Source organism: Phyllostomus hastatus, unplaced genomic scaffold (genome assembly GCF_019186645.2).
Source record: "Phyllostomus hastatus isolate PE091 unplaced genomic scaffold, TTU_PhHast_1.1 phas_contig_34, whole genome shotgun sequence".
Classification (NCBI taxonomy): domain Eukaryota; kingdom Metazoa; phylum Chordata; class Mammalia; order Chiroptera; family Phyllostomidae; genus Phyllostomus; species Phyllostomus hastatus.
In genome coordinates this window covers 33,842,786-33,914,874 of record NW_025333857.1, presented here as the reverse complement: position 1 = coordinate 33,914,874, position 72,089 = coordinate 33,842,786, and positions in this window count along the sequence as shown.

Sequence of the window (72,089 nt, the reverse complement as noted above, 5' to 3'; positions counted from 1 at the left end):
ATGGCAAAGGGAAACTTCTTTCTTAAAAACACAGAATAATGCTCACTTCATGCAAGTGATATTTATGTTCCTGTGGGGATATGACAACCTTGGAGATTCGGGAGAGGCTGTGGTGGTGTCTGCTGCTCATAATTATTCCATGAACTTTTGCCATTAAGAGAACTTTCCACCCTCTCATCCTGTCTGATGGACTCTCAGTCAATTGCATCAATTCATCTTGAATTAATAAAATGAGATGACATGAACCAAACATCAAATATTTCTATTCTATCAAATATTATATTGCAGTTGAACTCAATTTCTGAAATAATTTAAAAATATTTTCTGTTTAAATACAAACAAAACCCAACACAATATGGTATATGAGAAATGAAAACAAACATGTCACAAGAGACTTTAATTTACATTTCTGAGAGCATGAATAATCAAGTAAAGAAGGAAAAATGAAACCCTATCTAATTTAACTAACAAGGCAGATCAATGATTTTCTCTATGTTCTTTTTTTAAAAATGTATTTACTTATTTTTAGAGAGAGGGAAAGGGAGGGAGAGAAGGAGAGAAACATCAATTGGCTGCCTCTTGCATGCCCCCATTTTACAATAAAAATAAAAACCTGCCCTAGAAATTAGAGACTAGACCCTTTAAACAACTCTCTTTCCACAGAACAAATTACAATAAATTTATAAAATATTTCAAAAAATAAATGATGAATCATGTATTGAAACCTATGGACAAAACAAATAAGCAAGCACAATATAACCAAAGAAACTGAAATTAAGAACAATCTGACAGTAACCAGAGGGGAGGTGGGAAGGGATAATGGGGGAAAAGGGAGGGTTTTCAGGAACATGTATAAAAGACACATGGACAAAACCAAGGGGGGATGGAATCAGGGGAGGGAGGTAAGATGGGGGGAGTGATGGGGGTAAATGCAGACAACTGTACTTGAACCATAAAATAATAATAAAAAAAGAAACCTATGGAGGAATCCCTGAAATAGGGCTCAGTCATACCCAGGGCCTTTATATAGGTACATCAGTAACGTCTAAAGAATAAAAAATAAATTAATTATATCCACCTCAAAATGTTAAAAGCCCTTTGAAAACAGAAGGTAATGGACTAAAATACAAGAAAAAAGAGAATGTTTATAAATTCAAGAACCAATTATTTTACAAATATTAAAAATAAATAGATTTGGCTTCAGGTGACCAAAGATGAGAAAAACAGAGCTCAAAAAAATTAAGAAATTATAAATATGACATAAGATAATACTTTGGTTAAATATATGCAAACAAATTTTTTAAATCTGAAAAAAAAATGATGTAAAATTCAATGATGATGATAATTTACCAACACTAACCTTGAGACATGAAAATTAAAGTAAATCACTTACCATATAAAAAATGATAAAAATTTCAAAGGGTTACCCTTTTCAACAAAGCATTAGATCACGGCATTTAGTAGGTAAAGTCTACCAAATCATTAACAAATAGAAAGTTCTAACATTATTCAAGTTGTTTCAGTACATAAAGCATGACTGAAAGATTCAAATTCTTTGCATTTCCCCCCAAAATCTTTTTAGAAGATTAACATAACATTGAAATTAAAATGACAATAAAAGCCACAGACCAATTCCACTTATGAATGTTAATGTAAACATCTAAATAAACTATTAACAGGTTGACATGTGAAGTCTATGACAATAACTTAAGGATGAGTATGTATGAAATCTATTACTATATTTAACCAGAAGAATAAATAAAAGAATTGGAATTCTATGATTTTGATTTTTCCATAGATGTTGAAAAAAAATTGAATAAATTTAACATTTATTCTTCATAAAAATGTTTCAGAAAACATGAATAAGTAGACATTTAATGAATGTGTGTGCACGTGTGTGAGTATCCAACAACAAGCTTCACTCTCAAAGCATTGGAATTATTACTATTCAAGTCATAAATAAGATTTTTCTAGTAATGGTGCATTTTATTATTTGGATAAAATGCACATTTGAGGTTGTATTGGGCTTCCAGCCAAGATGGAGCTGTCGGCATAAACACTTTGCTTCCTCGCACAACCAAAAGAAGGATAACAACCAATTTAAAAACAAAGAACAACCAAAGCTACCAGAAAATCATTTACATGGAAGTCCAACAACCAAGGAGTTAAAGAAATATTCATCCAGACTGGTAGGAGGGGCTGAGACAGGCAGCTGTGGCACAGAGAATCCATGACAAAGCAATGCAGTGAACCACATGGGCAATCCCACATTTGCTTGCAGATAAGCTGGCGGGGGGTGGGGGGAGTGAGACAGACCACTGAAACTCAGGGTTTCAGCATGGGAAACTAAACACTCAAAACCTCTGGCTGTAAAAATTCTGTGGGGGTTGCAGCAATGGGAGAAACTCCCAGACTCACAGGAAAGTGCCCACAGAGTCCTGGAATGTACACAAACCCACCCACCTGCAAATCCACACCTGGAAGGGCACAATCTGCTTGTGGGAAGTGAGGGAAAAGACAGAAAGTGTGAGATCAGAGCAAGCAGCATTGTTCCCTCTCTCACCTCTCCTCCACAGCCAGCACCATGACGCAGCAAAGAGGGCTGTTCTGCCCTGGTGAATACCCAAGGCTCCATTCCTTACCAAGTAACAGGTATGCCAGACAAAAATATATGGCCCAAATGAAATAACAGATCAAAACTCCAGATAAAGAACTAAGTGATGGGGATATAGACAACCTTTCTGATGCAGAGTTCAAAACACCAGTAATCAGGATGCTCACAGAACTGATTGAGTTTGGTCACAAAATGAAGGAAGAAATGGAGGCTACACAAAGTGAAATAAAGGAAAATATACAGGGAGCCAACAGTGAAGGGAAAGAAACCAGGACTCAAATCAGTGATTTGGAAATAAAAGGAAAAAATCATCCAACTGAAACAGAATGAAGAAATAAGAATTGAAAAACAATGAGGAGAGGCTTAGGAACCTCTGGGACAACTTTAAGCATTCCAACATCTGAATCATGCAGGTGCTGGAAGGAGAAGAGGAAGAGAAAGAAATTGAAATCTTACTTGAAAAAATAATGGAGAACTTCCCCAATCTGGTAAAAGAAATAGATTTTAGGAAGTCCAGGAAGTCCAGAGAGTTCCAAAGAAGTTGGACCCACAGAGGAACACACCAAGATACATCATAATTAAGTTACCCAAGATTAAAGATAAGGAGACAATCTTAAAATCAGCAAGAGGAAAGGAGACAGTTATCTACAAATGTAACTCTTAAGACTATCAGCTGACTTCTCACAAGAAACCTTGCAGGCAAGAAGGGGATGGAAAGAAGTATTCAAAGTCATGAAAGGCAAGGATCTACATCCAAGATTACTCTATACAGCAAAGTTATAATTTAGAATGGAAGGGAAGATAAAGTGCTTTCCAAATAAGGTCAAGTTCAAGGAGTTCATCATCCTCAAGCTCTTATTATATGAAGTGTTAAAGGGACTTATCTAAGAAATAAAAGATCAAAAACTCTGAACCATAAAATGACAACAAACTCACAACTGTCAACAACTGAACCGAAAAGACAAAAAGATAAAAGCTAACAACTAGAACAGGAACAGAACAACAGAAATGGAGATTACATGGAGGGTTATCAGTGGTAAGAGGAAAAATGGGGGGAAAATGTACAGGGAGTAAGAAGCATAATAGATAGGCACAAAATAGCCAGGGGGAGGTTGAGAATAGTATTGGAAATGGAGAAGCCAAAAAACTTAGTTCATGGGTATGAACTAAGATGGGAGGATGCTGGAAGTTTGGGGGTGGTATAGGGAGGAGGGGGATAAAGGGGAGAAAATAACTAGGACAACTGTAATAGCATAATCAATAAAGTATATTAAAAAACAAACCTTAACTAATTCAACTTAACTAGTTCAACATACATTATGACACTTTTTTCTTCTTATTCTAAGAAGTACTCAAGGTTTAATTAGAAAAAGAAATGGATTATAATATTGAATATACCATTGTTCTGGACATTAAAAAACTTTAAAAACCATTAAGAAAAGAACTATTAAGAACTATTAGAACTAATAAATGAATTCAGCCAGGTTTTAAGACTCAAGATGACTATACAAAAGTGGGTTGTATTTATACACATTCTCAATGAACATTCTAAAAAGGAAATTGAGCAAACAATTCTATTTACAATAGCATTAATAATTAAAATGCTTAGGTGTAAATTTAACAAAAATGTGCAAGACTTACACATACAAGTATAAAACATTGTTGAAATAAATTAATGAAGATCTAAATAAATGTTCAGACATTCCATGTTCATGAATTTGAAGATTTACTATTTTTTTAAGATGGCAATATCCCATAATTGATATATAGATTCAATACCAATGCTAATAAAATTGCATCTTGTTTCCTTGCAGAAATTGACAGGCTGATCTTAAAATTCATGTAGAAATTTAGGAGACTCAGAATAGCTTAAAGAATTTTGAAAAAGAAAATGAAGTTGCAGAACTCACATTATACAATTTTAAAATGTATGAGAAATGTAATCAAGAAAATATGACACTGGCATAAAATACACATATAAACAAGTAGAAATAAAACCATAAATTTATGGGCAATTAATTTTTGTCTAAGATGATTCAATAAGGAAGAATAGTCTTTTCAATAAATAGAGCAAGGAGAATAGGATTGCCATATGCACAATAATGAAATTGGACCCCTATCTTAAATGGCATACAAAAATTAACTCACAAAGTATCATAAACCTAAATTTAAAGGTCAGAACTATGAAACTCTTGGAAAAAAACATAAATCTTCTTCACCTTAAGTTAGACAGCAATTTCTTAGATTTAACTCAAAAGCACAAAAATAACAAAAAGATTGTTTGAGGTACATTAGAAGATAATTTAGACTACGGCAATAAAAGAAAAAATAATTTTCATTACATTAAAATAATTTTGGACTGAAAAATAATTTGGAGCAACTTTTGTGTACAAATCACCATGAAGAAACTAAAAGGGCAACTCACAGAATGGAACATATTTGCAGATAATATGTTTGATAAGGCAATTTATTGAAAATATATGAATAAATCTTACAGCTAAATTAAAGACAAATGATCCAATTAACAAATAGCCAAATATATCAATAAATGTTTTCCAAAGAAGAGATAGGAATTGGCAATAAGCATATGAATAATGCTCAACATGATGAGGAAATGCAAATCAAAATTATAACAATGTGGTATTTTATGAGTACTAGGATGGCTGTAATAAAAGACACAGACATATACAAACATCTAGGATAGTGTGGGAAATTGGAATTCTCACTTATTGCTTGTGGGAATGTAAAATGATATCACTGATTAAAAAATAGTCTGGAAGTTCCTCAATGCTTAGTAGAGTTATCATATGAATCAGCAGTTCTAGGTATATACTCAGGAGAAATAAAAACATATGTCCACATAAACTCATACATGGATATTCATAACAACATTATCCAATGTCCATTAAGTGATGAACAAACAATTGGTGTATCTATATACAGTGTAATATTATCCCACCTTAGAAAAGAATGGAGTACTGATACATACCACATATTGAAACCTTGAAATCATTATGCTAAGAGAAAGAAGCCCATTCCAAAATGCCACATGTTGTATGATTCCAAAAGAGGCAAATCCATAGAGATAGAAAATTAATTAGGGTGCTTGTGATAGGGCTGGGGACTGAGGATTTGTCAGGCGGAACTGGGGAGTGATTGCAAATGGGTATGTATGTGTGTTTGTGGGTAAGTATGCATGGGTTTACTGTGGTGGACGAATGTTGTAAAATTAGTTTGTGAAGATGCTTGCACAAACTTGTGAATATGTGAAAAAACATTGAATTATACATTTCAAATGAGTGAATTGTATGGTATGTAAATTATGTATCAATAAAGCTGTTAAAGCATTTCCAAAACAAAAACAAAACACAGCCACCCATTGTTGAAGGTTTTAGTTCAAAAACTAATTCTACTACTTTGTGGAGAACTGCTCCTGGAACTAATGACACTTTTACACCTTCCTAGGGCCCATTAGAAAAAGATAATTGTTCTTTACCTTCATGTAGTATTTTGCATCTCAAAAACATGCTTTCTTATATGCCCTCTAAATATTCTTCTAATAGTTTTGTAATATGTGCACATCAGTCACTGTTGTATGCATTGGCAGATGAGTAAACACAGGTCTGGAGGATTAAGTGGTTTTCCCAAAGTCACGTCTCTGGCAAATGGAACAACCAAGTCCAATGTTATCCCTTCATTTCTGGCTGACTGGGATTTTTCCCATGATGATTGCCAGCCAATATGTTTCCTTGCTACACCCACCAAGTCAAAACACCCCATATGAGTATGTTTGAAATCTTTTCCTGGTTTAATATTTTTTTCTCCTGAGAGGAAAATCTTTTCTGTAATCAGTCAACTTCGCTCATTGGATATTAAACATATGTTTAGTGACCATGAATTTGACTCATGCAAGTAAAAGATGATAACTAGAGTCAGGTGAGTATGGAATCTGAGATTTCAGTGGGAAATAAAACTAAGAGAGGGGCAGGACAAGGAAAAGGAAATAGGAGGTATTAGAACCTAGGTAGGCATCAGTTACAAGAAAAAAAAAGAATCATGTGAACTCATATGAATCAGCACACAATACCATGTTCTGTGAGGCTAGAAACCCGTCTCTGTGCTTAATAACACAGCATATTCTGGCAGAGCTTGGGTGTGACCATCTGACTGAGTTGGAATGTGATAGGGCAGAAGGGTTGGCAGTTCCAAACATTTGTTTCTCTCAGGGGCTCCAATTTTTCACTCTGTGAAAACTTGGCAAGGTGCCGATTTCCTGATTTTTTTCTTTACTCCCCTTCTCCCTTGCCAACTTGCATTGCATGGCAACTGGGAACATGCCTGATCACATAAGGAAAGTTCCGATTGAGGCCAAGCACATTCTAATCCCTAGTTCAACTTTGAGCTTTTCCTTTGACCCAGATACATGCAAGCTAGGGACTTGAAAACCACATGCAGCAGTTACATGTAGCAATGGGATGGAACCAACTTTCTGCCTCTGGTAGAAAGAGATGAAGGTGCTGACAAAGAAGAGTGTACTTTTTAGGTTTGGGATTTTTTAGACATGACCTAACTCCATTAAAACTGGTGCCACAAGGCAAAGTAAGGGTCACTTTTCAGCTTTGCAGAAATGATGTATATGGCTTTGCGTACCACAGACATTTTTTGAATTGTGGCAAAATCTAAATCTATAGAATAGCGAGACACATCATAAGAGCCCTCTATGATTTTCTTAGAAAATATTTAGGTTTTGCTCTTTTCACTTGATATAAACAACTTCCTTTGCATTCAGAATCTATTCTAAAATTACCAGGTTGTCAAATGTGTGTTTTTACAGCTTATTTCACATGACTGGAGGTAAAGAATTAAAAACAAACCATTATTCTAAAACTACCAGGTTGTCACATGAATGTTACCATTGCTCATGTCATTTGACTGGAAGTAAAGAATTAGAAATAAACCATGGAGATAGTATTTTTTCCCCCCGACTCTGTCTGCTGAACACTATTCTCACAGAAAAAAAAAAGCACAGGTAGCAAAACTTCATCTCCCCCAAATGCACTTCAATACGTTTTAAGTATAAAAACCTAATTTAAAATAATGTCAGCATCTTTGGGCTGTAGAATATGAGGCTCAGCATCTTTAAATTATTTAAGAGGTCCACAGAGAACCAGTTATGCTTATAACGTCAGATTTACTCAAAGAAAGGGGAGAGCAAAGCAAAGTGTTGAATAAGGGTTTCCTATGCAGTTTCATTGAGTTATTTCTGCATTCTGTAATTGCAACAATAGTCCTACCAAACTTTAAAACAAAACAAGATATGCATGTACATAAGGTTATGAGATCTATTTAGTGTGTTAGTTTTTATCAATTTAAAACAAATATTCGTGTTCTAGCCCCACTACTTCTCTTTTTGGCTTTCATTTACCAACAATAGGATCTATACAAAAAGCATACTTGAAAAGAAAATGCCCCTGCCACCTCTAAAACTTGCCATTATTTCCTTTAAATAAGAGATAGGCAATTTCTAAATATATATTTTATATAACTGCCTTGGTTTTCTCTTTTCCAGTGACCTGGGTAGAAAATAAGAACCTTTGTTTTTCTTAAGGAAAAGAATACTATATAAATAATTTTAGCAGTATATTAATCTACAAAGTTTCATTTATCATACAAAGGAAAAGCCAATAAAATATGTAGCATAATGCTCAGGGGACTCTGGTGGCCTGGAGTGATAAGAAAGGGCATTGAGAATTTTTTGAAACTAAAAGCTGCGTCCAAAATGAGCTTGGTAACATGGTAAGAGATTATTGCCAATATATAAATTACTAGCATTTTGTCTAAGGCCCTCATGGTGATTTAGAGTTTATTTGGAGGAGTTTAGTGTTTGTGAGCGCTGCATACCTCTCATCTTCTAATGAGGACAGAACCTATACTGAGAAAGGCAGTTTACTGGAACTACTAACAGGTACTTAACAAAGGAGTCCATTCCCATATGAAGGCAACAGGTAACAGACAGACAGGCATCACTGGTGGGGATGGTCAGAGGGATCTGCCAAACTCACAGAACTATCAGGCCAATCCAAAAGAAACTGTAATTATCAACACTTTTTGTAGTCCCTCTGATAATGATCTAAATTTACAATTATTCCAGAATTTAAGAAAGAACAAAAAACTCTCTGATTACACAGAAATTTGTTTGCTTCTATGCATTTCTGAGTTCTCTAAATGGACTTTCACAAAGATATTTTTTTACCAGACTGAGCTTGGTGCAGCTCAGTTAAAAAGTAACTTGCATTTGGGTGGTCTGCATTCTGAGGATGCAGGCGATGTGGGGTGTCTGAGACAGGTCTCCTTTCATTGTAGCCTGTCTTGTCTTCCAAGGAGCTCTGCCTGGATCATGACAAGCTTTGCTGCAATAGTATTCTCTCCAGGAAAACATCAGACATTGTTTCTGAACTTCTGATCCTCTTTCATTCTTTACTTTCATTTGCAGTTTATCAGGAATTATGGAGGTGCCTAGGTTGCTGTATCAAAATTTGTCCTGAAACTTCTACTTCCTTCTATCCCCTTTGCATACCTTCTCTCCTATGCCTCAGTGCTCTCTAGTGAAAAAGAGTTCCAGTTCTGATCCTTGCCTCATTTCTTAAGCACCCCCTGATCCACTGTGGCCCTGATTCAGGCTCTATTTTTTCCCCTTAATTCACTTTTCACCGAGATTTTCTGCATCTCAATTTTCATTTATAATTTTTATTCCATCTATTTTAAAATTCCCTTAAAATGCTTACATACATATTAGCTAAGCGAAAGTTAAAATATTAAAAATGATGTAAAAGATATAAGGGGAAACATCCAGACAGAGAGAGAGGAGAAGGAATTATGGAACGTTCCATAGTTAAGCCTGAAATTTAATCTGTCTCCTGGAAGCCAACTTAAAGAGGGAAAGATGACAGATAGCCTAGCTATCAATACCAGATAAATGGCAGAAAACTGACTCTTTAGCAAAGATAAACTTTTTTGGTATTAAATTCTAAAGGAAAAAATCTAACACTTGTACTTTTATATTAAAGGGCATTTAATAAAGTCTTAGGCAATGTACTTCGCAGTTCTATAGCAAATTCAGAAATATCTCTATATGGCTCTTTATAAGAGCAAACGCTGATATGAAATAAAATCATAGTCATAAATATACGTCTACAGAGACTGAGATAACACAGTTCAATTATGTTTTTTTCTGGTGACCTGATTTGATATAATAATAACATGCAGATAACAGGAGTGATTCATAATGTGGGTGGGCAGCAGAGATGAGGCATGGATCAGTGTTATCTTGTAGTCATTTTCAAACTGCATACTCTGCTCTGTCTTCTTTCCCCAGGAAATTTCTGATAAAGCCATTCCCAGAGAGATATTCCCCATTTTTCTGATTGATGACACATAGAGAGATGCTCATTTCTTCACATAAGCATGTTTTCATACATGGACCCAAACATGTACAGTTTCATCATTACAGTCTTTAAAACAACCAGAGATCAAAACAATTATTTAGTACATCCTAATTAACTGAAAATTTAAGAATGTACTCATTGTATACATTACAGTTTTCTAAAAATTTAACAATGATGACATTTTTAAAATACCTCTATAAACTTTGGAGGATGGGGCAGGTATTTTGACCCATTTAAAATTTCTTCTGATTACTAAAGTTATATGTTGCATCAGAAAAAAAAGTTTCCCAGTAGTATTAAAGTCAGTTACAAGTGGCAGTGGGGGGAATGTTACAGGAGGAGCCCCAAATAATGACTGAGGAAATAGTTAAACCTGAGTTATAATAAATATTTCTTTGAAAGATAAATTTTAAATTAAAGTGACTCAAATCTCAGAAAAAATAATTTAATTTTATTGCTACTACACAAGGATAAGGATTCAAAAAGGAATTGATTTCTGATAGCAAAACAAGATCCCATTTTCTACACATGTGATTTAAATGTGTGAGTCATAATAGTCACATACACTTATTCAAACTTATACACAAGTACAATGGAGATCATAACGGACATATAGTCCTTTACCCTGCTTTTTACACTTAATATTATATCATTGTATTATAATAGGATACTTTTCTCACCAGTGATTTCCTCTATAAAAATCTTATTTTAAAGTCTGCATAATATCTGAATGTACCATTTATGGTTTCTAACCATATGAGAAGCAGATACTCTGCTGCATACAGAATTTTTGGAATTTTGGAAGAGTCCTCACATGCAATGTGATCAAAATGTATTTGTTACTTTTCATGCGCTCATTAAGAGAGGAAGCATTCCATATTATATTATAGTGGAAATAAAATTTTCATGTGCCCTATTTCTATGGTTGGCCAAATAAAGCATAAATTTTAAAATTTCAAAGATAATTCAATTTCTTCTGTTTTTTAAAGACACTTTCACATAAGTTTTTAGTCAATTCAAAGTTTGAACTCCCCATACATATTTTTTTTTCAGTTTTTTAAAATTGTTGTTCAGTTATAGTTGCCCCACTTTTCCCCATTGCTCTCCCCTGCCCCACAACCCACAGTCAATTCCCCTTCCATTGTCCATGCCCATGAATCCTTTATATTTGTTTCTTGAATCACCCGTCCCTTTCTTTCTCCCATTATACCCCCTACTCTGGTCAGTTTGTTCTTTATTTCCATGTCTATGATTCTATTTTGCTCATTTCTTTTTTTTTTAATTTTTATATTGGTTCCACTTAAAGATGAGATCATGTGGTATTTGTCTTCACCTCCTGTCTTATTTCACTTAGGATAATACTCTCCAGTTCCATCCAGGCTATCTCAAAGCATTGGAGCCGCTTCTTCCTTTCTGCTGCATAGTATTCAATCGTGTAAATGTGCCACAGTTTTTTGATCCACTCATTTATTGATGGGCACTTAGGCAGTTTCCAGTACTTAGCTGTTATAAATAACACTTCTATGAACATTGGGGTGCCTAGGTTCTTTTGAATTGGTGTTTCAATGTTCTTAGGGTATAATCCCAGCAGTGGAAACACTGGATCAAAAGGCAGTTCCATTTTTAGCTTTTTGAGGAAATTCCATACTGTTTTCCCCAGTGGCTGTACCAGTCTGCATTCCCACAAACAGTGCACTAGGGTTCCTTTTTGTCCACATCCTTGTCTGCACTTGTTTGTTGATTTATTAATGATAGACATTCTGAGAGATGTGATGTATTATCTCACTGTGGTTTTAATTTGCATTTTTCTTATGGCTAGTGATGTTGAACATCTTTTCATATGTGTATGGGACATCTTTATGTTCTCCTTGGAGAGATGTCTATTCAGGTCCTCTGCCTATATTTTTTAAATATATTTTATTGATTATTCTATTATAGTTGTCCCATTTTTTCCCCTTTATTCACCTCTACCCTGTATACCCCTCCCACCATCATTTCCTCACCTTAGTTCATGTCCATGGGTCATACATATAAATTCTTTGGCTTCTCCATTTCCCATACTATTTTTAATCTCCCCCTGTCTATTATGTACTTACCATTTATGCTCCTATTCCCTGCACCTTTTCCCCCATTCTCACCCTCCTTCCCCACTGATAACTCTCCATGTGATCTCTATTTCTGTGAATCTGTTTCTGTTCTAGTTGTTTGCTTAGTTCATTTTTGCTTTTGTTTTTTAGGTTGAGTTGTTGATAGTTGTGAGTTGGTTGTCATTTTACTGTTGGTATTTTTGTTCATCTTCTTTTTCTTAGATAAGTCCCTTTGTCATTTTATATAATAAGGGCTTGGTGATAAATTCCTTTAACTTGACCTTATCTGAAAAGTGCTTTATCTGCCCTTCCATTCTGAATGATAACTTTTCTGATAGAGTAATCTTGGATGTAGGTCCTTGCCTTTCATGACTTGGAATACTTCTTTGCAGCCCCTTCTTGCCTGTAAGTTTCTTTTTGGGGTTGAGTTAAATGAGTTCTTTATATATTTTGGAGATTAAACCTTTGTCTGATGTGTCATTGGCAAGTATGTTCTCCCATACAGTAAGTTTCCTTTTCATTTTGATGATAGTTTCTTTAGCTGTGCAGAGCTTTATAATTTGATGTAGTCCCACTTGTTTACTTTCCCTTTGTTTCTTTGCCCTAGAAGTTATATTGGCAAAAATATTGCTAGGTAGATTGAAAATTTTCTATGTTTTCCTCTAGTATTTTTATGGTATCACTACTTATATTTAAGTCTTCTAGTTTTTAGTTTTTTAGTTTTTTTCTGGTATATGGTATAAGTTGGTGATCTAGTTTTATTTTTTGGTATGTACCAGTCCAGTTCTCCCAACATCATTTATTGAAGAGACTGTCTTTATTCTAGTGTGTGCTCATAACCCCTTTGTCAAATATTAATTGACCATAAAGACATGAGCTTATTTTTGGTCTCTTTATTCCGTTCCATTGATCTGTGTGTCTATTCTTATGCCATTACCAGATTGTTTTGATTACAGTGAACCTTGTAATATAGTTTAATATCAGGTATTTTGATTCCTCCTGATTTGTTATTCTTTCTCAAAATTGCTGAAGCTATTTGGGGTTGGTATGGTTCCATATACATTTTTGAAATATTTGTTCTATATATGAAATATGTCATTGATAATTTGTTAGAAATTGCATTGGACCTATAAATTGCTTCGGGTACTATGGACATTTTTTTACACACTCCTTGAGTCTTCATCACCCTCCTCCTTACCAAAGACATGCTTCACTGGCAGTGTTACAGAAGGGGCCCCAGAACTCCACTTACTGCTAGCAAGTTACTCATAGCTCTTTTTTCCTTCCAATACTACCTGACTTATTGTGATCTCCTGAATCCAAAATTGATGTCCTTCTTTGCGCCAGTCATAAGCCAGTGACACTGAAGCCAATTCTTACACCCCAGACTCTTGTCTTCATATGGCTCATTATATGCCCAGTACTGATAACATCCTTCACCTGTCATCATTTCTGGAAACACTTCTGTGATGACTCTGGAAACCAGTATCTCTTGTCATCAAAATCCTTTATTTACTTAAATTCTCTCCTCTGAATGTTGCTTTGTTTGCTTGTTAATCTATCTTTTCCTCTGACTGAAAATTGACTTTTTGTTTTAAAGATCTCAGTAGAGACTTTTTCATCTTCATTTCCTTTTATTTTCCTGGGAAAATGTCATCAAAGGAACCTAGATCCTTCTTCCTACCTCTCAACCATTTTCCCTCTCTTCTCTATAAAAACACATACACAGTTTGCAATCTCATGTCATTAATTAAATTATTCTACTCTCTACCATCCCTTGTTGCAGCCATGTACTGTTTCTTATTTTATTTCCTATCATTGATGAAGATTTTGGTTACTTTCACAATTACTGTTTCCAACACCATTCTTGCCATGATTTCTGTGAGTTTCAGGTTCCATGTTTACTGTCTCCACACCTTGCTCTATTAAATCACTTACCTGTTCTTCAACAGTGGAGCTTATGCTTTACTTAACTCGTTTATCAGTGAATTGCATGGCAGATCTAGATTGTGTCATTACTAATAACTCTAAGCCCTCTGTAATTTCAGTTTCATATATGCCACCATACCCTGTCTATTTAGCTATAGGTCTTCCACCCCATCAAACTATAGAACCTATTATCTTATTTCATTGTTATATTCCCTACCATCCTTTGCTCACACCCCAGTGTTCAATTACTTTCTTACTCACCTTTAAGTCCATGATCTTTTATTTTAATTTCTCCCTTGGATACATCCTCAAGTGATACTTATTTGGTGAAACACCAAACCCTGTTTGACTACTTTGTATATACATCAGCTCAGCCAAATTTGTCTGGGAAAAAACATTCAACCAGGCCACCAAAGCTTCATTCTGTGGCCACTAAACTCACCTAGGCCTGTTTCACTACCCTGAAATCATGGTGCATTTCCCTGATTTGCTCATATCTCTAAATGACTTTGTCATACTATCTTATCTTTTGAACCTTCAGTACTGCCTCTCATTTCTCACTCAGTGGAAGACATTGCATTTCATTTCTCTGAAAGAAAATAGATGCAGTCAGAAGAGAACTTCCACAAATTTTCACCCCCACATTCTCATCTGCTTGCATTTCTGTCCATCTATTTCACTTTCCTTCTTATTACTCTGTGAATCCAATGTGTTTCTCCCTAAAATTAATCCCTCTCCTTGTCTTTTAGATACCATCTTCCTTCACCTACTCTAAACACATCACTTTTGAAATTCCCTCCATCATTGTCATGTTTTTCTTCTTAGTAGATTATTTCCATCAGCACTAAGTACATATTACTTCCACATTGAAAAGAATTGCCACAAACTGAGTGGCTTAAAACAGCATGAATTTATTCTCTTCACTTTATGGAAATCAGAATCCTAAAATCAAGGTGTCAGCAGACCTGGAGGCTCAAAGGAGAGAATCTGTTTCCTTGATTTTTTTAGCTTCTTGGGGTCACCTGTGTTCCTTGACCTGTGGCCCCTTCTTCCACCACCTTTTAAGTCCATCACTCCAGTCTCTGCTCTGTTGTCACATCACCTTCTCCCTGACCATGACTCCTATAGCCCCATGGGATAATCCAGGATAATATTCCCATTTTAACATCCTAAATTTAATCATTTTGCTATGTAAGGTAACTTACATAGATTCTATAGATTCTATAGAATCTATAGATTCTAGGGATTAGAAGGACACATATGAGGGCATTATTTAGCTTAATATAACTTTGTAATGTTGAGACTTTTACAGATGATAAGCTGTTATTTTATAGAATGACCTTAATCTGGGTATATCTGATATTTTCTCATTATATTCTATTAGACTTGTACATGATTTTGATTTATTCTAGTGATCTATTAAATTTAATCTGTAGTTTAAAGAGGTGTCTCAGACTTCTCTATATGGTTATAAATTTTCCCTTTGTGGTTAATAATTTTGTGACAATTTTTTAGACACTTTGTGGCTATGCAAATATCCTGTTATTCACCAGATTTACTTTCTGTCTGTCTTTCTACCTCTCTGGTTAAAATAAGCCAGAATTATCTTCTGGATTGTGGGGTCCTTGTAGTACAAGCTTCCCCCACTAGGTGAATGTTCTAGGAACCCATCTGTATCAGTATACGAGTTGGTGTTGTTGTGAGAGGCTGTGTATGGCTTCAGTGATTTTTTGAAGACTCAACACATTTGCCCATTTCATGATGGCTGATTTTTGAGTGCACCTGTCCACTCCACACTGAGTGTTCAGTAGTTTTTGACCAAAAACAGGATGACCCCTATGTCCTGCCCTCCCTATTTACCTGATCTCATCCTGGGCAACTTTTTTTTCCCCCTATTAGAAAAAACTTCCTCAAAAGGAAATATTTTTGCTGATGCGGAAGAGGTGAAATAGAAAACAGCAGAAGCACTAAAAAGCATCAAAATTCATGAGTTCAAAAACTGTTTTGAGCAGTGGAAAAAATGTCTTGATATGTGTATTGCATTGAATGAGAGAAATGAGAGTACTTTGAAGGTGACTGAAGTTTGAACAGGTAAGAGTAAATACACAATTTTTATAAATAAATTCTGTTTTAGGGATCCTCACTCATATATTTATGTTTAAAAATATGAGATTATATAATACATGTCAATTTGTAACTGACCTGTGAAGTGACATTATGACCTACCTATGAAGAACATGACTATATCAATAAACTAATATTTTAAAATGTTGAGTATGGTTTGATTAATAAGCCTGCTTTCACATATCTTATCTACCCAATATTTTTACAATCATTTGCAGTTGTTAAAATAGATATTATTAGTAATTATAAAAATGAGGAAAGTGTGGTCAGCAAGATTACATAGTTGGCCATGTGCACATCACTACTAAGTGGCATGGGTGGGTTTAGGAACAAGTACTTTCTGATTTCTATTTCAGTGCTCTCTTTATTATGTTACTGTGATGTCCTTTATGATTGAATGATAGAAGTTCCAAGAGCAGTACTCTGTAGTCTAGGAAAGGGAAGTGGAGTTCCGCCATTACCCATTTCACAACAAATGATATTTTTCTATTAGTGGCTCCATTTTACAAACAGAATCCTATCTCTGATTCCTAAGTTTGCATTACATACCTACCAAACATATGAGCTAGCTAACCCTTTGTGAAGAGAAAATCCTCTTACAACATGTAGTCTGTTGTCTTCTCATGCTCATGAAGGAAAAAAGAAACCCTTCCTCTCTTATCTCTGATACTGAAGACACAAAGCACAGCCATACATCATTGAAGTTTCCAAAGCCCAACTGTGGGGTTCATGGACACCAATACTACATTTGTTTCCAAGAATGGAGTGGCTGACAGTGTGATGGGATGATGTTACATATGCACACAAGCCTGCGGCAGCAAACCAACTATGCACAGCTGGTATGGTCTAATTTTAGAGCTCTGGAGCATCCACCATGGCCTTCTAGAAAAATTCTCCTTGCTGGATGCAATGTGAGTGGGGGGAAAAAAGCATGCCACACAATGTTTTAACTTTTCAAAAAATGGGAAGCTATATCCACGAGTGTTTGAAGTATGATGGCTTCACTATAAAATAGCATTCTAGACAAGTTACATTTCCTCCCCTTCTACACCCATTTTAAATTGCATAGTTTATGTGGAGTAAATACTTCTATAGCAGAAAATTCACCAATTCATTCCATAATCAAAGGAACTTATTTTTTTGCTTTTATATTAAGTCATATCACAAGGTCAAGACAACCTAGTTTAGATTCACTTCTTTTGGTTTCCTGACTGTTTTTCCCCAAACCATGGATCTGTGTTATATGCTTATGTTGTCATATATATTTTGAAATTGCCACAACACTGTTAATATTTCAACTAGCTTGTTTAGTAATATAGGAATTTATGCTGACATTAAAAGCCATCCTGAATTGCTGCTAGGGATATTTTAAAAATCCTCCATTACTAATGTGACAAATAATGGCTTTAATGGCATCGTAAACCAGAAATATGAAAGCATTATTAAATAACTGCTTCGTAAAAGAGTTATCAAGTAACTATCAGTTAAGCTGTTTAGACGTGATAAAAGTTCAGTCTAAACACACTGGACCACTTCAGATACACTGAACTAGCAATATTATAAAATGTGGAGGTAATGAATATTATTGCTTCAAAAATTGTCTTTGTTAATATTACTCTGAATAAATTGTGTTGGTTAGGGAAATCCTTCTACCTTATGAGACCAATTCACATTTAAAAGCCATTTTATTATTAGGAAGCATTTGTTCAGTCCATTGCTCAGATGTATAGTTCACGTGCAGAAACTGTATCACTTACTTTGGTTTAAATATTGAAATAGTGCACTTATATGCATCTATATTTTAAAGATATGGAGCTCTGCACTAAAGGGTATCATTCCATTAATTATTTAAACTCAATGTGGTGGTTAAACATTTATGTCCCATACACATTTTATCTTCTGCTCTTTCTTTCCCCTATAATTAATGGGTCCATAAGACACTTGGGTGATACGAGCTGCTTTAAGTTCTGGTAGAATATATTTTATTGCAATAGTCTCCATATTTGCAGAAGTATAGTAGTAAATCTGTGCCAATTCACAAGTGAAATGGCTTTAGAAATCCATGCTATTTATGGATACTTAAGGAAAAGTATTGCCATTGTTCTCTTGAAAGCCAATTTCTTGTACTTATGTATCAAGAGAATGAGACATTCATGTGGTCACAAGGATGATTAGATATTTTGGATTTCAAATTATTAAGCTGTATTATTACACAATTGACTTTTGCAAAAATAGCACTTTAAACAGTATTCTAAATTGTTTATTCTATAACAACATCATATTTATATTCTAGAATAGAGAAAACCCACAGGGAAATAGACAGTCATAAGGATTGAAATGTGTAAGATAAAATGGAAATATAAAGGCTCTGATAGAAGCAGACAGTATTTAAAATGGACCTGCAGCAGGCACTGAGGTTATAGCAATGATAGAGCCTTCTCTAGCAGTGGTTGTCAAACTCTACCATGCATCATTAACACCTGAAGGGCTTATTAAACACATTTCTGGACCCACCCTCAGAGTTTCTGATTCAGTAGGTTCTGGGTAGGGCTCCAGAGATTGCATTTCCAACAAATACCTTCCTAGGTGATGCTGATGCTGCTTGTTTGGGAACCACATTTTTAGAATCCTCTCTTCATAGGGTCTGTTCTGAATATATTATCAGTATTATGTTCAATTTTATATTCTGCTAATGGTTTCAATAGAGTATACTAAAATTGGTCATCATTAAAACTCAGTTAATTAACTTGGAATTCAGAGGCTAATTTGATGTTCATGCATTAAATAAGCCACACCCATAAGCAGCCTTTGGTTTGTTCTGAGCACACCCAGAAAAGCAACTCAACTTTGCCATAATTAGCAATGTAGAATTTTATTTAAAAAATTTGTTATGCTTTCTGATTCTGAAAGTATTGCATGTTCCCTGAAGAAAATTTGAGCAGAAGAGAATAAATGTAAATACAAGTGCAGCCATATTATGAACATCCAGAGATAATCACCGGATAATTTGTGGTAGCAATGGAACTAGGTTCTACTAACATTTTATTGGGAAGTAGAAAAGAGAATTGAACTTCATTAACACCTGGATAATAACTTAATAAAAATTCCTATTTGGCAATAGCCATTGATCCAACCACAGCTTCACATTTTGGCTGCCAACTGCTGATTTTTTGTCTTTCAATTCCTCTGTCATAAGGTCTCTAAACTGACCCTCACCCAACCTGACTCAAGAAGCTTTCTTTGGCCTCTCTGTATTTCCCTTTATTATGCAAAGTAATTTTCTTCTGTCCCTGACCTTTAAGTCCTGTACTCTCATACCTATGGCCTCTTGCTGAAAATAGCTCTCCAGTTACAAGGCTCTGCTCTTCTTAGAAATAGGGAGGCTATGAATAAATCCTTTTATTTCTGCTGCAAATGACATTTTTCTAGTCATATAGTTATCTATGTGTATAGCAAAAATCTTGAATCTTGTCATGTTTGGGTGTTGTATTACTTTTGTATTACTTTTCTATTGCTGTATTATATATCACCACAAAAATTAACAGACTAAATTATATAACTTTATTTTCTCACAGATTCTGTAGGTCAGATCAGTACATGGTATGTCTGGATTCTCTGCTCAGGTTCTCCACAGGTATTATGGGTAGAATCATGTCTCTTAAAGATATATGTTGAAGTCCTAATACCTGGTACCTATGAATGTATTTCATATTTGGAAATAGGGTCTTTGCAGATATAATCAAGTTAAGATGAGGTCATTAGGGGGGCCTAATCCAACATGACTGGCATTTTGATAAGAAAAGGAAAATGCCATATGAAGACAGAGACACACAGAGAGAATGCCGTGTGATGACAGAAGCAGAGATTGGAGTGATGCAGCTGCAAGGGGAAGAATGCCAAGAATCAACAGCTACCACCAGAAGCTAGAAAGAAGCAAGGAAGCATTCTACCCAGCCCCTCAGGAGGAACATGGCCCTGCTGACATCTTGATTTCATATAACCTCTAGAACTATAAGAGAATAAATTTATGTTGTTTTCAGCCACCCAGTTTGTAGTACTTTGTTATAGCAGCCACAAGAAACTAACACAGCAGGCTCAAATGAAAGTGTTGGTGGATCTGTGCTTCTCATCTAGAGCTCAGTGTTCTCTTTCAAGATCTTCTCCCAAGAACTTGAAGACTAGTTTCTTGCAGCCATAAGGACTGAGGTCTCTTTAATTTTGCTGGCTTTCAGCTGGGGACTGCTTTTAGTCCCTAGATGGCTCTAGGAGTTTCTTGTCACTTAGTCACCTTAGGCAGTTGATAATACATACATTGGCTTTTTTTTTTCCAGACCTGCTTGAGTGCCTATCTCTGATTTCCTTCTTTGTTCTCAGCCAGAGAAAACTCTCTGCTTTTAAAAGTCTTCTGTGCTGAGGTTAAGCTGGCCCAACCAAATAGGAAAATCTCTCTTTTTTAAGGTCAGCTGATTTTGGACCTCACTAATATCTACAGAACACCTTCATAAAAGTACCTTGATTAGCATTTGACTGGTCCCTGGAAGAAAGTGTGCCTACCCCTGGGGCTGAGAATCTTGGGGGAAAGGACATCTTAGAATTCTTTCTACCACAGGTACATTCTGTTTTGTCATGGTTCTCATATAAACTGAAAGCAGTCACTGGAGATTACTCCAATAGCCATTTTATTTTGTTCTCTATATCCCAGCTAAAATTGTCTCTGAATATATATAACCCAGTTAACACAACAGACCACCCAACCTATATTCCAATGAGCATGGAATATGTGATCTTTATTTTTGCATAGGGATTTACTATGAGAATGAAGCAAAAACTTTTGAGTGAGAAGCAAGTTGGGTACCTTATTCAATTTTTTTATTATAACTGGTTTATATTACATAAATTTTTGTTATGTGCTATGATACCTTATATATATAGTTTTATCTTATAATTATAAATATAACAATATAATCTATGTTCTTTTAACTAACTTCTAGGTAATTGATCTGGCTTAGCCAATGTTTCTTCAACCTTCTGTGACTCATTGATTATGGCCTATGATTCACTGAGTGCTTTCATCTTGTAGGCCTTTTCTAGGACATCTACATGCTTCTAAAGTATAATTGCATACTTATCAAGAGCCAGTGGCTTATCTTTAAAAACATTTTTTGTGGTTGTACTCAGTATTGTGCTTATGTTATTTAGTTAACTATTTCATACATGGATTGATGGTAGTAGAGAGAAAGACAGCTGCTTTTATAAAAACAGGTAACTGTTTCAGAATGACTTGATAAAGGTAAGTTGTTAAAAATGTAATTAAGTGTAGATAAAATAATTGTAAACTATTTGGAAAAAATCTTACAAATTCAGAGGAGTTTTTAAAAAATTTATATTGCTTTATAAAGCAAGATGCTTTAATTATTAGAAAGGCTATTAACAGCCTTTGAATCCTCATTCCACTTCATTAAAGCTTGTCCTGGATCCTGAAAATCATGGAGGATACATTGTGGGTGTACGTTTTTTATGTTTGGAGATGAAATGTTTAAGATGCCTGGATATGTGTGCATTCTTTTTATGAATCCTTGGTTTAAACATCTTTTTAATTAAGACATTCAGAATGGCCCATTTTTTTCTAGTAAGAGTGCTCTTTTCTGTGTTGTTGTTCTCATATTTGCTCCCTTTTTTACTGTAAGAATGCTCGAGTTTATAAAGAAATCTATATTCAGAAGAACAATGATATGATCAAAAGTTGGTTCATATATTGAAAATTTTAGGCTGGTTTCTGTAATAGGCCCTCAGATTTTCTATCAAGTGGTTCAAAGATAAAAGAGAACTCTTGGACCTCCGTCTCACTTGAATTTAAGACTTTGTTGAATTTTGGAAATGATTGCGGAAGAATAGTGTTGATGCTGACATCTTTTTCTGCCACATCCCTTGTCTCTCTCATTGTTGCCTAATTCATTTGAAGTTGTTTACCTCATGCGCTGACAGATGCTGAGACTGATGGTAACAGTTTAAAATTCTCTCTTATCTATTTGAAATTTCTTGTTAGCATTCCTACCTGGTTTCTATCCATGTATGAAGACAAAAAAGAATCAGATACAAACAGAGCATTAAACAGTGCCTTCTGCTTCCCAGGTTTGTTTAATACTATCCTATATATCTGAGTTAATAATTCACACTCCGCAGAACGCCAGCACATCTCTATTAGAATTGATGTCCTCTATTAATGTGACAGCACACATCCAGTGCAATGCCACAGTGTTGGGGATAGTAGAAGGGGCAGTGGGATTCTTCAGGGCTGCATGATAAAAGTTTGCCCATTCAAAATCAGGTCTCAGTAAAGATAAATTCTATCAAATAGTGTTTATGTTAAGTGGGCCTAAGTATAGAATTCCAAGGAAACTGGAGCATTGCAGAGCCCCCCATTTTTTTCCTGAATAAACAATTCTTCTTTTCCGGAGATGAACAGAGGCAAATGTTAACTTTTTCTACTTCTCATCACTTTCTCTCAGTCTGCCCTTAACAAAGGAACTGACACTACATTCTGTAAGAGGAATAGGATATAAATGGGGTTAATCAGCTTGGGGCATACAGGTCAGGCAAGAACCAACCTGATGTTTTATTTAAATGTTTTATAGAATGAATGTAAGAACAACTGTGAGAGTGTAATGTGTTACAGAGTTTGAAGTGATAAAGTAGGAAAAAGAAGGCCATGATCCAGTGAAATCTCAGAGATTTTAATCTCTCATTTTGTATTTCTGATTTTTGATACATTTATAATAAATCTCCATCAAAGCTAATGTGAAGAATTGCATATCAAGATAAATAGGTAATCCTCAATATGTATTTTAATCTATAATTCTAGATGTAAACATTTGTTACACGAAAAGGTCTCATGCATGGACATGGAGTCAGGTTAATTACCTAGGTTGTTTATATACAAATATATCCTCATAAGGGGAAAATAATATAGAATTTGTGACAATAATCATCAGAGTTATTTTTGAACAGCTTTCAGCAAATTATCAGTCCTCCTGGTATAGCCAGTTTTACTAAACGTTAGGCAAAATTTGCTCACAAATATTTTTGGCACATCATGCAACCGTAAAAATTGTGGATATACGTAACAGGAACTGTAATTGGGAGCCAAGATTTACAAGACTCAGAAGAAAACATGAAATGTCAAAGGAAAGTAAAATAAAAAAGAAAAGGAAAGGACATCCTACTCCAAAACTATATTTTACTTGAAACAACATGTGAAAATCAAAACAAATTGGATGAGTGTTATCTATAGAAATAAGAGAATCAATTATAGGACTAGGAAATAGGACTTATTAAAAAGTCTTTAAAATTATATATATTTTAAGCTCACATTTACATGGACTGAATAAAAGAGGGAGAGAAATAAGAAAATTTAGAAAAAATGATTTCTTTAAGAAATGGTTATTAACCTGATGATTTTAGCAAGATACCAGATACGGTGGGACACAACTAGCTTATTTTTCTGATTTAAAACATTCCAAATTTCTTTCCAGATTGTTCATGTTATACAGACTGGATTTCAGACATAACCCAGGGCTGAACAAGAAATGCCAATTCTCATGTAATTTCATGGAAATTACATGAAAATAGTAAACAGTTAAGAAAATAAACTCAATATGTGATTGGCATCAAATTGTAATTGTTACTTTCCTTATTGAAAATAGTTTCTCAAGTATGAAGTTAGGTTTTGATGTTATTTGTCTTTGTGGGATAATTTGTAGTGACAGTTATTATTATTTTTATTATAAATGATGATTTCTTGTTAAGCAAAATAACCATTGGCCTGACAATCAACATAAAACATGTTTTAATTTACTAAATGTATTTTATCTTTACCAACGTGCTTGACAATGAAGTGATAATTAATATTTACTTGGGAGCTTACTTTTTGCCAAGCTTCTTCTCTGTCCTCTGTATGTATTAATCTTATTTAAGTTTTATGAAAATCATCTTCATTTTGCAGATGAAGAAGATGAGGCCTTGAAAGGCAAAGTAAATTTCCTAGCTAGTGAAGGGCAAAAATAAATCCTGAGCTCTTGTAATACCACTATAGAGTTCAACCATCTAACTAATACTTTATTCTGATTTTTGAAACATATGATAGTTGAAATACTAAATTTTTGACATTATAAAATTACCTAAACTAAATAGAAATGCCAAACTATAAACTGACAATTTGCCTTGAATTTTGCATTCATTTGTTTAATCATTTATTCATTCAACCAAAAAGATCATTTTGCATATAATACCAGCTACTGGGATTATGAAGATGAATAAAACAATCTCTTTTCTTAAAAAGAGGGTATTGTGCAGGGAAATACACAAGTCAGAGAAAGACAAATACCATATGATTTTACTTAATTGTCCAATCTAAAGAACAAAATGAACAAATAGAAAAAGTTCTACTAATGGAGAAAGAGAAAAAATGAATACTTTCCACTTAACTATATGTTTTAGTGTAATTCTCACTATATTGACAGAAGACTTGAAAACACAGCTTTTATTTCATTCTGAGTCAGGCCAGGGAGGAAGAGATGTTAGGAAAAATTTTCTCTGGATAGGTGGTGCTTGAGCGAAATTTCAAAGAGTGCAGTGTGAGGGGATGGGATTGTGAAAGTAGTATTATTTATTTTGTTTAGATATCATTCTTTAGGAGTAGGGAGATGTGGTATTGGCTATCTTAGAAAGAGGTAACCGTGTTAAAGAGAATACAACCTTGCCTTGTATCTATAGGATAGTAAAAAAAAGGAACTTTTGGAATTTAGTAGAAATCAACTAAATTAGTAACAGTACTACATTTCTTCAATAAATAAGTTCATACTGATGCAAATTTATATAGTGGATAAAAAGTGGACATGCTTGATATTTTGAATTCTAGGTCAAAATTATTTAGCATAATGGAAAAACCACAAAGAGTTGATAGTGTACATAGAAAATCCTATAGATTCCACCAAGAACTACTTGATCTAATAAGTGAATTTGACAAGATGGTGGGATGCAAAGTAAACACTCAGAAATCGAAGGTATTTTTGTACATTAACAGTGAAATATCAGAAACAGAAATTAGGAAAAAATCCCATTCACCTAGCAACAAGAAGAATAAAATACTTAGGAATAAACTTAACCAAGGAGGTAAAAGACCTGTACTCAGAAAACCACACAACACTGAACAAAGAAATTAAGGAAGACACAAATAAATGTAAGCATATACCATGTTCATGGATTGGAATAATTTACATAACTAAAATGTCCATACTACCCAAAGCAATCTATAGATTCAATGCAATCCCTATCAAAATACCAATGACATATTTCACACATACAGAACACATATTTCAAAATTTATATGGAACCATAAATGACCCAGAATAGTCTCAGTAATTTTGAAAAAGAAGAGCAAAGTAGGAGGGATAACAATACCTGATATCAAAAAATATTAAAAGGCACTTCAATCAAAACAGTCTGGTACTGGCATAAGAACAGATATGTAGATCAATGGAACAGCATAGAAAGCTCAGAAATAAACCCATGTCTTTATGGTCAATTAATATTCAACAAAATGGTCAGGAGCATAAGATGGAGTAAAAATAACCTCTTAAATAAATGGTGATGGGACATCTGTGCAGGTACATGGAAAAAAAAACCAAAACTTGACTACCAACTTACATAAGCTCAAGATGGATAAAAGACTTAAATATCATGACACCGTAAAAGTCCTAGAGAACACGGGCAAGAAAATTTTAGATATACCATACAGCAATATTTTCACTGATTTATCTTCTAGGGCAAGGACTATAAAGAAAAGAATAAACAAATGAGACTATAACAAATTAAAAAGCTTCTGCACAGCCAAAGAAATCATTAGCAAAATGGGAAGAGAACCAACCATATAAGAAAATATATTTGCCAATGTTAACTCGGACAAGCATTTGATCTCCAAAATATAAAAAGAACTCATGTGACTCTACTCCAGGAAGACAAACAATCCAATTAAAATATGGCCAAAGGATCTGAGTAGACACTTCTCCATGTAGGCCATACAGAGGGCCCATAGGCATATGAAAGATTGCTCAGCATCAGTAGCCACCAGAGAGATGCAAATTAAAACCACAATGAGATACCACTTCACACTAGTCTGAATGGCTATCATAAACACATGAACAAACAACAAATGCTGGTGAAGTTGTAGAGAAAAGGGGACCCTTGTTCACTGTTGGTGCAAATGAAGTCACTGTGGAAAACAGTATGACATTTCCTCAAAAAACGAAAAATGGAACTGCCTTTTGATCCAGTGATTCCACTGCTGGGAATATACCCTAAGAACATTGAAATACGAATTCAAAAGAACCTGTGCACCCCAATGTTCATAACAATGATATTTACAGTAGCCAAGTGCTGGAAACTGCTTAAGTGCCCATCTGTAAATGAGTGGATCAAAAAACTATGGTCCATTTACACGATGAAATACTATGCAGCAGAAAGGAAGGAGTTCTTACCCTTTGTGACAGCATGGATGGATTAGGAGAGCATTATGTTAAGTGAAATAAGCCAGTTGGTGAAAGACAAATACCATATGATCTTGCCTATGATTGGAACCTAATCAACAAAACAAATAAACAAGCAAAATATAACCAGAGACATTGAAATAAAGAACAAACTGACAGTAACCAGAGGGAAGATGGGGAGGGATAATGGGGGAAAATAGGGGAAGGGTCAAGTCAAGGGACATGAATAGAGGACTCATGGACAAAGACAATGCAAGGATAGACTGTGGGAGTGGGGCAAAGGGGCAGGAGAGAGCAAAGGAGAAAAAGGCAGGACAACTGTAACTGAACAATAAAAATATAAAAATTTAAAATATAGAAAAACCTAAAAACAACAAAAAAGGAATTTGTGGTTCATATCATATCTGTCACTTACTTGCTATTAAACATGGCAAGTTATTTTACCTTCATGAGTATCAATAGATTCACCTATAATATGGAAAATAATGACTTCATCTCTATGTAATTATAAGGTTTTTGAGGGAATGATTAATCTGGGATGAGTTATGTGTTTGGCTGTGTTAGGTACTCCGAAACTGATAGTTACCATTATTAATAAGTTAAATATTTGTTCAGTGTCCACTGTAAGAGTTATTGTGTTTGTTTTTTGCTCTGTGGAATACAAACAATGGAATGCTGAAGCTGTCTCATACAGATTACCAGGCTAACTGTTAACATTTTAGGTATGGATTGTTGAGCACGACCATCTTTGAAATCAGCCATGAAGGGATAATATATATCACAAAATCGCATATGCTGTTGTTCAGGGCTTCCTTACCCCGAGAGCCAGTTAATAATGTCTGAGCCGAATTTTAAATGGTGAAAGGCTGAGGGTGGAACTGCGAGAGAAGTAATGTTGATTGTGCTTAGAGGTCATTCAGTTGTATGTGGAAACACCACTGGAAATAAACACCATTAAAATTAGAGAGCAGGTTGACAGCTCTGGGGGAAGGAGGGTTGAGGGGTGGGGGATAGAGTAAAAAGAAGAAAGGACTCATGGACATGGACAAATGGTGCTGATGTGGGGGAGGGAAGGGGTATAAGGGAGGTAAATGATAATGGAAGAATACAATAAAAGTACATTAAAAAAAAAGACCCCTATACTCACTCATGTATAGTTGATAGCTTCAGTTCTGTGTTGGCTTACACCAAGACTAAATGCTAATGTTTTCAATGGCTTACAAGACTCTCACTTATAAACTCAGCTCTCATCTCTTACTACCTTCTATTGCTTCTTATACCACTCCAGTCAAGCACATAGGACTTCCATTCAGGCCTTTTGCCTTGGCTTATCCCTCTACTGGAAAACCCTTCATTCATATATGTGCATGGTTTCCCTTTTTACTTTTTGAAGTCTTTTCTCAGATGTGACCTGTTAAACCTGGCCTAACAATCCCCTTTCCCCAGAATTTACAATCCCCTTTCCACTGCTTTATTTTTTCATAAGATTTATTATCTTCTAACATAATATAGGGTTTGTTTATTTATTTGTGGTGTCTGTCTTCCACCTTGAGAATGTAAGTACTATGAAGGCAGGGATTTTTATTCATTGTTTTGTCATAAGCAACTAGAAAAGCACTGGGGCATTATAGGTATCCAATGAATGTTTGCAGACTCGATGAAAATTGGCTAAAATTAAAAACTACACAAAACATGCAGGAGAAGTTTTATGATGAGTTTTAACTAAAGGATCTAGAATTGTCCAGTTCTGTCCTATAAGTAACCTCCTATTGAGGTAGCTATACACAAAAATGAGATGAGAGTACCTAGTATTGTTGAAACTGGTTTAAAGAATGTAGATTAACCTCAAGCCTCAACCTCCTTCCTCTAGACCCACATCCAAACTCTGATGTGGTTATGTTTTGTGGTTGAGCTGTATAGCATTGAGATGTATAGCATAGGAACATGAAGCAAGAACAAACACATGTAAAAGAGACAGTTAGAGAGAGAAGGAGAAGAAGAGAGAAGAGAGGAGAGGACAAAGTACTGTGGTACCTAGTCTTCAAGATGACTCTTAATGATCCCTGCCTCCAAAGATTCATAACCTTATCTTGTTACCTCCCACATTGTACCAAGCTTCATTTATGTGGCCATAAATATAGCAGAAGTGATTGTAGGACACTTATGAGATTAAGATAGAAGACACTGCAGCTTCCTCTTGGTCACACCATCTAGTTTAGATCATGCACTTAGGGGAAACCAGTTGTTTGGTTGAGTGGGCCTATGGTGAGACACAGATGATGAGTGACTGAGGCCTCCTGACAATAGCCACATGAGGGAGCTTGGCAGTGGGCCCTGACAATTCCTACTAGTTCAGTCAAGCTTTCAGATGCCAGGAGTTCTGACCAACTTCTTGACTGCAATCTCATCAGTCACCTAAACTGCAACCAGATTTCTGGCTCTCAGAAACTGCATGGGGTAATAATAAGGGAATATGAAAACTTGGTAAATTTTCTGTTTTGAACTTGTCCCTATGCAATTTATAATTTTTTTATTTTTAAAAGAAAGTAAGGTCATTTGGCTTCTAGTACACAAAAAGCAGTGATAGGATGAGGTTATACTGATTATAACAAGGTGTGAATAATCTCTCACCCCCATCATCTGTCATTACTTTCATGAGAAGTGGCAAATAACCCACCTCCTTTTAATAGAATGATCTGAGAATGGCTTTGAGACTAGAAAATTAATAAAACAAGTAAAATTATGCTGAAACAGAAAAAAAAGAAACAGCATGAGATGATAAATGTTGTTTTAAGTGGCTGAGTTTTGGGAAAATTTATTATGTAACAATATATTATATATATGTATATATGTAATGAAAGTACCATATTCATATCAACAATGAGAAAAGAAGGATGTGCTTGAATGATTCCATGAATATTTTAAATTTTACTGCTTTGGTGATCATGTCTTCCTATTCAGAAGACTGATAAAATTAGGGAATTGGATTTAAGTAGAAAAGGTTGTAAACTTTTGATTTTTAAATGTCTTCTGCCACTCTTAAGAGTTTACCAATAATCTACAATTGATCCCAGTATCAATAAATTTGAGAACATCTATTTAAATATGCATATTTTTTACTTCAGTTTTATTCCTTATCAGATTTAAATATGAAGGATGAATAAAAAGTACAAGTACAAATATCATAGAGAAATATAGGGTAAGTGGGATATAGCTATAGAGTTTCTATTCGAAAGAGCCCACCTTCTTATTTCAGTAGATGTTTTTTTTTTTGATAGGGAGTTTACCTTGATTTTATTATAAAATCTTCTTGGGATTAAAATATCTTTCCTCTATTGTCAATCAGATTAAATTCAGACCCAAGATGTAATATGAAACAACATAAAGATACAGAAGTTCGCACTCTGAATCTAGTTCCTGCACAGGTAAGTTACACTCTGGGAGACAATGCCCCCATCTCTGACAGCCTACGCTTTGTTGCCAATAACTTCTGCCTCAGAGCAACATTTCTCATAGAGTGACATAAAATCAACCTTCCATGGCAAAGTCTTCCAAGTGGCCACTACTCCAGTGGCAGCCTGCTTTCTTTGACAGCAATGATATTTCCCTCTTTTGGAAACAGCACTTATAACCATGTGTAAAACTTAGCATCAATTTAACGAAGGTTCTCCTACCTTGGGAATTTCTCCCCTGCAGTCATGGATGTTGTAATGTGGGAAAATTAAATATAGTGCTTACTATTTTCCTTTGAAATGCTGATATCATGCTTGTGCGGGTCATTAACCATTATGTAGGAGACCAGAGGGTGGTATGCCTTATGAGAATCTACCAGATAGTCTTGTTCCAAGGTCCAGTTGTGCTTAGAGATTATGGTGCTGCTATAACTTTGATCGTAGATTGTCAGAAAAGAAAGAAGGACACTTCTCCGATCAATGTAGCATAAGTCATTATATTAAACATTCTCAAAGGCAGCAACATTTTGATTTATCCAAGTGGATACTCAGTTCCAATTTTAAGATTGTTAACAGCAGTGAACATGGTTAACATGGGGAAGCAAAGCAAAAAGAGGAAGGAAAACCATATTAAAGAAAGCACGCACCATACACATTTGTGTAGAATATGTTTGTATTTGTGCATATATTAAAATACATTTAAAAAGTAACATACAGTTCATATGAATACTGAATGCATACATGTCATGGTCAGTGTCAATTTTCACAAAACAGGCTTAACTTATTTTTCTGTTTTTGAATTCTTTGTGTCCATTGGTCTTCTGGTCATTTGAGAATTTTGTGCTCAGCTGAATGAAAGTAAAGCATATCACATCTATTAATTTTATAATGTAGAATATGGACTGTGGTGATATCTAATGATCTTAGTTTAGTTCTCTTAATGTAGGCTCTTGTTAATGAGTGTTAAAGACTCATTAACATGCTTCTAAGGACAGTGTGTATGGGTCTGTGAAGAATGTTGGAAGAAAGGATGAGACTCATTCTCACCAGTTCTGAGATTTTAGTCTTATTGTCCAGCAACATTCACACTGGTTCCTTGAAGCAGTCACCTCAACCATTTGAATTTTGAGTTGTCTTGGCAGTGAATGATTTCAATGGAGAAGACACTCATCATTCAGATCCTTCAATTAACCCTTTACATTGTTATTACAGGCTTTGCAAGCAACCACCTGTTTAAAATTAGCCTCCTAAGATTTACATACATGAAAAGAATAGGCTAATCAAGCAACACAAGTATTCTAGATAACTTGGCAATCATATTTCTATAAAATATTAATAAATTAGCATTTGGATTTATATCCTAATTATTTATGAATTGAACTGAATAAATTAGCCACCTTGAGTCTGTGAAGTTCTGAATTGCTCCCCCCCCCCAAAAAAAATCCAGTTTGGGACCTATGAACCTGAGGAATAACTTTGTCTTCTATTAATCTAATGAAGTCATAACATCCTATATGTTTTGTCTCTTTTTAACTTCATCAGAGCCACAACATGTTTGTCAGCTCAGTTTGGTAGGAAATAATTACAAAAAATGTTCACAGTGAAAAGATGTGATTTTGTAATTCACAAAGTCTTTTTATCAGCTGTGAGGCAACATTATCCCTACAAAACCCCCTTTCTCTGGAACAAGGAAACTGTACTCATCATTATAAACATTAGCACCTATATTGCTTCAGGGATGCTATCTAGAAAATACTAAAGAAGAATACCATTGTATTATGTAATTTGGTTTTGGGAGGAATTTGTGTTTTTATATTGTAGCTTGTGAGTTTTAGAAATGTTGCAAAAAAAACAAAAAACAAAAACCAAAAACCCCAACTGGGGCTGCTCCAGGAGAGGGGAGTGTTATGAATCAAATTTGGTTACTACATTTGTCTGCATTTTCATCCTGACTTTAAACACCCTTCTTTGATCAGAGCACCTACACTTTTATACAAGACTTTTGTAAGCTCTTATTAAGCAAAATATCCTTGGGCTTTAAACAAACATTCACATCATTGTCCCACAGGACTTACAAAGATACTGAATCACGTGCAAATGCTATGTATTGATTGAGGTTAATCCTACTAAATGCTTCCTTTGAGTGGAAAGAGAAATGCATTATGTGCGTGCACACACTTACACATGATACAACCGTACATACTCCTGTCACTCCTCATTGGTGAAGTACACACCAATGCCAGCTAGTAAATGATCTAAGAACTTTATAGGTCTCTGTATTTTTAACACTTACTACTCTGTGACCAAAAGGAAACATAACATTTAAAAATATTTGGGAATTCCACATACTTAAAATTACATTTCTTTAGTATAATATTCTTTCCATTTACCATTTTATTTTACATTATGCCATGTTTCTTTTCTTTCTTTTGAAAAAAAATTCCTTTTGGCAGTCAAATAATACCTTAAAATAAAGCCTACGTGAATTTATAATAAAATTACTCTTCCTCTCCCCTATTTCCACTTCTTCAATAAAATTAAAGGAATGCCGGTGATTGCAACAATCTGATTGGAAATTTAGATGCAAAGAAAATCAGAAAATTCTAAATTGTGATTCCCACAGCAACTATAAAAAGACACTCAAAATGACTGCATATTTATATTAAGATATAAAACCTAACAACTTCCCCAGTTATACAAATGCTATATAAAAACAAAGGGGTGGAATTATGGTTGCTATGGGAATCACAACTCTGAACCGAATGACTTTCGAAGTTTAAATATACTGACATAGGATTTCACACTGAATATTACATAGGTACAGGAACACGCACGGGATTAGAGACAAATGTGGCAAATGACATGAAATGACATAATGAAAGAAAATGTCACTCTAGTACCTAAATGTCTCCTATTTATGGATTGGTCCCTCTCATTTCAATAATTTATTGCCTCAAAACAAAGCAAAATATTCCTCAGTTGTGCTTTATGAAGTGATGGGTTTCTTTTCTCTTTAGTTTGATGTCTTAACAGCCCTTAAGTATAATGGAGGGAGTAATGACATTGGGAACAGAGACTTCAATAGGAATCTTAACTTAGCAAAATACTAGCCAAGTCACCTTTCATTCTCTTTTCCTGAAATAAAAGTAACAATTTTTATTTCATATGCTTTTTATGAAACTGAAATGGGCTAAGATACACAGAATTTCTAGCCAAGACAGGTAATTAATAGGTGGATTTCTACTTTTTAAGACTCAACACATTTCTCTGGAAGGCATTTGTTATTTCAGGAATCTATTTTAAATTTTTGAGAATTGCTAGTTGCTATAGGGCTTTTTTTTTTTTTTAAAAAAATAGGGTAATACTGATCTTGGACCTGTGGAAATAATATTCTAGTTATATGATAATAGAAATCATATTTGCATCAAATTTATAATTTATAAAATACTTAAATGCATTTAAATTTTAAGAAAAATTCAAAAAGAAGAACCAATTCTCTTCTTTGAGCTATATATGTAAGTCTCATTCTTTTACAATAAGCAATGGGTAAGAATTTTAGGAAAACAGATGGCTTTATCCAAAACAATATTAAACAACAGTCATATACCACTTGCACTGGTTTCAGCCTTCTGCTTGGGAAAATTCTTTTTTTTTTTTTGCCCCTAAAGGTGTCAGCAGTTCTGGATTTTCTCTTTCTTAGGTGGAGGTAGAATTTTCCCCTTAACTAGGAGATAGTTTCAGAGAGGAGAACTAATTTAAAAATGTATTATTACTGATATTATTGTTATTATCATTATTATTACTATTATTTTATTATTTTCCTGTTTTTCAGTATAGAGATTCAAGCAGTGTTGTGAGACAATCACAATTTCAGTAATGACCCTGAGGCAGTCTCACAAGTAGTTTCTTCTCTTTAGTTCTTACCAGGGCCACAATTTTCTGGATAGAGCTCTCTTTCAGTCATTTAAAAAATATGACATGTTTTTCATAATGTTCATAACATCTCTTCTGAACAAACAAATCAGGTAGATCATGGTGTTACTTGCATAATATTGTAGTTCATTAATTTTAGATCCTTTTCCCAATGTTTTAATTCTATTAGGAAAGCTTTAAGCCTATAAACTGGAATTTAACTTGGTGTCTCCTAGTGTCTCCTTCACTGAAAACTACATACCTATGATAGGGGTTATATATAACCTTTGAAGAAACTAAAGGTCAGAGAGTATTAGATAACATTCCCTATAACAGAGTTTCTCAAATTTTGACAGCAAACCACAGTATGAAATGCATTTTACATTATGATTCAAGACATACAAACACACCCCTGTACTCACAGACAACTGAGACAGATGTTTCATAAAACAACCCATATTTGGTAAACATGATATACTCTGACTTGTTCTTTCCAAAAATTCTAGTTGCAATCTACTTAATTGATTTGATAACCTCCTAAAGACCTTCTAATCATATTTTGTAAAAAGCACATTATCGAAAAGTAGTAGAATCCGGATGGTGAATGAAGTTCTCTGAATGGCATCTGTCTATCTGTCTGTCTGTTTCTGGCAAATATATGACCTTGAGCAAGTTACTTATTTTTTCTTGAGTCTCAGTTTATTTTTAATCTGGAAGACATGAATATCCTTTTCATGAACTTCAAATGAATGTATGTAAAATTCTTTGAACAGTATCTGGCACATAGTAAATGCTATGCAGAGCAGTTTTTAGCTCTACCTATTATTGACAAACATTGACTTCTCAAAATGTACCCTATGATTGCCATGGGAGCTAAGATAGAATAAATAAATTTTGCCTTAAAGAGTTGACAAATATTATGGGATAAATAAAGGAAAGTAAATAATTAAAAAAATTTTAAAGATTTTATTTATTTTTAGAGAGGGAAGGGAGGGAGAAAGAGAGAGAGAGAAACATCAATGCGCAGTTGCTGGGGGCCGTGGCTTGCAACCCAAGCATGTGTCCTGACTGGGAATCGAACCTGTGATGCTTTGGTTTACAGTCCGTGCTCAATCCACTGAGCTATGCCAGCCAGGGCGAAAGTAAATAATTTTGACATATGAGTTATGTGTGACAGATATAAGATCAAGTTTTTGTGGTGACAGCTGCCTTCCCCAAAGCCACACACATACACCCTGTATCCTTTGATTCTTTTTGGAGATTCCCTAATAATCAGGTAAGTCAGTCTCCATGGAAGAGTATACATGAGTTCTCATACTTTATGTAAGGTTTCCCCTTCTTTCTGCTGTTTGTTCAGTGCCACACTGCTGCTCTGTCTTCTGCTTAGGCAAGTGCCACTATTTTCTTCCAAACACTGTCCTACTTGTCACATCATTCTGAGCAATGTCTGCCTGCCACTGCTGCTGTCCTGATGCTCAGCTCAGGAGCTCTTGCTGTCAAGCTGAGGGGCAGCCTGCACTGCCATGCTGCTCATCCCTGTGACTCATCCCAGTCCCTGCCACTCTTGGAGTCCTGGAGAGTATTTTGGAAGTAACTCCCCTTCATATCTTACAAAAGACCCATACCAGCATTACTCAATTGCTTTGTCATTCCAGAAGTTCGTGTCTAGCATTTTCTAGTTTTCTGCAAAGGCTCTTTCCTTCCAAGGTGCTGATGTGCCTTTGAGTTTTACCCAGTTCACTTGATTCTTCCTCATTTTCAGCTTCTGTTGCTAGGAGGGATCATCATGCTAGATTCTGTACTTCCTTAGAACAAATGCTTTTTCAGAGACTTGATAATGCTCCCAGGCAATTTGGCTTCTAAACCACTCCTTCAGTTTTCCAGGCATTCATGAATATATCTGAATCCTGAGTTATGCATGAGAGTTACTTTCCAAAAGGACATTTAGACCTGGTGGTATGCTGGCAAATGTTTAACAACCAGCAGTTGGGTCTGAGTAGAGAGACAGTTGCCCTCATTTGTAGCATTTGCTGATTAACATGGTGTAAATATTCCTAGCATGGCCAATTTCAGAGTACCAATGTGCACATGGAATTGGGAAGTGATGCCTCTGTTCATCTCTCTTGAATCACTATGACCTAGCTTCATCCATACAGCATGGCTTATACCCTATGACGAAGATTCACCCATGTTTTAGTATGTTTCATGCTTCATTATTTTCTATTTTGTTCTATTCTATTATATTCTAGTCTAATCCTCACCCAAGGATATTTATGAGAGACATTAGAGATAGAAATAGAGATAGAGATAGAAAAAAACATTGATGTAAGAGAGAAACATTGATTTGTTGCCTCCCATACTCCCTACTGATGATCGAATCTGGAACCTAGGTATGTCCCCTGCCTGGGAATTGTACTGCAAACTTTTGGTGTATGGGACGATGCTTCAATCAACTGAGTCATGTGGCCATAGCTCATTTTATTTTAATATTGAATACAATTTTATTGTATGACTACATACACATATTTATCATTCACCAGTTAATGACAATTGAGTTATTTTCCCCTTTTTATTATGAGAAAAGCTGCTGTGAACATTTGTGTGGACATGCATTTTTTGGGGGGAGTATTTATCAAGAAGCAAAATTACTGGGTCATACGGTAACTCTGTGTTTGAAATTTTGAGAAATTGTCAAACAATATTTTAAAGCAGCCCCAACATTCCATTTCTACCTCAATGTATGAAGGTTCCAATTTCTTCATATTCTCATTATCATTTGTTAATTATTTTTTATGGTTGTAACCATACTACTGGATACCAGTGAGTATGAAGTAATATCTCATCATATTTCTCTAAGGGTTAATAATGTTGAACATTTTTTAAAGATTTTATTTTTTTTTAGAGAAAGGGGAGGGAGGGAGAAAGAGAGGGAGAGAAACATCAATGTGTGTGTGCCTCTCATGCATCCCCATTCAGAGACCTGGCCTGCAACCCAGGCATGTGCCCCTGACTGGGATTCGAACCAGTGACCCTTTAGTTCGCAGGCCAGTGCTCAATCCACTGAGCCACACCAGCCAGGGCCATGAACATCTTTTTATGTGCTACTTTGTTACCTTTTTTGGAGAAATGTCTAAGTAGAACTTTTTCTCATTTTAAAACTTGACATTCATCTTTTCATTATTAAGTTTGAATTCTTTATTCTGGAAACATATCCTTTATTAGGTATATAATTTGCATGTATTTTCTTTGGTTTTCTTTTCACTTTCTTAATAGTGTCACTTTCAAGCATAATTTTTAATTTTGATGAAGCCTAGTTTATCTGTTTTTTATTTTTTTGTTGCTTGTGCTTTTAGTATCATAATTAAAAAGGCTTAAAACCAAGATGATGAAGATTTGCTTCTATATTTTCTTATCAGAGTTTTATAGTTTTACTTTCTACAGTTTTATTTCAGTGATCCATTTTGTGTACATTCAATTTTTGTGTCTTGTATGAGGAAGGGTGTGTTTTCTTAAAACCAGTATTCCATGGAAAAATTCTAGGATAAAGATTTTGGTCTTAATCTTAAAGAAAATAAAGCACAATCTCCCTTCTCTATGCAAACTAACCAATGGTTATCCATTAAAAATTTCAAAACAGACATCAGATATTGTGGAAATTATTTTAGTGATTATACATTTCCTTTCTTTGAGTATCTATCAATTAAAATCTAATGCCATCAAAGCTTTATTTTTTCAAGTCTCTCTAGCAGACTCTTACTTGCTTAATGGACCCAGAAATGAAGAAGTATTTTTACTTTTTTGACAAGTAATTAAATTTCTAAAAATGTTCTGGATCAAACAGTTTACACTGAATTAGTAATCTGATTTTTAACTGCAATTATATGTGTAAACAGTTTCCTTTTCTCCCAAAGGTTGTAAATATGCTTATAAAAATAGATGGAAGGGAAGTATAAAGGGGAGGGCAAACCCCTCCATCCAACTCCAAAAAAAGAAAGACATCTATTGAAGTTATAATCAAAAGGAGGTGTTTGATATGATAAATAATGAGATAATGGGTTTCTGTGGGATATGGAAATAGAATCCACAATGAGAATGAGGACCTCAGTTACGAGCTGGTAGGTGAATCAACTATGAACAGAAAGTTTGGCTTACCTTGTCTACTTTTTTTTCACAAACATTGCTGGCTTTGGTAAGATCATTGGGCTGTGTGTGTGTGTGTGTGTGTGTGTGTGTGTGTGTGGGTGGGTGGGTGTGTATGTGTTTCTCAGAATTGACAAGTCATCTGGGAGCCCAAAGCAATACTGTATAGCCTCAATTATAAGCTGATCATACTTAATATACTTTTCTCGATGGTTCTATGTGACTCTTCCAGGCCAGGTGATGATGCGTAGCTATCTGAAGAGAAGTCTATTCTCTATTTAAAACATAGATATGGTTGCCAGCCAGGGTTTTTTTAAAAGGGATGTGCCAAGCATGGAAGGTTGTTCACACTAAAGAGGAAGGAGGCTTACCAGAAATGTATAGCTTATAAGTTGATTAGATATAACAGCATTGTTGTGTTCTAAGTTATTAAGGGCCAATGTAACAGAAACCCTTTTTATCACTAATGAGGTTTCCAAACTGACTGACTTGACCTAATCATTAGGAGATAATAATAGATGCATCTCTTAAATTACTGGATAACTTTGACAATTGCGCAGTAGCATGCAGAGGAAAGTAGAGTTCAGCATGGATTTTATAATTTATCTAATCTAGTTTAGACAAAAATGTGCCAGAGAGAATACAGAAGATATTAAACTATTTAGAGTTACCAAGTTATACATGTTTGTGAAATATGATTTTTATAGCTTTAAGATACTCTTTTTATTTTAAATTCTAAAATTACTTTGTTATCTTTTTTCTCATATATTGTACCTTTAACAATGTTCTGACTTCTGGTCAAGATGGAGACATAGGTAAACATGGCTCGCCTCCTTGCACAACCACATCAAAATTACAATTAAACTACAAAACAACTATCACCCAGAATCATCATAAAATTGAGCTTTATGGAAGTCTGACAACCAAGTAATTAAAGAAGTCATATTCATTCAGATGGGTAGGAGGCTCAGAGATGTGAAGATGTAGAGATGCAGAGGAACAGGCCATCCTTTACCCACATGTGGTGAATAACAATTGGGAGGGATATCTCAGGAGCAAGGTATGCCAGCCCCACACCATGATCCCAGCCCAGAGTTCCCATGCCAGGAAAACAAGTCTCCATAAATTCTGGCTAAAAAACCAGTGGGGGTTGAGACAGCAGAAAAAACTTCAGGATTGTCAAGTGCCTTCTCTTAAAGGGTCTGCAGTGGACTTAGGACTCATGCAGATTCACTCCTTATGGGCTCCAGCACTAAGGCAGCAGCTGGAAGGGCAGCAGTGGCACATGGGGAGAAAGTGAAGTGTCTAGCATCAGGGTGATAGCCAGGGGAGAGCTTCCTCTTGGACAAAATTTCAGAGGCCAGGTAGTGGCCATTGTCCCTTTCTGAGCCCTCCCCCACACAGAGGACAGAGCAGCAACACTGTATCTGGGCCTCCATTAACCTGGCTCACAGGGGTTGCCCTGCCCGGGAGATTACCTAAGACTATGCCCTATCCAACTTATGGGTTCACTTTTCTACATTAAACTATACTACTAAGATAGGGAATCAAAGCAACTCTGCCTAATACATAGAGACAAACACAGGGAGGCTACCAAAATGAGGAGACAAAGAAATATGCCCCAATGAAAGAACAGAAAAAAACTCTAGAAAAAGAACTAAACAAAATGGAGATAAGCAATCTATCACATGGAGAGTTCAAAACACTGTTTATTAGAATGCTCAAGGAAATCACTGGGAACTTCAACAGCATAAAAAAGATGCAGGCAGAAATAAAGGTTACACTAAGTGAAATAAAGAAAAAATTAAAGGTAATCAAGAGTGGGATAGATGAAACTGAGAATCAAATTAATGATTAGGAGCACAAGGAAGAAAAAATCAGAAAGGCAAAAAGAAAAATGAATCCAAAAAAATGAGGATAGGGTAAGAAGCATCTGGGACAACTTCAAAAGTAACAATATTCAAATTATAAGAGTGCCCAAAGGAGAAGAGAGAGAACAAGAGGTTCAAAACTTATTTGAAAAAATAATGAAAGAAAACTTCCCTGATTTGGTGAAGGAAATAGACATATAAGCCAGGAAGCACAGATAGTCCCAAACAAGATGGGTTCAAAGAGGACCACACCAAGACACGTAATTAAAATGCCAAAGGTTAAAGATAAAGAGAGAATCTTAAAAGCAGCAAGAGAAAAGCAGAGAGTTACCTATAAAGAAATTCCCATAAGACTGTCAGCTCTTGTATCAAAACAAACTTTGCAGACTATAAAAGACTGCAAGATGTATTCCAAGTGATGAAAAGCAAGGACCTACAACCTAAATTGCTCTATCAAGCAAAGCTACCACTTAGAATTTAGTTGCATTTAGTGCTTCCCAGACAAGGTAAAGCTAAAAGAGTTCATCATCACCAAACCATGATTACATGAAGTGTTAAAGGGACTTGTTGAAGAAAAAGATAAAAACTATGAGCACTAAAATGGCAATAAATTCACAACTATCAAAAATTGACTCTAAAAAAACAATCTAAGCAAACAAGAAGTATAGAAACAGAATCATAGATATGGAGATCATTTGGATGGTTACCAGTTGGGAGGGGGTAGGAGGAGAATAGGGGAAAGGTGCAGGGATTAAGAAGTAGACATTGGTAGTTATAGGGTTAGGGGATGTTAAGAAAAATAGAGGGAATGGAGAAGCCAAAGAACTTACATGCATGACCTATGGAGAGTAACTAAGGGTAAGGAATGCTGGAGGGGTGGCAGGTACTAGGTGGAGGGGGACAAAGGGGGGAAATCAGGACAACTGTAATAGCATAATCAATAAAATATATTTTAAAACATACAATGTGAAAAAACATGTTAGGAACATCAATTTAGTAAGTTTTTATCTTGGAATATTCTATAATATTCTGAGCACTGCTTAACAATAGATATCTAAATCTTAATTTAAAAGAGGGGAATACATAGATTTTTAAATTTTAAGAATGTGTAAATTTGCTGCATTGATTTTATGTTTACCCCAATCAAACTAATTCCCTATGTCAGTATTTACCAGCTCAGAAGTTTGTCCCTATAGTATATCCATATGAATTATTTATACAAAAGCATATCAGAATAATTCACTATAGTTACTTCTTTCATAATATTATCCACAAATTACAAAGTTTCATAAAAACAATTCTAAACTATCATTTTATGCACATGGAGCATTAACACAATTTATTAAATATAATGTAAGTATTTAGTTGCATGAATTTTTATCTTGATTTTTAAAAAGAATTGTTTATTGAATATGATATACATAATAGTACATAAATGATAATCTCAATAAATATTATAAAAAGAATACAGCAATAAAATCACTCCCAGGTCAAAATGTGAGATTATTACTGGAACCAAGAAGCCATTCTTGTGATCCATGTCAATCACAACCTCTTTTGTCCTTGTCAAAGGAAACCACTGTTTCAACTCGTAGAACTACAGTTTAATTCTGTCTGTTTCTAAAATTTATTCAAATGGAATTATACAGTAGTATACATCCCTTTGTATTGGATTTCTTCCCTTCAATAGTATTTTTGTAAAACTCATTTATGGTTTTGTGTGTGGATGTAGTTAGTTCATTTTAACTGTGGTAAAGTATTTTATTGTATGAATATAATACACTTTTCTTATATCTTATACTTTGATGGATACATTAGATGTTTCCAGTTTTGAATATTCTTGAATATTTTGGTACATATGCACACATTTTTCCTTGGGTAATACTTAGGAACAGTATTTTTTTTTTTACTTTTACATATTTTTTTATTAATTATTGTTCATATACAGTTTTCTCCTTTTTACTCCCAATCCAGTTCCCCCTCCCACCCGCCCCCCTTCCCTCCCATTACCACCCTTCCCTTAGTCTATGACCATGTGTCCTTTAAGTTTGTTCCTGTGAACCCTTCCCACTGTCCCCTTAAATTCCCTCTTCTCTCCCCTCCGGTCACCATCAGCCTGTCCTCTATTTCAGTGTCTTTGGTTACATTTTGCTTGTTTCTTTATTTTGTTATTTAGGTTCCTGTTAAAGGTGAGATCATATGGTATTTGTCTTTCACTGCCTGGCTTGTTTCGCTTAGCATAATGTTTTCCAGCTCCATCCACGCTGTTGCATAGGGTAGGAGCTCCTTCTTTCTTTCTGCTGCATAGAATTCCATCGTGTAAATGTACCATAGTTTTTTGATCCATTCATTTACTGATGGGCATCTAGGTTGCTTCCAGCATCTAGCTATTGTAAATTGTGCTGCTATGAACATTGGGATGCGTAGGTTCTTTTGAATTGGTGTTTTAGTATTCTTAGGATAGAGTCCCAGTAGTGGAATTGCAGGGTCACAAGGCAGATCCATTTTTTAGTTTTCTGAGGAAGTTCCATATTGCTTTCCATAGTGGTTGTACCAGTCTGCAGTCCCACCAACAGTGCACTAGGGTCCCCTTTTCTCCACAACCTCTCCAACACTTGTTGTTTGTTGCTTTGTTTATGATGGCCATTCTGTCTGGTGTGAAGTGGTATCTCATTGTGGTTTTAATTTGCATCTCTCTGATAGCTAGCGATATTGAACATCGTTTCATGTGTCTTTGGATCCTCTGTATGTCCTCCTTGTAGAAGTGTCTATTCAAGTCCTTTGCCCATTTTTTAATTGGATTCCTTGTCTTCTTAGAGTGCAGTCGTGTAAGTTCTCTATATATTTTGGAGATTAGACCCTTGTCTGAGGTGTCATTGGCAAATATGTTTTCCCATACAGTTGCTTCTCTTTTAATTTTCATACTGTTTTCTTTAGCTGTGCAGAAGCTTTTAATTTTGATGAGGTCCCATTTGTTTATTCTTTCCTTTATGTCCCTTGCTCTAGGGGACACGTCATTAAAAAAGTCTCTTCGTGAAATATCTGAGATTTTCTTACCTACGTTCTCCTCTAGGACTTTAATGGTGTCATGTTTTATATTTAAGCCTTTTATCCACCTTGAATTTATTTTTTGTATATGGTGTAAGTTGGTGCTCAAGTTTCATTTTTTTTGCACGTGGCTGTCCAGTTCTCCCAACACCATTTGTTGAAGAGGCTATTTTTATTCCATTTTATGTTGCTGCCTCCTTTGTCAAATATTAATTGACCATAGAGACTTGGGCTTATTTCTGGGCTCTCTGTTCTGTTCCATTGGTCTATGTGCCTGTTTTTATGCCAGTACCAGGCTGTTTTGATTACAGTAGCCTTGTAATATAGTTTAGTGTCGGGTATTGTGATCCCTCCTACTTTACTCTTCTTTCTCAATATTGCAGCAGCTATTCGGGGTCGTTTATAATTCCATATAAATTTTTTAAGTGTTTGTTCTATGTCTATGAAATATGCCATTGGTACTTTAATAGGAATTGCATTGAATGTGTAAATTGCTTTGGGTAGTATGGACATTTTGATGATATTAAGTCTTCCAATCCATGAACACGGTATATGTTTCCATTTGTTTGTGTCTTCCTTGATTTCTTTCTTCAGTGTTGTGTAGTTTTCTGAATACAGGTCTTTTACCTCTTTGGTTAGGTTTATTCCTAGATATTTTATTTTTTCTTTTTGCTATTTCAAATGGGATTTTTTTCCCTTGATCTCTGCTTCTGCAGTTTCATTGTTGGTGTACAGAAATGCCTTTGATTTCTGGATATTGACTTTGTATCCCGCTGTTTTGCCAAATTCATTTATTAGGTCAAGCAGTTTTTTGGTAGAGTCAATAGGATTTTCTATGTATACTATCATGTCGTCTGCAAACAGTGATAGTTTTGTTTCCTCCTTTCCGATTTGGATGCCTTTTATTTCTTTTTTCTTGTCTGATTGCTGTGGCTAAAACTTCCAGTACTATATTGAATAGAAGTGGTGAAAGTGGACAGCCTTGTCTTGTTCCTGATCTTAATGGAAAAGGTTTTAATTTTTTGCCCATTGAGAATGATGTTGGCTGAAGGTCTCTCATATATGGCCTTTATCATGTTGAGGAATGCTCCCTCTATTCCCACTTTGCCAAGTGTTTTTATCATGAATGGGTGCTGTACCTTATCAAATGCTTTTTCTGCATCAATTGATATGATCATGTGGTTTTTGTCTTTTCTTTTGTTTATGTGATGTATTACATTTACTGACTTGCGAATATTGAACCATCCTTGCATCCCTGGAATGAATCCCACTTGGTCATGGTGTATCATCTTTTTAATGTATTGTTGGATGCGGTTTGCCAGTATTTTGTGAGGATTTTAGCGTCAGTGTTCATCAGTGATATTGGCCTGAAGTTTTCTTTCTTTGTTGTGTCTTTATTTGGTTTTGGAATTAGGATGATGTTGGCCTCATAAAAAGAGTTTGGGAGACTCCCATCTTTTTGGATTTTTTGGAATAGTCTGTAAAGGATAGGGGTTAGCTCTTCCTTAAATGCTTTGTAGAATTCTCCTGTGAAACCATCTGGTCCCGGGCTTTTGTGTGTTGGGAGTTTTTTGATTACTGCTTCAATTTCTTTTGCTGTTATTGGTCTGTTCAGACTTTCTGCTTCTTTTTCATTGAGTTTTGGAAGATTATATTTTTCTAGAAAGTTGTCCATTTCATCTAGGTTTTCAAATTTTTTTGGCATACAGTTCTTCGTAGTAATTTCTTACAATCCTTTGTATTTCTGTGGTATCTGTTGTAATCTCTCCTCTTTCATTTCTGATTGTGTTAATTTGGGTCTTCTCTCTTTTTTTCTTGATGAGTCTGCTTAAAGGCTTGCCTATTTTGTTTATCTTTTCAAAGAACCAGCTCTTCGATTCATTGATCCTTAGAATTGTGCTTTTAGTCTCTATATCATTTAATTCTGCTCTGATCTTGGTTATTTCCTTCCTTCTGCTTGCTCTGGGCTGTCTTTGTTGTTGTTCCTCGAGTTCTTGTAGACGTAGGGTTAGGTTGTTTGTTTGGAAAGTTTCTAACCTTTTTAGGTGGGCCTGTATCGCTATGAACTTCCCTCTCAGGACTGCCTTGGCTGTGTCCCATAAGTTTTGGGTTGTAGTGAGTTCGTTTTCATTTGTTTCCAGAAACCTTTTTAATTTCTTCCCTAATATCATTCTTGACCCATTCATTGTTTAATAGCATGCTATTTAATCTCCATGATTTTGAGTGTTTTTGGTTTTTTTTCCTTCGGGTTGGTTTCTAGCTTCAGTCCCTTGTGGTCTGAGAAAATGCTTGGTATGATTTCAATTTTCTTGAAATTCTTGAGGCTTGTTTTGTGTCCTATCATGTGGTCTATCTTTGAGAATGTTCCATGCACATTTGAAAAGAATGTATATTTAGCTTCTTTTGGATGGAGGGCTTGGTAGATATCAGTAAAATCCATTTCATCAAGGGTATTGTTCAATGCCACAATATTTTTGTTGATATTTTGTTTAGAAGATCTGTCCATTTTTTACAGTGGGGTGTTAAAATCTCCCACTATAATTGTGTTGCTGTCCATATCTTTTTTGAAGTCCTCTAAGATTTTCTTTATGTATTTTGGTGCTCCTATGTTGGGTGCATATATATTTACAATATTTATGTCTTCTTGATGGATTCTTCCCTTGAGTATTATGAAGTGACCTTCTGGGTCTCTCTTTATGGACCTTTTTTGGAAGTCTATTTTGTCTGATATGAGTATTGCTACCCCAGCTTTTTTTTTCCCTGACCATTTGCTTGGAAGATTTGTTTCCAGCCCTTCACTTTCAGCCTGTGTAGGTCTTTTTATCCTGAGGTGGGTCTCTTGTAGACAGCAGATATGTGGGTCATTTTTTCTTATCCAATCAGCTATTCTATGTCTTTTGATTGGAGCATTTAATCCATTTACGTTTAAGGTTATTATTGATAGGTACTTATTCATTGTCTTTCATGTATGTGTGTTCCTCTCTCTCTCTCTCTCTCTCTCTCTCTCTCTCTCTCTCTCTCTCTCTCTCTCTTCTTCTCTCCTCCTTAAAGCAGTCCTTTTAGAATCTCTCGCAGAGCTGGTTTGGTCGAGGTGTATTCTTTTAGACTTCTTTTGTCTGGGAAGCTTCTTATTTGGCCTTCAATCTTGATTGAGAGCCTTGCTGGATATAGTAACCTTGGTTGCAGACCTCTGGTTCTCATTACCTGAAGTATTTCCTGCCATTCTTTTCTGGCTTGAAGTGTTTCCATTGAGAAGTCAGCTGTTAGACTTATTGGGGCTCCCTTGTATGTTATTTCCTTCTTCTCCCTTGCTGCCTTTAAGATTCTCTCTTTGTCTTGAAATTTTGTCATTTTAATTATGATGTGCCTTGGGGTGGGTCTCTTTGGGTTCCTCTTGATTGGGACTCTCTGTGTTTCCTGGATTTGTGTGACTTTTTCTCTCGTCAAATTAGGGAAGTTCTCCTTCATTACTTGTTCAACTAGGTTTTCGATCCCTTGCTCTTCTTCTTCAACTTCTGGTATCCCTATTATATGGATATTATTACGTTTCATATTATCTTGCATTTCTCTTAATCCCTCCTCATTCTTTCTGAGCCTCTTTTCCTTTTCTTGCTCTTTCTGGATGCTGTTTTCTACTTTGTCCTCCAGCTCGCTAATCTGATCTTCTGCTTCATCGATCCTGCTTTTCATTCCTTCTACTGTGTTCTTCAGTTCAGAAATTGTATTCTTCATTTCCTCTTGACCTTTGTTGAGAGTTTCTATTTTCTTTTTCATGTTTATATAGTTTGCAGTGAGATTGATGTAGTTTCCCTCTAATTTCTGAAAGCTCATTGTGAATTCATTGAACTTCCTGGTAATCATTGTTTTGAATTCACTATCTGATAGTTGGGTTGCCTCTATTTCATTTAGCATTTTTCCTGAGGCTTCCTCGTTTCCCTTCAGTTGGGGGTTGTTTCTTTGTTTTCTCATTGTTCGTGGGTTTCTTCTTTGTTCTTCTTGTTTGTTAATTTGAACTGTTCTGGTTCCCTGTATTTATGGTGTGAACTTCTGTGGTAGAATTTTTGTGTGTTTCAGTGGTGCAATCTCCTTCGTGTATCCTGGTGGTCACAGCTTCCCCCTACTCTTTTTTTGGGCATCAGTTGGAGGAGTAAGGCAAAATGGTTTAAAACAGCAAGATAGTATACTATGATATTTACTTTAGCAGCCAGTAGAGAAGAGATGGGTTATCCTTTGGCTCCTTATAGTGTAGTGTGATCCTCCACCCCCCTATCCACGTTTTAGAAAGGATGGAAAGAGGGTAAGACTCTTATTGGGGACGAGAGGATTGTTAGTTGGATCTAGAAAGCTGTGAGGCTGTGGGAGGTCAGCTTCTAAGGTAGGGTTGGACTAAAGATTAGTATATAGGAGTAGTGAGTAAAAGAATAGAGACAACCCCCCACAATAGTATAGTTCAGAAAATTGCAAAGTGGGCTGAGATCAGGCAGGGGGTATTGAGAAGCATTTACAATTGTATAGACTAGGTCTTACTAGCAGTAATAGTAAAGTGACAGTCTTGTGGCAGAATCGATGAGGTCTAGATAACAAGAATAAAGAGTATAGAACCTTGAGAAGTGTATTAATGGAACGCAGATGAAGGATAGTAACTTATCAACATCTTGTGACTGAGATACCAGGGGGAACCTATCAAATAACAGTATAACCAGCCAAGCAAAGAAGATTATACAGAAAGAAAAAGAGTATCAAAATATTATTAAAAGGAACAGTATTGTTGGGGCACAGTATGTGCTTATGTTCGTCTTTGCCAGATACTACCAGTTTTCCAAAGGTATTATGCCAATTTATACTTGTTTATATGTTTAATATATAACATTAGCCATTTGAAATTAAGATGTTATTAACTCTTTGTTAGGGTTTATCTGATATTTTCTTTAGTTGTGAAATATTTATAGGTTAAAAGTTAAACTTTGAAATAACATGTACTTGAAAATTCCAATTATAATTCTTTCCCTTTAATTTTAGAAGTCACTGAGACCTAATGTAGCTGGGAATCTATATAATCCCTTTACCTCATTAATGTCTTTAGATTTCAGTTTTCTTAGTTAAAAGGTTATTAATAATAATCACTATCTCATTAGGATTATTGAGACAAATAGGAGAGGCAATGCATCAGAATCTTGATGCACAGTAAATGCTTAGTAAATAAGTTATTCTTAATAACATTTGAACTTAGGTTTTTACATCTAGCTTTAATACCTAAACTCTAATAGTCTATTACCAATAGACTAATACTCTAAATAGTCTAACACTATAAATAACTAATTTAAATCATATGATGGCTCCAAAACAGAAAATAGAAATAACTCCTGAACTCTTGGTTATAGAGGACATTTAGTATTATTTATTGCATGGGAAATATTACAACTGCCTTCATCTCACACCTTAACCAGGTAGTATTTCTCTTCACTGAGGGAAGTAGATTCTTTATCCCACCCTCTCTTTCTTTGTCTGTTGCTGGGCTGCCTTATGATTTCTGTGGGCTTTGTGCATTTTTACCTTCATGGGTCTCTTCCTTCATTAAAAATTAATAAATTAAAAAGAATATGACAATATCAGTACAATGGTAACTACACTTATATAGTACATTTTCTTCAGACTAAAATTTATTTTTCCCTTGATTTTAATTTTTTAAAGATTTTATTTATTTATTTTTAGAGAAGGCAAGGGAGGGAGAAAGAGAGGGAGAGAAACTTCAGTGTGTGGTTACCTCTCATGTGTCCTCCACCAAGGACCTGGCTCACAACCCAGACATGTGCCCTGACTGGGAATTGACATGGTAACTCTTCAGTTCACAAGCTGGCATTCAGTCCACTGAGCCACACCAGCCAGGGCCCTCCTTGATTTTTAAGAGAAATTAAAAAGTTTACTTGGACTTTTAACTGTATGGTAGGCCCTAGTGCCTACTGTGCCTAATACAATATAAGTTGATTCTGCTCCTGTTTCTCTTTGTCTTTCTCTCTTCTTTCTCTTTTTCTTTTTCTTTCTCTTCCTCTTCCTCCTGCTCTCTCTCTCTGTGCTATATATATACACACATACACTTTTTGTACATTTTTCTCAGGTTAGTATTTTTCTCAGGTTAGAAGGTAGTAATACTTCACAAACAGCTCTTCTGTGTATATCTGAGGCAGGCGGCCAGCAATTTTCAGTGTGCATTTGACAGAAGAAAGTCATATAAAAAACTGAACTTATACTATGGGAGCAAAGATGAAGGGCTCTTAATGGCAGAGCAAACTACTTGAGTTTTAGAGACACTAGGAAAAAATACACTGATTGGGCATATAGAAGGAATTCTCAAAAGATGGTGAAACTGGAAAAGTCATGGAATGATAAATTTGTATGAATTCATGTATACATACATACCCATCTCTACCAGATATTTTCTTATCCTCCATTGCATTCACTAATATTAATTTAATCTGTGTCTACTTAATATTTTAAAGTCTAATGAAATATCAATCAATGAACTTTGAATGGCTACTGATAGAATTTTTCCATGTCTTCACAGTAATCATGGAGAGTGAACTCCCCATTGTCTCTTTTTAAATCGACCCTGAACCACTCCTGTTTTCTCTAGTCTCTTCATGGTGAGCCTTGTGGACCATTTGCAGCACTTTTAGCATTGCAGGCATACTCTGTACACTTCTTTCATGTTCATAAAGCAAATCCCAGTCAATTCTGACTGAATCCCTAAGAAGAAGGTGCGCGACATGATGATTTCAATTTTAAGTGCCTTTACATCCTGTAGTCCTGAACCATATTTCCATAGAAGGCTTTTCCTTAAATATTTTCTTATAATTATTTTTTTGTGTTAGTAAGGTTTCTGATCCACATTACTTCATTAAAGTAAATGGTTTGATAAGAAAATCAGCTTAAGATTCATATTCTGTGTTAATTAACAGATTCTTCTAATTGTTAGAAGGCTCCTGATGTCTTCCTTATCCTTTCAATTCATTCCTTTCTTACTAAGTTACAGTCCTTAAAGGAATAGTAACAGATACTATGAAACTTCCTTTCTACATATACACATTGCCTCAAAATACATTTATTTGTGAAAGCAGGCCAATAATTTAAAATCTGTTAATTGATATGCTTTCCTTCCAAGACCAAGTGAAATATCTTTCCTATTTTCCACTTCTACTTTCCCATCTGGGATACTAAAAAGCATTCTTAAAAGATTACTTTTAGTTGAAAATAATGTAGCAAAACACATATTAAAATTGCTATATGCTTCCACTTGAATATGTTTTAGTTAGATCAGTAGATCAGTTCTCAGTTCTCTGGGTTTCTACTACTACAGAGAGGAGCAAGGGAGAAGGATTTAAGTTTATTTGTAAAATATTTACTCCTGTACATGATTAATAACATATAGAGTTTATAATGTATCCATTTACACTTGGATTATTAAGAAGTGAAGTTTTTGGCAATTATATAGATGGATTTTCTGTGTGTAATATTGTTCTTATTGAAGACAGTAAACTGTGATTCAAACACAGATAATGAACATTTGAAAAAGACAATAAAAAAACAAAATACATATCAAACATACCACCCAAAATAAGTGTAATTTGGTGAGAGAAGAGTAAAAGGAAAGTATCTGAATGAAACTGATATTTATTCATTCTTCTTTGGAGCTGACCAGATAGCAAAACCTATGCAAAGAATCTTATTTATTTGATTGACAGATATTAAGCAACTTATGAAATTTGCTTAACCATATATATACTAATTTCAAGAAGATGACATTTAAATCCCAATATTTCCAATTAACTTTAAATTCCACTTATCTTGGATATAAATTGCCAAAAAGTTAGCTTTCCTATGCTCTATTATATGAGAATAATCATAGTTTAGGCAACCACTTCACAGCTTACAAAAGGGTTTCGCATGTGTTGTATCATTGGATATCCTCAGCAGTCCTGACAGACGGACATCTTTGACTCTACATTACAAATGGCAAAACAAGAGAAATTACATGACTGGCCCCCAAAACACAAAGAAGAAATACTATATGAGAAATAATACTTAATTTTCTCTTTGAACTCTAAACTTCAAATACTCAGAAAGAAAGTAACTTGACAAATGTGTTAAATGATTATCAGGAATTAGTCAAACAAGTTACTTTGAAATTGGTACTATTCCTAGCAAAAAATATACAAATAGGTATGCAAAAGTAATATATTTGTACTTCAAGAAGAGAGTTAGTATATGATAAAAGTTCTATTTTACACAAACAAATTAATACAAGGTTTAAAAATGTATTTGTCTGTGAAGGGTAAGAAAAGGTTAAAAATATTTCAATAATCTATGCTTCTTAACACTACTGAAATTTCATAAAACAAATTAGTTCTGAGCTTTCCAAAAATATGGGAAAGAAAAAAACAAAAGCATGTCCCCTTGTGTGTAGAAGCAAATATTTTTTTGGTTTTGAGATCTGAAAGGCATTTATGACAGAGTCTTTGTATAAGGAACATTGTGTAGTCAAATGTATGATACCCTTGACTGGAGAATAAACATAACTCAGATAAGTTCTTATATAAAGAATTCTCCTATTCCACTAGAATGCCTATATAAAACAGATCCTTGTATACAGCTATTATTAGCTCCTATAGAAAAGAGATAATATGCCCTGGTTGGCGTAGCTCAGTGGATTGAGCGCGGGCTGAGAACCAAAGTGTTGCAGGTTCGATTCCCAGCCAGGGTACATGCTTGGGTTGCAGGCCATAACCCCCAGCAACTGCACATTGATGTTTCTCTGTTTCTCTCTCCCTCTCTCCCTCTCTCTCTCTAAGTGAATAAATAAAAAAAATCTTAAAAAAAAGAAAAGAGATAATACAATAAAAATATAAAAAATAACATAAGTATATAACTTTCTCATAAACTTCTCTAACATGGAATTGTATCATAGTACAGCTTGAGAAATTAATATTAATGTTATTCCTGATTTAGACTATTTCACAAGTATCAGCAATCTCAGCAAAACTTTTGATATTAAGTAATGCCTTCATTCTGTTTGTGTAGGTGCCTCTCTCCAACGTGAGAAGCTCCCTTACTGCAGAATCTTATGCCCTGATGCTGTCTCCTGCTTGCCCTCAGCCTCCTTCCCCAACACCTATTCATAACTGGGAACATCTTCTTACCCATGCCTATCGCCTTTAGAGGCTGTTCTGTGTTTAGAACCTGCACCCATCTATTCCTCTGACAAAAACTTTTTATCTTAGTAACTAGTTATAGGGTCTAATGAATGTTTTTACATACCTTAAACTTAGTAAATGAACTGATGCTTGATATTTTCACTGTGCATCAGAGGCTGTAAAACTTGAATGTCTATAGGTACCAGGCAAATAATATAAGTTGACAAAAGGGGGCAAGATATCTGGAAATGCAGTTGTGAAATTACAGCACATAGGGATCATAAGTCCTTCCTTGAAGAGTGTGTACTCCATCTGGAAGGAGGCACAGCCACTATTCTGATCGGTTTGGATGTGGCACTTCGGGTATGATTTGGCTGGCATGCTAGCAACTTGTTATCATGTCATATAAACTGTGCCTTTATGCTCAGAGGACTTCCCAGCAACTTTACATAATATGCTACTGATTTAGCACAAATTTTGTATCTTCTAAATTTACTGTATCAAGCAATAATTTAATGAGCTTCCACAGTAAAAAATAAGCACTAAATTAGAGAAATAAAACTTTGGTCAATTAAGAAAGCGTATGTGATCACTGAAACCAAAAATGCAAATATCTGTTTCACTGAGTAGTTGTAAGGATTATGTAGAAGATATAAGTGAAATTGCAAATTAAAATATATTTACAATGTTATTGAATTTGAATAAATATTTATAATTACTATTCAAAGACTTTCCAAACTTTGAATTACCCAAGTTATGTAATATTTAGAACAGAAAACTCCCAACAACTGTGGTTTTATTACTGTTACACTTTTGCTTCTATTAAAAACACAACTTCTATTTCTTCCCCCAATTTTTTTCAAACTGTCTTATCTTAAATACTGCAGGTGTAAGCCTGTGCTGTTGGCCTGCATATTTAATTTAGTGATTGTTCTTAAATACATAAAAATTGTTTGATTCTTTTTCTTAAGATCCTGATAGGTTCTGATTTTCTTCTTTGCTTATATATATATATATATATATATATATATATATATATATATATATATGTCTTTTTTAATGCTACCTGGTAATGTGTTCCTGGGGACTAAATCTAATAGTCATGCTACTCAAAGATATGCATATAAAAAGAAACAGGGCAGCAAGCATGTGCATTATATTTTTTAAGAGTTATCTATGGATATTCAATTTTGTTCCATTTTAGGTCACTATAGAAAGCTTCTCTGAGAAGCTTTGAAGGAAATTTAAGATGAGTCTCACCTAAATTTTCACAGTTCTGTTTTTAATCACTGCTGTTGACTTGCATAATGCAATCTGAAGCCTTTATTGTTTTCTCTTTCTACCAAAAACATGTGCTTGTATCCAATCGTAATTTCAGCTCTATGGCTTGAAGTATTAGAAAGCAGGACTTTCCAAAGAATCACTTAAATTATAGACACATACTTTAGACAGTTAAATATTTATCTATAGATGCCTGGATGTAAACGAAGGTTTTCCCCTCTGTGGTTAATTGTTACTTGGGCACCCCTCAAAACTATGCCTCTGGTATTCATGCCTTAACATGGTCCCCTCCCCTTGACTTTGGCCCATGATGTGCTTCAACCAACAAAGTATAGTGAAAACAACTATTTGCCACTTCCATGCCTAAGCCTTAAGAAGACTGGCCATGTTTATTTTTATGCTCTGAGGGTAGCTAGCTGCTACATAAGAAATCTGACTGATGACCACCATAATGGAGGAAGTCCAAGTTAACCACGTGCAGGAGAGCTGAGGAACCTAGACAATAGTGAGAACTAAAACCTGAGACCATGGCCCAAGTTGAACAGTCACAGCTATTCAACTCATCCATTAGAGTCATTATAAAGATGCCACATGGGACAAAGATAAGCTATTCCCAGTAAACATGCCCAAGTTGTAAGTGCGAGCAAATAAGCAAAAGGAGTTGTTATTTGAATCCTTTATGTTTTGGGATAATTTGTTATGTGAAATAGATTATCAACATACTTTCCTAAAATAATCTACCAGAAAAGTAATTTGTCCTGTATCTGAGCTCTTAAAAAGTCTGTTATATTATGGGTGAGAGACTTTCTTAGTTATTTTTTTTTGAACAGTACTATTTAAAGGAGACCCTTTAGCCAATGCTCTCAGTGAGTGCTATACGAGGTTTAAAGCTTCTGTTGTGTACGTAACCATTGTGTGATTATGAAATTACCACACTTAGATGTTGGTGAATGGGGCCTTTTCTTTATTGCAGTTCATCTAGCTTTTCTTTATCTGTTTCTTTCCAATTCTTTTTATCCATTATAATATCCCTGCCATTTTCATAGGGTGGCTGCCTCTGTGATCATCTCTGTAGTTGCCCATCTATTGTGATGATACTGCAGGTGAGCTCTAGAAATTGCATGGACAAGACAATAAAACATAATACTGCCAACAAACAAGATGTGGTATTGTTATTAAGGTGACATTGAGCCCTCTGTCTTGAAAGTCTTGATAATTTTTTTTTATTTTTCTTTGAGTGCTTATAGTAGAATTGATATACAAGGTGTTTATGTGTGGAAAGATGGTAGTAGGTGTGTAATGTGTGAAACATGGTAGTTGGCTAAGGTAAAATGAGGCAGTGGGGAAATTTAGTCTTGTAAGTGAGAGAAGATTAAGCTCTAGGATGTTCTTTCTCATCATAGGAGGACTTAAGAGAATATCTTAAAATATTCATGCTAGGACATATCTTAAAGATCTTTTAAATACTCCATATATAGCTGAGCATGTTGAAATTCAGTGAGTCTGGGTATCCTTCCAAGGTCATACTAATCCTAGTGGCAGAACTAAATCATTTGACTTGAAATTTAGCCTTCTTCCCACCCCCAGCACCCCTAGCACACACACTTCTACTTAGAAGCAATAGGTTCACTTTCTGAGAAATTTCTGTGATCACACATTATTTATAGTCTACCCAGACTGCAAAAATTTGCTGGGAAATGTGTCTTATTAGTAATATATTCTCCAGTCTTGCCAATTCTATACTTTTTCTTTCCCTGCTGTATCCTCTCTTCTCCCCACACTCTGGCTTGCTAGGTCCTATTCCATATGAGATATTTGGCTTTTTGGCCCCAGACTCCTCAGCTTTAACTCTTTTTTATACATCTCATATTTTTTTTACTATATCATTCTTTTAGGTTCTCATTAGACATTTTCTGAATTGAGTATATTATTCAAAATTTTAATGGTAGTGGACTAGTGTGCAGTCCTTCTGGGGAACGGTAGTGTGCTTTATTGAATAGTCATTGGTAGTAAACACATCTTGGAGGCTTTCCAATGAAGTTTTTAATTAGGTAAGGACTTACATTAGACTTACTGTGCTGTTTTGAAAGGTTAAATGTCTATGGTATGTAAGTACCATTTGGAATTGTCTGTAAAATCTTAAAATCTGATTATTCATTATTGAAAATATATCCAAATCCTAAGTAGATAAAGGCATATAGATTTTGTGAATCAGTAATGGCTATTAGTCTGCTTCTGTATGTTCAGCTTTGGGTAACAGGACAAGCAGCAACGTCAGGAGTGGAAAAGAGTTTGAACATAGTGAATAATGACATGAAGGTTGCATAATAATATGCAGTGTATTCACACGGTCTCTGATGAAGTTCTAATTAAATGCCTTACTCTTCAAAGTTCTGAGCAAAATTGATCTTTATAGTATAGATTTATAAAATCAAACATCAGTTGCAAATAGAAGAGAGAAAGGAACAGATTTCCTCATTGGTAAACTTTATTTTTTTTAAAAGGAAAAAATAAACTAAAGAGGAAAAATAAGTAAAAATAGTGACTAACAAAAATAGACAGAATTTGCTTCCATTTTAAAAATGTATTTGTAAACTTAAGTTTTAATAGTATGGACACAAGGATGTTTATATACCATGTCCCAAATATTTATATTTTGCTCAAGCCATTTTCTGCAACTTCTCTCTCAACCTTTACAGTCAATTATTCACCACTTATTAGGCTCTCTTTATCTTCAGCATTTCTTTAACTTGTTTCCTATTCCATCAGCTCTTGTGTTTCCACAGACCATCTGGTGGACCATTTCAGAAACTTCTCCATTAGTTCTCTATTTCTGGATGTACCCTTTTTCATCCATCCTTTACCAATGACCTTTCTGGTGAGTAGCCTGATTGTGATATTTTCCTGTTTATTTTCTTTCTGGTCTATAACAAGAAGTAATCTTTTTTTTTTACCCCATCATATAAGGTCATTAAGCATGCACCCTAATTGGTAGTAGTTGTCATCACATCTGCTCCCAATCCCAGTAGACTTCTGCCACCTGCACAGACCATACTCATCAGTACTCAGAACCTTTCTACCTGGTGTTCACTCTGATATGGACATCTCCCCCACTCCAGTCTTTTTTATGCCTGGCGATTCTTTCTAACCTGCATTATCCATATCAAATATCAGTACCTCTTGAAAATTCCCCTTTGCTCTCAGAAAAGAAGTGTTTCACAGTGAGATGAGAAGAGAAGGAAATAAAAAAACCTGTGCGATTGGTATTTGGAAAGAATTTTGGAATCTTGGAAACTGATTGTAGAGGAAAGTTATGGTAATTTCTATTGGAAAATAGTGAGACTGCCTGTCATGGGAAGATTGATTTTGGAATATATTTTGAAATGTATTAACCATATACATCTCAAGAGACTGATTATACCTTCAGGTTTAAAATCTCTCTTTGCTTGAACTTGGTACCCTTGCCTAATGCCCAGTACATAGCATGTACTAAATATACATGAATTAAATATATAATTGAGTAGACATACTAAGTAACTCTCTATTTTATTGGAATTTCACCTTATATATTAGAAATCCAAATGAAATCAGTGAAATTCTTCTTAACTTTCCTTCTTGAGCATAGTTGCTGATTTTAGTCAGAACTAAGTATTCTTTGCAAATGATTATCCATATAATATTTGAAATAAATGTGATCCTGCCATGAGAATTCTGCTCCAATGTTAGATTAGAACTCGGCACTTCAATTCAAAGAAAATATACTCTCTTAGGCATTAGACACAAATATTTTACTAAAGATTTTATAAAGGAGAAAGAAAATAGGAGCTATGTTATTCAATTCATAATAATTTACTTTTCCAAAACTGGAAAATTCCTATCCAACATCATTTTAGTGGTCTCTCCTGTTTCTCAAAAGCCACCAAGGTTTTGTTTCTTTCAACCTTCCCATGAACTGACTGCGTTCAGCCTCTGGTCTCACTGATGTGAGCTATCCCATTTGAAGTCCTTCTAACACTAATTCTCAGTAGGACAATTTGACTTCCTCAGCTTTTCTAAATTTATATTCACATATCGATCACTCAATACTCTTTCACAATGAAATATATACTGAGATTGTTCTTAGCCAAAAATTCCTCTTTAGATATCAGAATTTACTTGTAAAAGACAGATTGAGGATATATAATTTTTTCTTTATTTTTTTCCCTGTCACACATAGTACAGGTCTAAAGGATTTAAAATGTTCTAGTTTAAGTGTGAATAAATAACCAAATATTTGGTTTTTCCCCTATTCTAAATTCTCAGGCTGCTAAGCTATGAAGAAATAAGTATGTACCATAAATATTATTAGGAAGTTTATCCTTTTCAATCCATCCTAGAAAGGTCACATGTAAGCTAACATGATAAAATAGAGAAGAGAGGTGAACCTTAGTTTTTGCATGTTTTTAAATTTTTTCTAAAAAAAGATGTCTAGTCAAAGAATAATCATGAGAAATAAACACTAATCTTGTCAGTGTTTGAACACTTTGAAAAGAAGCTCTAAGGACTTTTCTTAATAGAACTTGATTAATGTATTACAAATAGTCATAAAGATCTCCCTGTATATGTTTTTGGAAGCCTTTCACTGTTTCTCTTTTCTAAGAAAGAGTATTTTATAAGTACCCATTGAAGTTAGCGAAATTGAACTGAAGTATGATTGGCTTGGAACAGATCACAATACTCTAACTCACTTGTAAAGCACATTTGAAGTAAATCTATGGGCTTTCTGTCTGAATTTAGCCTCCTTATTGAACAATTCTAGCCAAAGATAACATCTTTTTTTCCCCCTCTTTATCTCTGCAGTGCAAATTTCCATGATAACAACAATTCTCTGTATTTGAGAAGTGTGGACTGGACCATTTTGCTTACTGCTTGGAAAATACCCAATTGCTAGACTATGCACAAACTATTGCCCCTTCTCTATCCCTAACCCTGACTAGTTAGACAATGACTCAGCATTAGAAAGAGAGCCATTTTAAGTCAATATCAACATATATATAGGGAAATTATTTCATTACATCAGAGATTTACAATTCTGATATAATCAGTGTGTCGTCTTTCATTCTTATGGAGAACCAATTAAAAATAGCTTTGGCCCCAGCCAGGTGGTTTGGTTGCTTGAAATGTCATTCCATATACCTAAAGGTTGGTTGCAGGTTGATTCCTTGTCGGTAGGGCAGCATACTTAGGTTGTAGGTGAGGCCCCTTTAGGGTGCATATGGGAGGCAACTGATCAATGTTTCACCCTCACATCAATATTTCTCTCTCTCTCTTTATCTCTATCTCTTTCATTCTCTTTCTCCCTTCTCCCTTCCTCTTTCTCTAAAATCAGTAAATATATCCTTGGGTGAGGATTTAGAAAAATAGCTTTGATATTGTGTGTCTCAGTAGAGTACTTTAACTCTCTGGACTATCATTTTCCCTGTAGATATTTCTGCTTTTGATCTTTTTTCCCCCTCTAGGTTTTACTTTTTGATTAATAGTGTACCGAGAAGAATTAAGGTGGAGCTATAAGCCAATTGATCATATTATATCAAAGATATTTTAAAAATATTATTGTGTTTCAGTGATCATCCTGTTTCTAACCTCCTTATCCAGCATAATAAAGGAAGAAGGACAGAAAAGCTTACACTGAGAACTTTCTGTCTGTCAACCACTGTGTTAGACACTTTTACATAGATCATTCAATTTTGTGAAAAACAAGTGTGCTTACCTCTTGTTTTACAGATGAAGGAAATAAAAGACCAAGATAGATTAATTATCTTGGTATGATAGAAATACCAAGTCACAATTTCAAAGTGCATGCATTTTCCACTTTGCTACAAAAAACTACTTACATACATAAGCCTTTTCATACATACAGAATTACCTGAAGATGTCATGATTTCATATTTTATTCACTATATGATACACTCTACAAGAAAAGGAGGAGAGAGAACATTTCTGGGTACCTGATCTGCACCAAGCATGATCCTGAGTCCTTTTTACATAATTAATGAGGTAAATGCACACCAGTTACTTTTTGTGGGGCCAGGTACTGTAACCAAAAGCAGGTCCGCTGCTGCAAAAGCCAATACTCAAGAAGCAGGTGCTGATGTAAAAGAAAGTGGTTTATTTTCAGGTGCTGGCCACCTAGAAGATGGAGGACTCATGCCTTAAAGCCCATCTCCACATTTCAGTGGAGGCAGAGGTTTTTATAAGGAGGGAGAGGGGAACAGAACAAAGAGGTCATAGAAGGGGGTTGAAAAGTTTTCTGCGTGCAGACTAGCACAGTCTATTCTGATAAGGCAAATGATGGTCTGGTGTGCATCATCCTGGTTTGGTTACCTCAGCTTCTGTCATCCTGGCCTCACGTCATCCTGGCTCCACAGTTGAAGGTCAGCAAATCTGGAACTGGGATGCCTGGTAGTCAGAGTCTGCACCTTTTGAAACTAGTTCCTAGGATTCTTACACAAATATGATGTATATCTTTGAGCTACATGTTAGTCAAGGAAACAATGACAAAACAATGGTGGGGTGGGTTACATTTTCCCACCATTATAATTTTTCACTGTTATAGCACTATGTTGGTAATTTTGATATTCATTGCATTCTCAGATATCTCCAAGGTGAACATTAATTTCACCATTACAAAGGTGAGGAAACTGCTCAGAGAAGTGAATCAACTAACTCCATTTCACTGTGCTAGTAGGTGGCAATACCTGAATTCACACTTAGGTGTTCATTTTCACTGCAGGGTTGTGTTTTTTTTTGTTTGTTTGTTTGTTTTTCACCCAGATTCTCCTTTCTCAGAATAGTAAAAGTTCATGATCTCTCCTGGTCAAAAATGGATATGGCCCACTTGTGTGTTGCTGAGGCAATATAATAACTTTACATCTAAACATGAAAAGAAAAAAATAAGTCTGTAAGTCTTTTTAAACTGTCCAGACTTTTTCCTTTCACCCAGTCCTGGTGGCTGCAATGCTACTGAGTTTAAGTGTTTTATAGGGAAGTTTTCTGACTCTCATGAAGGTATCCTGAGCCCTAGCTTGGATCTACCTATATGCTTTGGGCCGAAGGCAGCTCTTCTGTATCTGGGCAGATCATCCTTACCAATGCAACTTATGTTGGCAGCTTGTAGGTATACATGGAGTAGTGGAAGGGCAAAGGGAGACTTCCTTAGCCTGTGTAGTTGCTAGAATCAGTCTTAGTAACAGTAGGACATATATTGTCTCCACAGTTAGGTTAATGTCCTTAGAAATATTTCATCTCTTGGGCTAGAGCCATGAAGGAAATTATGGTTTCACAGTGTTTCATACCATGGCAGAGGAGGGAGAGGCAATGAGCACAGCCCACCCAAGGCACAGGTGATAAGAGAATATGATCTCATCTATAAGTGGAACTTAATCAACAAAACAAACAAGCAAGTAAAATATAACCAGAGACATTGAAATAAACAACAAACTGACAGCAGCTAGAGGGGAGAGGGGAGAGGGATAAGGGGGGAAAGTAGGGAAAGGACCATCAAGGAACATGTATACAGGACACTGGGACAAAGCCAAAGGGGCTTGGTTCAAGAGTGGGAGGTGGGGAAAGGGCCAGGTGGGGGGGCACAGTGGGGGAAAAATTGAGACAACTGTACTTGGACAACAATAAAAAAATTATAAAAATTGAAACAATAATAAAACTGACCTAAAAAGTCAGCCTGCTTTTTATTCAGTTTGCACAGGAATTCTAAACAACAGGAGTGATAAAATGTCTCCTCACCAGAGCAGATCACTCCCTAACTCTCTCGTTAAGACATTGGAGATGTGGACTTTTCTTTTCTTCAGCCCAGCTGTAAACACCATTCAAACCAAAGCTCTTCAGCAGACCTGGCATAAAGGCATCTGGTCTACATTATAGTTAGGATTCATTGTGTGTGATAGCTATTTTCTCCTTTGGACTCTATATATTAAAGAATTCATGCAAAAGTGTCCATTATCAAAATAGCCATTGATAAATGGGACCTTAGCTGTAACGAACAACCTTCCATCCTTAACTACATTGTCCCTTGCATGCACCCACCACTATATAGTGCAACTGTACTTTCACATTCATTGTCTCGTCTTGTGCTCATAACAACTTGGAAGAATTGCTGTGAAACTGGTATATGACCAAGCAGGACATATGGGTAATAATAAGTCAATAAATTAATTTTTCCCCACGATAGACCATTCAAACACACTCTGAAGGACTGATTATTTTCTGGCCTCTAAATGAAACCTGGAGCAGGTACCACAGATTTTTTTTGTCTTTGGTGTATTTTTTTAAAAAGATGCATCATTTTCAGTCATAATATATTTTCATTTATGTCGTTTGATGTCATTAAAAAAACAAAACTTAAAACTTCTCATGTTAAAGCAGGACACCAGTACTGAGAAAGGTGAGAATGGTTCATATCTTTTCCAGTCCTAGTCTAAAGCTTATTCAGTGCATCCCCACTAGTGTAGAAGAGACAGAATTGGGGAAACAGGAAAGAGCTGATATGCCTGGCCAGGTACCCATCTGGTTTTGGTTTCTTCTGGTTATAGCAAACGCTTAAAGCTTGTGCTCTCTCTCAGGGTGCTTTCATGGATGTTTCTAGGTCCCTCTAACTTGGGAAATTACTATTTGCAACTCATGTGAAGTAAGTGATTGCTCCCACTCCAGCTGGTGTATAAAGAGGCTAGTAACCAGGTTCCTTTGAACCACCATTGCCATTTACATTTAGCTGCCTCAAGAACTCCAGCTGTAGTCCTTTGCCCTTTTAATTTATCAGAGGAGCCAGATACCAGGCCCTATTGTTTCCCCAGACTGTAGGGCTGATATATCACACTCACTATGTAGTGAAACCTTCTCACAAACTTGAAGAAAACTAAACTATCCCATCCTATGCTCCACAGGAGTAGGGGAAATCCTTTTATATTAGCAACTATCCCTAAGGAAATCCTTCCTCTAATCTTTAACTCCCCCTGTAATGGTCATCTTTAATCATTTTACACCCTGAAGTCATTAGTAAAGATTGCACAGGGCAGACATATTGCAAAACCTTGTTGTCCCTGCTGTTTTGCAAGTCCCATCTAGACCGTTTTAGCATCTCACTTTGAAAAGCAGGAGTGGCAGACCTATACTGTCTTGGGGCCTGAGCATTAAATAAGCCTACAACACAAAAATCCATATTAACATGTGGTGCAATTATTATTCACATTTTACATGAAACAAAAACAGTCTCTTAGAGTTTTAAGTCACTAGACTAAATAGCTGATGCACAGCTGAAGAAGGGCAGAACACTTCATTACTGGATTCCCAGGCCCCTGGCAGCTTCCCCAGGCTGTGCTGTGAGTGTCACACTGAAAGCTTAACTCATGAGGACATCCAAAGTCAAACTGAGAGCAGAATCTCCAAGCCTGCTTAGTTTTAAAGTCCAGGCCACTGGCTAGCCAGACAATGGCTTAATGTTAAATTAGCTTGAATAAATACATGAAGCTCATGGACTCCCACTTACCACGCTGATGTCTATTTGAGACTCTTGTCTGAGAGAAGAGACCAACACATCCTGACTTCACAAGGCCACTGAAGTTTAAAAAGTTTCTGAGTGTCTGGGCTCCTTGGAGATCAGAATAACAGGATCTCAGTATTAGTTTATGGATTGTATTCAAGGTATATTTTTAATCTCTCACTACATTCTCATTGGCAGTGCAAGGATGTAAGCCAGAACAGTTAAACATTTCACAGCACTTTGAGGAAGGAAAGAGCTGTAGCTCCTGTGTCCTGGCACACATTTCCTCTCTCAATACGTTAGGGTTCCTCTACCCAGCAATGTACCGGCATACGTGATTTTTTGCCCTAAGCGCTTATATTTTAAAAAATGAATGACCCATTAGGCAGAGCTTTGAACTGAAACAAAACCAGTCCAAATAATGCAGAATACGCTGGAAGGCTAAGATGAGATTCTTTCCTGACTTCCTTAACAGGATGTAGTAAATACTTTCTAAGCTCTTGTATTTTTAACTTGCAAAAGAAAAAATAAAGAATAAAAAGGGTTTAAAAAAGCTTTTTTGCTGAAAAGCAAAGTTTAATTAAAAGAAAGTATAATAAAAAAGAAATAAGCACAAAACAGAAAGTATAAAATGCAAATGTATTTTCCTGTGCACATAGCTTTCTTCTACAGGAGCGTATTAAAATTAGTATTCAGATCTGTGGGATAGAGATTCTATTATTAAAGCAACTGAAGAGTTTTAATATTATAAATATGTATGACTTTGTGAAACCATAAGAAATATATTCTGCTCAAAGTTCTACTAATGCTGAATATTTTAATGAAACTTAATATGTTTTTATACAAGTGGTATAAATTATCCACTTTAAAATTAGATAAAAACTATTTGAGAAATAATTTTGAGTATGTGTTCATTAGATTGGAGTTGGAGGACTGCTGGATAAGGGCATTGGGTCAAATCCTTCATCTGCCTTCAAGCACATATTTCCATAATAATGCCCCTAAGCCTATTATGGCAATTGAATCTCAATATTTAGAGAATTCTAATTCATTTCTACTCCTCCTTCACAAAACGGAGCCATTCATGGAAAGCACTTGTTTAAAAAAAGTGCAGTTTTGTTTTGTTTTGTTTTCCTTCCACTTGGCCAGTGATCTAGCCCTCTATGGGTCTCAGCTCCCCAGATAGGACCAATCAGCTAACTGGCCTTTTCTGGTTGATAGCATATGTTATTTGGATTACAGTATGTACTAAATGGTGGCCTGGCTTTATCCCCACCTTAAGTTATTCACAACCAATCCTCCTCTCCATCCTTACTAGCCAGCCTCTCATGAGTCCACTGTAAATTTTCAGTGCCTTCTACATAAATAACTAATCTGCTCAGATATTATTTTAACAACACCTGCATTAATACTGATTACTGCAGGCACAATTATATTTTTTATTATACTTAAATATTTAGTTTTAAAAGGCTGTTTTTCTTCTGAATTATTGTTTTCTTTCTCTCCCACTGTCCTCATTTTTGTACAACTCTACTTCCCTCTGCCAAATCCTAATGTCAAGGTCAGTCAAAGATAGGCCATATGTGCTAGAAGCCATATATATTTAGTACAGGCATAGTGGTTGAGTTTAATATATTTATACTTCAAAATAAATACATATTACATATGTCTATCTAGTTCTTAAAACACATTTTTAATTTTGTCATAGTATTTGGATGACTCTTTCTATACCTAAACTAATGCAGTTGTTTATTCTAAAAGAAAAGAATACTTCTTTGATATTACCTTTGATTACATGAAGACCACTATTGTTTCTTATAGATTAATTATAAATAGACCATTGCTCACATGGCATTCTGAGCTGAGCATGCTATACTCTATGTTACTATTTCCCACCCTCACTATTTCTAGTGAGGGTAGGAAAAGCCATGTGCTGCAGTGACTTGAGAACATTTCCAAATGTCTCTTACCCCTTCTCCTCCATGGCAATACTGTGTTACAGTGTTTGGGGATGGATGTGCCTGTTGAATACAGAATCTGTGTTGGGGACAGGCAGGTGGGGAGGGATGACTGGGTCACTTGATAGTTTGAAAAAACCTCCCCAGATGATTTTGATACAGCACTTCTCTTGTGTATGGAAACCAGCAATCTAGGTTTTATATCAAGAAAAGCAATATACTTTTGAATCCTATGTTGACTCTATACAGTGAAAATCTTTAGCTTGTTTGAGAATGTGGGAAATGGGAAGGGAGAGGGAAAGGGTTTTCTTGCTACACTGGTTATTCTTAAAACACTTAGCTTTCAGGTTCTCTTCAAATAAATAGGACTCTTTGACTTACATGGGATTTTATTCTCCATCAGGGAGATTTATTTTGTTTAAATTTGTTTCTGTTTTAAAAAACTTCTAGTGTGGACTGAACATCTGGTTTATGACTTTGGATTGAATAAAAATGTTTGTACTTTAGATCACAGAATTTATTATTATTATCTTGGTTATTAGTGATTTTTATTGGAAAAATAAGGGGTGCTTAACTTAAAAAAAATTATGCCTCTTGCTGGCACTTTCTTGGCTTTTACCAACATTTAAGAAATGTTTGTCTCTTTATTTATATCACCCAAATAGCAAATGTAATGATAATAATTGGGATAGTATTGTGTTTGTATAATGCCTTATTGTTGGTTGTGTGCATTCACTTAAATTATCTCTTTAATCCTTATAATAACCTTGCATAAAATGCTTCATTAGTCACATTTTAAAGCTAAAGCTAAGGTACAGAACGTTGACGGCCTTTCCAAAGCTATTTTACTATTAAGTGGCAGAGACTAAAACTCAGATTTTCTGACATAAAACCAAAGTTCCAGGCACAATGAAAATATTTTAAGTTGCTCATTATGAATTTTACTTAAGATCTTACCAAATGTTAGTATATTAGAAAATGTCAATTGCCTTTCTTTTCTCTAATCATCCTTTGGGAACTTTAGGCTCGCTCTCTATTTCTCTCCTCGGGTTCCTGGATAACATGGATCTGGGAAGTTGCATATGTTTTATGTGACTTTAACATCTCATTAATATTATTACAGAGATATCCCTTGATGAGTTTTTTTTTTCATTCAGTCCTGAAGATCATGTTTAGGTATGCCTCTGCCACTTAAATAGCAAAAATGAAGAAATATGCAAAACATGTTATAAAGAAAAGGCTATTATTAACAGCTGCAGTGATTTGACTAACTTGTTTCTTCTTTACTTCCTGTAAAAGATCTCAAGACCTTTCGTATGCCAAGTCTTTTGCTCACTAAAGCTAAACCACACCTTGCCCCTAATGTGTAAAGATTTGAAAGAAAATCTATGGTGCCAAAGAGACAGCAATAATACACACCTTCTTAAAAATTTCAACCATTTGAAAAATAATCAGGTTCACACCTGAACAATAACCTATCCAACAGAAAAGAGATGTGATGACAGATCCAGCAATTTGACAATGAAGTGTTAATAGCTTAGTGTTATTTCTATGGTGTGTTCTCTATTGCTGGAAAGATCCTGTCCAGAATTCACAATCAGTTGCAGCCCCTGGTAGGGAAACACTTGGCCTAAGATAGTGTGGTGATTGAAAGTACAGCCGAGAGCTGTCTCTGAGCTCCGTTCCTTGGACACTTACAGCAAGATTCTTCATCTTGAAAGGAACCTCAAAGAAGTTACAGCCCAGCCTTTATCAAACTGTTGCCTGTAATCTCAGGGATGTACAAGAATTGGGATTCCTAGGCTTTAGCAGAGACCCTTTTTAATCCAGATTTTTATGGGTTGGCCCTATGAACATGAATCTTTAACAAATGCCACACTTGCTTCCAATGCATACTAAAGTTTGAGAACTACTAGTCCAGGTTGAGCCTTCACTTAGGAGAGAACTGAGGTCCTGAAAACAATTTCTTGTCCAAGGTTGTATGGGCACTCAGGAATCTCAGGTGGTTATGAAAGCTAGGTATTCAAGTGCTCTGTTTATCCAGTTTTATTCAGATATACAAATTTTGGCCATTCTTTGATCTTTTCCAGACTTAGTGGGATAAATCAATTAGAAATTAAATGTCACAGTTCTAGGAGCTAGATTTAATTTAAAAAATTATGGGATCATTTCATGTTTTCATAAACTTTGGAACTCCTCAGAACACTGAAATCACAAATATTGTCAGTAAAACCCTTTGAAGTTTGGTATCACTGTAAAAGTGTTAGACTTCCTCAATTTATTAAGAATTATTACATGAGAATATTTTCTCTTTGTATGAAAGCCAAGTATACACAGAGAAAAGAGGCACTCTTTACAAGTTGCCTCCTCTTTTCTTTCCTAGTAGAGAAAGGCCTTGTAGAGAAAGCCCTAAAAGAAGGGAATTAAAAAGTCAAAGATAAGTATTCAAGTGAGAAAAAGCAAGGCCCTCCAACCTAAATTACTCTAGCAAAATTATAATTTAGAATCCAAGGGCAGATAAAGTGCCCCCCAGACAAGGTAAAGCTAAAGGAGTTCATCATCACCAAACCATTATTACATGGAATGTTAAAGGGACTTATTAAAGAAAAAGAAGATCAAAATTATGAACATTAAAATGGCAATAAATTCACAACTATCAATAATTGACTCTAAAAAACAATCTAAGCAAACAAGCAGAATAGGAACAGAATCATAGACATGGAGATCATTTGGATGGTTATCAATTGGGAGGGGGTAGGAGAAGAAAGGAGGAAAAGGTGCAGAGATTAAGAAGCACAAATTGGTAGATACAGAATAGACAGGGGGGCATTCAGAACAGTATAGGAAATAGAGTAGCCAAAGAACTTATATGAATGACCCCATGGACATGAACTAAGAGGGGGATTGCTGGAGGGAATGGGGGGTACTAGGTGGAGGGGGATATAGGGGGGAAATCAGGACAACTGTAATAGCAGAATCAAAATATATTTAAAAAAGAAAAATAAGAAATAGAAGCTCAAAGATAATGAGGCCTAGTACTTTAGCTTGAGATAGTCATTCCAAGGAATTGACATTTGCAAAGCAATCAAATTTATTGAGGCTGGCTTGAGCAGTAAGATTGCATTGGAGTTAGAGTAATACTATACAAGTAGAACCGACTGAGACACAGGGACCATTTCAAAATTTCTGATTGGTTGTCTGAACTTAAGCATGTACCTGAACTGCGTGCATGCTTATTTTCATCAATATATCAGGATAAAATATTAGATGTAATGAAATATTAGATCTGTGAAATCTCAGGTCCACATAGAAAGGTTACTTACTTAATAGACTCTAAGACATATCCTGCTATATGTAAAGAATAGTATTATCTAAGAATAGAAAGACATCAAGATGACATCATACAGCCTGGTAATTTTTTTGTTACTGTAATCAGCCATGCTAGTTGCTTATCACTAAATTAAAGTTTGCCTGTAATCTTTAGCTAGCAGGCTGATTTTCCTTCATTTGACTTTGTCATACAATATTGGTATTTATTTAATGAATATATGCATGTTGGATTTGCTACAATTGAAAAATAATTCTGTTGCAAGGAAAATCCTTGTGGGTGGTGAAAACTTCTGTGCAAATCTGTGATTTTCTATGATGCTCTAAAATAAAGGATTCATCTGTATGCACTAATAAAATAGATTATTTTCTGAATTTATCTTTATAACTGCCTTTGCCATTTAGAATCTTTGGACTTGTTGCTCACTTCATGACACATTACTTAAGAACAAGAAACAAGCTCCAGAACAAAGTGCCTCTGACACTCTGTTAAAAACTGAAAATAAAACTCAGGTAGTAAGGTTCAACAACTATGGTTGAGATTTTTTCTTTCTTTCCGTTTCTGGAATATGGCCAGGACTGGGAGCTGCAATGTTGAAATGCTATGAAAAAGAATATTTCCTCTGTATTGCTGGTCTGATTGAAAGCAGAAAGTACATGGACTTTTATGAGATTCTGTCCAAATGAGATTCTGACACAGTTTCATGGACCCCTGAGATTGAACTAAACTAGGAATCAAAACATGAGTTTCCCACTTGGAGTTATTGTAAGTTTATTTACATGGTACCCTTTCTTTTGCACTAGGGTGTGAACTTTTATTATACTGGTTGCTCCTTTGGGTTGCAGAACTACAGTATTATCAAAAGATCCCAACTCTCCTAAATTTCTTGCTAATCTTTATCATGTTTCCTTGACCATTTTATAGAAGATAGTTTCAAAACTATCACTTCTATACCTTTTGCCAGCTATTATGTTTGGAAATTTGAATACACAGTTAATGGCAAAAACATGGGCCAAGAAGGATTAGACAGATCATTTAACTTAGGATAGTGTACAGAAAATTAATTGGCTGAAAATGTTTGGTATATGGGGAGCTAATAATGCCCATGACTCAGAGTGTTCAGTTCTGTCTTCAAATGCTGGCTCTCATTGGCTAACCAGATACAATACTTCTCAAGGTAAGTGGGACATTTGGGTGAACTTGAAACTTAAATCTACAAAATCTCTTTACTCAGATTTGCTTCATTCAACTATACATTGTATTAGTTATCTGTTATTACATAATAAACTTTCAGTAAATGTTTATTATCTCACAGAGTTTTTCTAAGGGTCAAGGAATCAGGAATAGCTAAGCCATGTGGTTTTGACTCAGGGTCTCATGAGATTCCACATATCCTTTTGGCTTGGGCTATTGTCACCTGAAGCTTTGTTTAAAGCCAGAGGATCTACTTCCAAGCTCTCCTGTGGCTAGTGGGAGGTAATCTCAGTTTCTTGCAAAGTGGGACTCCCCATCAGGCTGATCACAACATGGCAACTGGCGTCTGTCAGAGTGAAAGGAGACATCTTACTGTCTTTTATGACCTAGTCTCTGAACCACACATATTACTTCACCTTATGTTCGCTACAAGCAAGTCATTAAGTCAGTCTGTACTTGACTGGGGGAGACAAGGATCACTGGGGGCAACCTTACAGGTTGCCAACCACAGTCTTCTGTGGGGCCCCAATGGTTCACATCCCTCTCATATGCAAAATAGAGTAACACCTTCCCAAAGCCCTCAAGTCATCTCATTACAGCATCAGCTCAAAGTCCAGGATCTTCTCATCTAAGTCAGAGGCAAGTGAGGATAAGGTGCCTCCTGTAAACTGAAGAAGCTACCTTTCTGTCCTGTATATACCTGTATGGTAAGGCAGCTATAACATAACTGCCACAGGTACTTGTATTCAAAAGGAGGGGAAGGGGAAAGGTTGGGTACAGGAGTTTTGGGTCCAGAGAAGTTCTCTCATGATTAGTTACTCCTTCTCTGCATTTCTCTGTCATTCTTAATTCTAGGCTGCTGGCTCCTTCCCCACCCACCTGAGTCATCCTTTTCTCTTTAAAGATGTGTGTCTGCAGCTGAGCAGTTCCTCCACCTGTTTTCTGCTAGTAGAACTTTTTATAGTCCCAAAGTCTCTTAATTAACACCGTCCGTGTTCCTTTCACTCCAAACTGGCAAGGTTTAGTTGTGATTCTCTTAAAAAGTTTATGGGTCTTCTGTGAATCTTATTTGGGCCCAACAGTTTAGATGGAAACTTCATCTACAAAAGTCTTAGGGACAAGACCTTCTCTGCCCTGGGCTTCTGCTGAATGGAAAGGTCTTTAAATACCTTAGAAATTTGATTGATTGAGAAGATCTGTTAGTTACATCCTTAAAATATTCAGAGGACCGTTTGTGTAACTGAATGTAGTCTACGGTACCACCTTTGATCTTTCAGGGATCCTAACAGAGGATTTTATAGTCACAGCCTCAGTATCATCTTTAGACCATGATTTCCTGAGAGTTCCCTGAAACTGACCTTTACTCAGAAACCATTTCTTAATTTAAACACTGTTTACCATTCAGAGAGACTAAGGATTTTTAAAACAAGCCAGCACTGGCTTCTTTTTGTTTAATAGTCCTTCCTTTAGTTTATGTACTGCCTCTCACATTTTACTATTAGCAGCAAGATGAAACCAGATGGCAACTTCAACACCGTCTGGTTGGAAATCTCCTTAGCAAGATCACCTATCCCCAGTTCAATGTTGAAAATTCCATGAATAATTGTGTCCAAGGTGCTTTAAGCTTTCCCTAGCCCTTTCTTCATAATCTTTTATATTGTGACCACTGTTAGGTTCCAAAGCCATCCCCACGTATTTGTCTTTTGCTCAGCAGCATTGGGTAGCAAAATCTGCATTAATTATCTGTCACCATGTAATGAATTAATATAACACTTTGCAGCTTAAAACTACAAGAATTTATTATTTAAATGTAGTTTCTGAGGGTAAGGACCAGAGATAGCTGAGCTGAGTGTTTTTACTTTAGGGTCTCTCATGAAGTTGTGCCCAAGATGTTAGCTGGAGCTGCAGTCACCTGAAACTAGATCTGGGGCTGGAGAATCTCCTAATTCCAAACTCACTCAAATCATTGTTGGTAAGACAGTCCGAGCTTCTTGCCCCATGAATCCCTCCATGAGGCTATACATAAAACGGCAACAGGCTTCCCTCAGATACATGATAATAGAGCAATTGAGGGTTACACCACACTGTCTTTTATGATCTAGTTTCTGGCTAACTTATGCATTATTTGTTATAAATGAATCAGTGAGTTAAACCTACACTCAAATGGAGGGAATTACACAGAACATGAATACCAGAAGGGAAGGACCATTGGGATCAATCTTGGAGGCTGGCTGCTTGAATTGCAATGAAAAATTTCAATTTATTTGGGGAAACCAACTTATTCTTATACTGATTTGTTAACATTATTTATATTCAAGAATCATATAGCATATGTAGTAATTCTGAAAGAAAATGGAATTAATAGATTTATTCAAATGTGTGGCATGAGTTTTAGATCTATTTTTGAAATTGAGGTATAGCAATAGCTAATATTTGATA